General features: G+C 46.1%; 2 protein-coding genes across 8 annotated transcripts; one reads left to right on the forward strand and one right to left on the reverse strand.

The window, feature by feature from the left end:
- Positions 1–17,859: 17,859 nt before the first annotated feature.
- On the reverse strand, positions 17,860–43,715 carry LOC139383171 (SUMO-activating enzyme subunit 1-like). Of its 6 annotated transcripts, none has more exons than XR_011628703.1 (12): positions 43,551–43,613; positions 38,967–39,009; positions 36,057–36,168; positions 35,489–35,662; positions 26,196–26,341; positions 25,983–26,085; positions 25,782–25,887; positions 23,950–24,094; positions 22,077–22,146; positions 21,209–21,331; positions 19,150–19,310; positions 17,860–18,784 (listed from the first exon to the last, which is right to left on the reverse strand). XR_011628703.1 is itself a non-coding variant. In XM_071127556.1 (12 exons), the coding sequence occupies exons 3-11, from the start codon at positions 36,498–36,500 to the stop codon at positions 21,239–21,241; spliced, it is 1,050 nt and encodes a 349-aa protein (XP_070983657.1). In that variant the 5' UTR covers positions 36,501–37,501; positions 38,312–38,491; positions 43,551–43,613; the 3' UTR covers positions 17,890–19,310; positions 21,209–21,238. The 6 variants fall into 6 exon arrangements, 5 of the variants coding, with proteins under 5 accessions (XP_070983660.1, XP_070983657.1, XP_070983656.1 ...); XM_071127556.1 differs by lacking the exon at positions 38,967–39,009 and adding exons at positions 36,400–37,501; positions 38,312–38,491 and having other exon boundaries at positions 17,890–19,310; XM_071127555.1 differs by lacking the exons at positions 17,860–18,784; positions 19,150–19,310; positions 38,967–39,009 and adding exons at positions 36,400–37,501; positions 38,312–38,491 and having other exon boundaries at positions 20,891–21,331.
- Positions 41,922–58,786, forward strand: LOC139383166 (zinc finger CCCH domain-containing protein 4-like). Of its 2 annotated transcripts, none has more exons than XM_071127543.1 (14): positions 41,922–42,192; positions 46,948–47,239; positions 47,415–47,522; positions 47,636–47,915; positions 48,015–48,196; positions 48,347–48,431; positions 48,635–48,780; positions 48,907–49,008; positions 49,174–49,285; positions 49,461–49,570; positions 49,688–50,118; positions 50,218–50,507; positions 50,686–50,934; positions 55,835–58,786. In XM_071127543.1, exons 1-14 carry the CDS (start codon positions 42,113–42,115, stop codon positions 57,505–57,507), a joined length of 4,140 nt encoding a protein of 1,379 aa, XP_070983644.1. In that variant the 5' UTR covers positions 41,922–42,112; the 3' UTR covers positions 57,508–58,786. The 2 variants fall into 2 exon arrangements, with proteins under 2 accessions (XP_070983644.1, XP_070983645.1); XM_071127544.1 differs by having other exon boundaries at positions 47,636–47,894.
- The last annotated feature ends 8,740 nt before the right edge of the window (positions 58,787–67,526 follow it).

The following is a 67,526-nucleotide window of genomic DNA, read 5'->3' on the forward strand; positions in this document are numbered from 1 at the left end:
TTAGCTTTCAAGGTCGAGTTGTTAGATATAGCTAGCTACACAAAATGTGCTATCTAAATCCTTAGAGGGTTTTTCGGCTGTGGATTTAGCTAGCTGTCAAAATAACTTGACACGTCAAATTAGGCTATTATAGCTTGCATGCTACATTTTAATCCTATTGTAGTAGTTTCAGAAGATAGTTTTCGAGGCAATCAATGATGTAAGTTAGCTATTTAGAAATATGAAAATAAAGGATTCACGTGGTAGGAGTCAGCGGCATGAATGGGTTTTCCTGTAATGCAGAAAGTGTGTTTGTGTGAAATTCAAGTGGTATCATCTTGTTGGTTGCTGCTTTCGAAAGCGTTTGTTGTCTCTTGTTTTACACACTTGGCTGTCATGAGTTTAATGTGGGAACTTTTATGGTTGTGTGGAGAGGAACAGATAAGATAACATATGACAGCAGCCCAGTGATGCATTTCCACGTTCAACTTCGAGATATGGAATTCACGTTTTCACCATTTCACCAATTCACCATTTTTATTAAAAAAAAATCCCCATCTTCAATTACATGACTGTCACAGGCAGTATGTCAACAAGTTGGGACCGAGGCAGACCCCTATCGCGTGGAACGGTTTATCCTGCGCAATCACAATCCACCTTCAATGTTTATTTTCCATACTTCATCATTTCCGTGTGAAACGTTTTATGTATTTTGAGTCGGATAGGAATGATACGACCTGTGTGTTACAACGTAAATACATGTTTTGCTTGAGCAAAAAAAATAATATCAAGCTTTGCAACAGTTAATGGGATGACAGGCGTTTGACAAAAAAAAATACAATTTTACTGCGGACAGAGTTTGGCGCGCTCAGTGATGTGAATGAGCGCGTGTCGACCCGCTGCTGGCTTGGTTGTGGATTTGTTTATAAATAAGGATCGCACACACGAGGGCGTAGTGGCTGCCATCTAGCGGCCACATAACATATGGGTTGGTAGGTTAAACTGTCTGTCGAAAAGTCACTGTTTGAAAACATACATATGCTAAGACAATCTGTATTTCCAGTGGAACAAGGTATTTTAAGCTTGTACCTTTAAACCAAATGTAATGTACAATGTTGCTTGATATTTGGTTTTGAGGAATTTCTAACTCTGCATTATGAACGACCACAGCACCGAGACCCCTAGGACATAGTTCTTCCTGATATGGTGTATTACCCAATGATGTATATAAACCCTGGATTTCTGATGCTTTGTATTGGCCATTGAGAGGCTTTGAAGCCACCGGTCGGCCATATTGTCTCTCCCAGTAGGAGCAGTCCTCCATCAGTAGCGGTGCATGGGTAAAATCAGTGGTGAAGCCAGAAAAAAAACATAATTTATTACAACATATGTGTTGTGATAATTGTGTTGTTTGCTCTATAACATGGTAGTTCATATGCCTTGTGACCGTGATATATAGGTCTAAGGCCGAGACAATAAGAAGACACAGTGGCAGAATAATTTCAACTGCACCTTTGTTTAATCATAAAACCGGAGAGCAACCTCTGTCCGTTGAAGTCCACACAGCATATTGCAAGTAACAAACAGTTACATGACCTACAGCATGGTCAAGCAAGTTAATATTGCCAACATTTTCAGACTATTGATTTAGAACCAGAGAGAGTTACCTCAAGTCGGAAAGATGGCTTATCTTATACGGCTTAATTGTTTGCATACCTTTACACACAAACACACACTGCTCATAGTAAAAAGTTCCCCAATATCCACCAGGTGACAACAGCTTGAAAAAGGGGCAATCAGTCATGGTCTATTACAATTTTGTTATGCATTTGTAAACATCAACAGACTGCACCTGGTATGGCCCGCCCCCAGATGGAGAGTGGAGTGGACCACCATGGTCGGGGCAGACAACACACCTGCAGCATGCAAGTCCAGCGGCCAGACGCCTGGCCTGGTGGCAGCAACAACCCTCTCCAGGCTGCACACCACCAGTCCTGCCAACTGCCCTCCAACATGGACACCCAGCCCAGCCAGGGCTCTCCACCCCCCCAGCCCCAGAGAGAAGCCTCCCCACCCCCCAGTACCCATCCACTGGACACCCTCAGAAGAGCAAGCACAGGTAGGTTATTACTACTAGTTGCTGGATACTGTGATGTTTCATATAGTCTATGTTGCTGCTAATACAGAGTTCTTAGGCATAGGCCTAAATGGTAAGCCACTGAGGCAGAAACCATGGTCATGTTAGAATAGGATTACAAGTGGTAGCTGTGAATAGCTTACTGCTATGAGGAAATACTAGCATCAAAGGACACCATGCTCACATGCTAGTGCAGTGGCATTGGATGGGAAAGTTCCCCCCTCAACTGTGTGATGGAATGTGTGAGTCGATCGAAAAGGAAAGTTGATGAAATAGAGATGCATTGACTATGGAGCAATATAATTCAATGTGATTGTTATTATACTTGTTGATGTTTGTACATCTAAGATAAGCCATTGTACATCTAAGTGAAGTTCCTCATCTGCTAATTTTCCACCAAGTAGAAATGGGTTGGCTAGTAGTCATAAAACCGTTGTCATCACGTGTAGGATGTAAATACAAGCAGTGCCCTTTAAGCATCCTCCCTTATATGGCCTAAACCTGATGACGCTTTACCTAGATTGCCTTTAGTATGAACTTTTTAAATTTTTTATTATTATTATTATTATTTTTTTACCCCTTTTTCTCCCCAATTTCGTGGTATCCAATTGTTGTAGTAGCCTACTATCTTGTCTCATCGCTACAACTCCCGTACGGGCTCGGGAGAGACGAAGGTTGAAAGTCATGTGTCCTCCAATACACAACCCAACCAAGCCGCACTGCTTCTTAACACAGCGCGCATCCAACCCGGAAGCCAGCCCGGAGGAAACACCGTGCACCTGGCCACCTTGGCTAGCGCGCACTGCGCCCGGCCCGCCACAGGAGTCGCTGGTGCGCGATGAGACAAGGACACCCCTACCGACCAAGCCCTCCCTAACCCGGACGACACTAGGCCAATTGTGCGTCGCCCCACGGCCGGTTACGACAGAGCCTGGGCGCGAACCCAGGGACTCTGATGGCACAGCTGCGCCACCTTTAGAATGAACTTGCTAACTAAGAAGTCTGCCCCTGGCAATGGCATGGACCCCAGATAGAAAGCTTTCAACCGAATGTTACACATTTGCTACTGTTTTATTCACTCAGTTTGAGATCTGGTGTGTCCATGCTTGTGGAAAGAGTAAACAAACCGCTAAACAATTGAGATGGGAACCAATGAGGGAAGGGGCCAGGAAGAAGGCAGTCAGAGTATTGCATCTCGAATAGGAGCTTCACAGTCATTGACAAGTGGGAAAAGTTAAGCCTATGTTTTGAAGGACACAAGCTACAGCATTTGGGTAATTGTCACTGTTATTTACTACAATGGTAAGTGTGGATCAGGCTATTTCTCTGAATCTTGTCAGAGAAGAGCTCAGGGTTGTACTGATGTGGTGTGGTATTGGTGTGCATGTGAGGATTTTAGGGCTTTGGTCTTGGGGCTATGGAGTTACTTAGGAGGTGAGGGAAGCATTTTGAATATGTGGCTATGTAACTGAAAGGAATAGTTTGGAATAGTATCTCTCTCTCTGGCGCTCTCTCTCTTTCTGGCTGTAAGTCAAACACTGTCGTTGGGGCATGTCGAGACTTGTCCCCTGCTCATGGCTTCCCATAGAGAGAAGTCTGCTCGACTTCCTTCAGCGGGATGTCAGCTCAACAAGCCAGTCAACCATCCATCCTGTCAATGCCCTCCCTGGTTAGAGGCATAGCCTTCTCTCTCCCCCTGTTACCTTCCGCGGGGACTGCCGCTTGTACTACTTGACCATTTCTGTTTCTAATCCCTCTTTTAACCCCTCCCCTCCCTTGTGTTTCCTACTTTTGCGCTCTCTGGCTCTTTCTGCCCCTTCCCCAGTCCCCGGGCAGACTGGTCCTTCCCCGCCCCTCAGCCTGTCCACCCTATCCCAGCCTAGCCACTGAAACCGTCCGCCAATGGCTTGATTCCAGTTTATAGTTACCCTGGCAACAAGCCAGAGTTCCTCTCCATTCTCTCTCTCTCTCTCTCTCTCTCTCTCTCTCTCTCTCTCTCTCTCTCTCTCTCTCTCTCTCTCTCTCTCTCTCTCTCTCTATCTCTCTCTCTCTCTCTCTCTCGCTGTTTCTCGCTGTCTAGTCACCTGCATCTTAAGGATCAGAAAATACTCAGGACAGTGACACAAATCCCGCGGTTGCCAGGAGCCTTGCTTCCTGTGGAGCGTTCTGTCAGGGTTGTGAACAAACACAGTGGGGTTCAGGAGGAAATTTGGACGGAAGCCATCCATAGAATGCACAGAGCTTTTTCTTCCACTTAATTTGAAGTGTCTATGAATCTTGACACAGCGCAGCAGTTTATAAACGGTCACTAAAGCATTTCATTGTACTGTGCACACCCCGTGTAGCCTGTGCATATGACAAATAAAGTTGACGTGATTTGATTTAAAACGTATTTTCTCGACCACTGTGGCAGTGATGCCACCTCTTCTGAAGCTGTACAGAGGAGACAGGAGTTCCTCCTTTCAACAAACACTGTAATACACAAACACACGTATTCTAGATTTATTAAGCAGATTAAGAGATTACATTCTAACTTTGAAGGGGAAAATACGGGGTTGATGGCGGAAACCCCCAAGATTTCAAAAAGTCTTCGAGACTAGCCTGAACAGTCTGACAGGGGTGGTGGAGGGAGGTGGGGGGGGTGCATTGTGAGGGTTGACTTTCAAAAGAGGGTTGCTTTGGGGGGAAGGGGGGGGCACATGTTTACCCAGTAAACAATGGGTCTGTGTTGCTAAGCAGCCTAGCCATCATTAAGACTGTAGCCTATATGGTTTAGACCAGACAACATGCTTGTTTCTAGACACCTAAGACTCTTATGGAGCCAGAGAAGTGTGTGTGTGTGGGGGGGGGGGTTTAGACCATATTTTTGTTGCTATACGTGACAACAATATACAGGGGCAGCAGGTAGCCTAGTGGTTAGAGCGTTGGGCCAGTAACCGAAAGGTTGCTAGAGTGAATCCCTGAACTGAAGAGGTAAACGTCTGTCGTTCTGCCCCTGAACAAGGTAGTTAACCCACTGTTCCTAGGCTGTCATTGTAAATAAGAATTTGTTCTTAACTGACCTGCCTGCTTAAGTAAAGGTTAAATAATAAAATACAGGAGACATGTTTTATGTGCCAGCATGCTATCCACTATCTGCCTCCTACCCAAACTTGACCTGATTCAGCCTGGTCTGTGCTGCCGTTGATATAGGCTAGTTGATGTTGTGTTTCAGAGATGGTCGTGGTGGGCTATGGAGGTCCAGCTGTCTGCCCGAGGCAGTAATGGTACATGTTGTTTTTTCTCCCCAGACCCAGACAGAGAGCTCCAGGACACCACAGTCAGGGATCCCCTCCCTGACCTGCTGCCCCAGAGAGATCGCTCTCCCCAGGCTTCTCCCCAGCACAGAGCCCCTGGAGTAGCGGACCCGCGGTTGGACGACGAGGTGGTGGAATTAGTGGCCAACCAGCTCAAGAGAATCGGCGACGATTTGAATGCTACGATCCTCCAGAGAATGGTAAGGTCAAATGATCCCTTTATGAGATGGTGTATTGTTTGGTCTGTTCTGATAAATGTGTAGAGGTGTTATCAATTTAAATGTGCAAGTGTGCATGTGTATATGTGAGTGTGTGTGTATGTGTGTGTATATGTGAGTGTATGCGCGTGTGTGCATGATTGAGAATGTGTTCATGTGCCAGTGGTGTGAATGGATCAATCTGATATCCATGAGCTGGGAGTGTTGTGACTTTAGTTGAGTTTCCAGTTGTTGGAACTTGATGCCCTTCCCCCTCCCTTTGTTGTCTCTTTACCTCCCTCCCTCCCTCCGTTGTCTCTTTACCTCCCTCCTTCCCTCCGTTGTCTCTTTACCTCCCTCCGTTGTCTCTTTACCTCCCTCCCTCCCTCCGTTGTCTCTTTACCTACCTCCCTCCCTCCGTTGTCTCTTTACCTCACTCCCTCCCTCCGTTGTCTCTTTACCTCCCTCCCTCCGTTGTCTCTTTACCTCCCTCCCTCCCTCCGTTGTCTCTTTACCTCCCTCCCTCCCTCCGTTGTCTCTTTACCTCCCTCCCTCCCTCCGTTGTCTCTTTACCTCCCTCCCTCCGTTGTCTCTTTACCTCCCTCCCTCCGTTGTCTCTTTACCTCCCTCCCTCCGTTGTCTCTTTACCAACCTCCCTCCGTTGTATCTTTACCTCCCTCCCTCTCTCCGTTGTCTCTTTACCTCCCTCCCTCCGTTGTCTCTTTACCAACCTCCCTCCGTTGTCTCTTTACCTCCCTCCTTCCGTTGTCTCTTTACCAACCTCCCTCCGTTGTCTCTTTACCTCCCTCCCTCCCTCCGTTGTCTCTTTACCTCCCTCCCTCCGTTGTCTCTTTACCAACCTCCCTCCGTTGTCTCTTTACCTCCCTCCCTCCGTTGTCTCTTTACCAACCTCCGTTGTCTCTTTACCTCCCTCCCTCCCTCCGTTGTCTCTTTACCTCCCTCCCTCCCTCCGTTGTCTTTTTACCTCCCTCCCTCCGTTGTCTCTTTACCTCCCTCCCTCCCTCTGTTGTCTCTTTACCTCCCTTCCTCCCTCCCTCCGTTGTCTCTTTACCTCCCTCCCTCCGTTGTCTCTTTACCTCCCTCCCTCCGTTGTCTTTTTACCTCCCTCCCTCCGTTGTCTCTTTACCTCCCTCCCTCCCTCCGTTGTCTCTTTACCTCCCTTCCTCCCTCCCTCCGTTGTCTCTTTACCTCCCTCCCTCCGTTGTCTCTTTACCTCCCTCCCTCAGTTGTCTCTTTACCTCCCTCCCTCCGTTGTCTCTTTACCTCCCTCCTTCAATCCGTTGTCTCTTTACCTCACTCCGTTGTCTCTTTACCTCCCTCCCTCCCTCCGTTGTCTCTTTACCTACCTCCCTCCCTCCGTTGTCTCTTTACCTCACTCCCTCCCTCCGTTGTCTCTTTACCTCCCTCCCTCCGTTGTCTCTTTACCTCCCTCCCTCCGTTGTCTCTTTACCTCCCTCCCTCCCTCTGTTGTCTCTTTACCTCCCTCCCTCCCTCCGTTGTCTCTTTACCTCCCTCCCTCCCTCCGTTGTCTCTTTACCTCCCTCCCTCCGTTGTCTCTTTACCTCCCTCCCTCCGTTGTCTCTTTACCAACCTCCCTCCGTTGTATCTTTACCTCCCTCCCTCCCTCCGTTGTCTCTTTACCTCCCTCCCTCCGTTGTCTCTTTACCAACCTCCCTCCGTTGTCTCTTTACCTCCTCCCTCCCTCCCTCCGTTGTCTCTTTACCTCCCTCCCTCCCTCCGTTGTCTCTTTACCTCCCTCCCTCCGTTGTCTCTTTACCAACCTCCCTCCGTTGTCTCTTTACCTCCCTCCCTCCCTCCGTTGTCTTTTTACCTCCCTCCCTCCGTTGTCTCTTTACCAACCTCCGTTGTCTCTTTACCTCCCTCCCTCCCTCCGTTGTCTCTTTACCTCCCTCCCTCCCTCCGTTGTCTTTTTACCTCCCTCCCTCCGTTGTCTCTTTACCTCCCTCCCTCCGTTGTCTCTTTACCTCCCTCCCGTTGTCTCTTTACCTCCCTCCCTCCGTTGTCTCTTTACCAACCTCCCTCCGTTGTCTCTTTACCTCCCTCCGTTGTCTCTTTACCTCCCTCCGTTGTCTCTTTACCTCCCTCCCTCCGTTGTCTCTTTACCTCCCTCCCTCCGTTGTCTCTTTACCAACCTCCCTCCGTTGTCTCTTTACCTCCCTCCCTCCCTCTGTTGTCTCTTTACCTCCCTCCCTCCGTTGTCTCTTTACCTCTTTCCCTCCGTTGTCTCTTTACCAACCTCCGTTGTCTCTTTACCTCGCTCCCTCCGTTGTCTCTTTACCTCACTCCCTCCCTCCGTTGTCTCTTTACCTCCCTCCCTCCCTCCGTTGTCTCTTTACCTCCCTCCCTCCGTTGTCTCTTTACCTCCCTCCCTCCCTCCGTTGTCTCTTTACCTCCCTCCGTTGTCTCTTTACCTCCCTCCCTCCCTCTGTCTCTTTACCTCCCTCCCTCCCTCCTTTATCTCTTTACCTCCGTCCGTTGTCTCTTTACCTCCCTCCCTCCGTTGTCTCTTTACCTCCCTCCCTCCGTTGTCTCTTTACCTCACCCCTCTGTTGTCTCTTTACCTCCCTCCCTCCATTGTCTCTTTACCTCCCTCCATCCCTCCGTTGTCTCTTTACCAACCTCCCTCCCTCCGTTGTCTCTTTACCAACCTCCCTCCCTCTGTCTCTTTACCTCCCTCCCTCCCTCCCTCCGTTGTCTCTTTACCTCCCTCCCTCTGTTGTCTCTTTACCTCCCTCCCTCTGTCTCTTTACCTCCCTCCCTCCCTCCGTTGTCTCTTTACCTCACTCCCTCTGTCTCTTTACCTTTTCCCTCCCTCTGTCTCTTTACCTCCCTCCCTCCGTTGTCCCTTTACCTCCCTCCGTCCCTCCGTTGTCTCTTTACCTCCCTCCGTTGTCTCTTTACCAACCTCCCTCCGTTGTCTCTTTACCTCCCTCCCTCCGTTGTCTCTTTACCTCCCTCCGTTGTCTCTTTACCAACCTCCCTCCGTTGTCTCTTTACCTCCCTCCCTCCGTTGTCTCTTTACCTCCCTCCCTCCGTTGTCTCTTTACCTCCCTCCCTCCGTTGTCTCTTTACCAACCTCCCTCCGTTGTCTCTTTTCTCCTTCCCTCCGTTGTCTCTTTACCTCCCTCCCTCCGTTGTCTCTTTACCAACCTCCCTCCGTTGTCTCTGTACCTCCCTGCCTCCATTGTCTCTTTACCTCCCTCCCTCCCTCCGTTGTCTCTTTACCAACCTCCCTCCCTCCGTTGTCTCTTTACCAACCTCCCTCCCTCTGTCTCTTTACCTCCCTCCCTCCCTCCGTTGTCTCTTTACCTCCCTCCCTCTGTTGTCTCTTTACCTCCCTCCCTCTGTCTCTTTACCTCCCTCCCTCCCTCCGTTGTCTCTTTACCTCCCTCCCTCTGTCTCTTTACCTTTTCCCTCCCTCTGTCTCTTTACCTCCCTCCCTCCGTTGTCCCTTTACCTCCCTCCGTCCCTCCGTTCTCTTTACCTCGCTCCCTCCGTTGTCTCTTTACCTCACTCCCTCCCTCCGTTGTCTCTTTACCTCCCTCCCTCCCTCCGTTGTCTCTTTACCTCCCTCCCTCCGTTGTCTCTTTACCTCCCTCCCTCCCTCCGTTGTCTCTTTACCTCCCTCCCTCCGTTGTCTCTTTACCTCCCTCCGTTGTCTCTTTACCTCCCTCCCTCCCTCTGTCTCTTTACCTCCCTCCCTCCCTCCTTTGTCTCTTTACCTCCGTCCGTTGTCTCTTTACCTCCCTCCCTCCGTTGTCTCTTTACCTCCCTCCCTCCGTTGTCTCTTTACCTCCCAACCTCTGTTGTCTCTTTACCTCCCTCCCTCCATTGTCTCTTTACCTCCCTCCCTCCCTCCGTTGTCTCTTTACCAACCTCCCTCCCTCCGTTGTCTCTTTACCAACCTCCCTCCCTCTGTCTCTTTACCTCCCTCCCTCCCTCCGTTGTCTCTTTACCTCCCTCCCTCTGTTGTCTCTTTACCTCCCTCCCTCTGTCTCTTTACCTCCCTCCCTCCCTCCGTTGTCTCTTTACCTCCCTCCCTCTGTCTCTTTACCTTTTCCCTCCCTCTGTCTCTTTACCTCCCTCCCTCCGTTGTCCCTTTACCTCCCTCCGTCCCTCCGTTGTCTCTTTACCAACCTCCCTCCGTTGTCTCTTTTACCTCCCTCCCTCCCTCCCTCCGTTGTCTCTTTACCTCCCTCCGTTGTCTCTTTACCTCCCTCCCTCTGTCTCTTTACCTCCCTCCCTCCCTCCGTTGTCTCTTTACCTCCCTCCGTTGTCTCTTTACCAACCTCCCTCTGTTGTCTCTTTACCTCCCTCCCTCCGTTGTCTCTTTACCTCCCTCCCTCCGTTGTCTCTTCACCAACCTCCCTCCGTTGTCTCTTTTCTCCCTCCCTCCGTTGTCTCTTTACCTCCCTCCCTCCGTTGTCTCTTTACCTCCCTCCCTCCGTTGTCTCTTTACCTCTCTCCCTCCGTTGTCTCTTTACCTCCCTCCCTCCATTGTCTCTTTACCTCCCTCCCTCCCTCCGTTGTCTCTTTACCAACCTCCCTCCCTCCGTTGTCTCTTTACCTCCCTCCGTTGTCTCTTTACCAACCTCCCTCCGTTGTCTCTTTACCTCCCTCCCTCCGTTGTCTCTTTACCTCCCTCCCTCCGTTGTCTCTTTACCAACCTCCCTCCGTTGTCTCTTTACCTCCCTCCCTCCGTTGTCTCTTTACCTCCCTCCCTCCGTTGTCTCTTTACCTCCCTCCCTCCGTTGTCTCTTTACCTCCCTCCCTCCGTTGTCTCTTTACCAACCTCCCTCCGTTGTCTCTTTTCTCCTTCCCTCCGTTGTCTCTTTACCTCCCTCCCTCCGTTGTCTCTTTACCAACCTCCCTCCGTTGTCTCTGTACCTCCCTCCCTCCGTTGTATCTTTACCTCCCTCCCTCCCTCCGTTGTCTTTTTACCTCCCTCCCTCCGTTGTCTCTTTACCAACCTCCCTCCGTTGTCTCTTTACCTCCCTCCCTCCCTCCGTTGTCTCTTTACCTCCCTCCCTCCGTTGTCTCTTTACCAACCTCCCTCCCTCCCTCTGTCTCTTTACCTCCCTCCGTCCCTCCGTTGTCTCTTTACCAACCTCCCTCCGTTGTCTCTTTACCTCCCTCCCTCCCTCCCTCCGTTGTCTCTTTACCTCCCTCCGTTGTCTCTTTACCAACCTCCCTCCGTTGTCTCTTTACCTCCCTCCCTCCGTTGTCTCTTTACCTCCCTCCCTCCGTTGTCTCTTTACCTCCCTCCCTCCGTTGTCTCTTTACCTCCCTCCCTCCGTTGTCTCTTTTCTCCTTCCCTCCGTTGTCTCTTTACCTCCCTCCCTCCGTTGTCTCTTTACCTCCCTCCCGCCGTTGTCTCTTTACCAACCTCCCTCCGTTGTCTCTTTACCTCCCTCCCTCCGTTGTCTCTTTTCTCCTTCCCCCCGTTGTCTCTTTACCTCCCTCCCTCCCTCCGTTGTCTCTTTACCTCCCTCCCTCCCTCCGTTGTCTCTTTACCTCCCTCCGTCCCTCCGTTGTCTCTTTACCAACCTCCCTCCGTTGTCTCTTTACCTCCCTCCCTCCCTCCGTTGTCTCTTTACCTCCCTCCGTTTTCTCTTTACCAACCTCCCTCCGTTGTCTCTTTACCTCCCTCCCTCCGTTGTCTCTTTACCTCCCTCCCTCCCTCCGTTGTCTCTTTACCTCCCTCCCTCCGTTGTCTCTTTACCAACCTCCCTCCCTCCCTCTGTCTCTTTACCTCCCTCCCTCCGTTGTCTCTTTACCTCCCTCCCTCCCTCCGTTGTCTCTTTACCTCCCTCCCTCCCTCCGTTGTCTCTTTACCTCCCTCCGTCCCTCCGTTGTCTCTTTACCAACCTCCCTCCGTTGTCTCTTTACCTCCCTCCCTCCCTCCGTTGTCTCTTTACCTCCCTCCGTTGTCTCTTTACCAACCTCCCTCCGTTGTCTCTTTACCTCCCTCCCTTCGTTGTCTCTTTACCTCCCTCCCTCCGTTGTCTCTTTACCTCCCTCCCTCCGTTGTCTCTTTTCTCCTTCCCTCCGTTGTCTCTTTACCTCCCTCCCTCCGTTGTCTCTTTACCCCCCTCCCGCCGTTGTCTCTTTACCAACCTCCCTCCGTTGTCTCTATACCTCCCTCCCTCCGTTGTATCTTTACCTCCCTCCCTCCGTTGTCTTTTTACCTCCCTCCTTCCGTTGTCTCTTTACCAACCTCCCTCCGTTGTCTCTTTACCTCCCTCCCTCCCTCCGTTGTCTCTTTACCTCCCTCCCTCCGTTGTCTCTTTACCAACCTCCCTCCCTCCCTCTGTCTCTTTACCTCCCTCCCTCCGTTGTCTCTTTACCTCCCTCCCTCCCTCCGTTGTCTCTTTACCTCCCTCCCTCCCTCCGTTGTCTCTTTACCTCCCTCCGTCCCTCCGTTGTCTCTTTACCTCCCTCCCTCCGTTGTCTCTTTACCTCCCTCCCGCCGTTGTCTCTTTACCAACCTCCCTCCGTTGTCTCTTTACCTCCCTCCCTCCGTTGTCTCTTTTCTCCTTCCCCCCGTTGTCTCTTTACCTCCCTCCAACCCTCCGTTGTCTCTTTACCTCCCTCCCTCCCTCCGTTGTCTCTTTACCTCCCTCCGTCCCTCCGTTGTCTCTTTACCAACCTCCCTCCCTCTTTACCTCCCTCCCTCCCTCCGTTGTCTCTTTACCTCCCTCCCTCCGTTGTCTCTTTACCTCCCTCCGTTTTCTCTTTACCAACCTCCCGCCGTTGTCTCTTTACCTCCCTCCCTCCGTTGTCTCTTTACCTCCCTCCCTCCCTCCGTTGTCTCTTTACCTCCCTCCCTCCGTTGTCTCTTTACCTCCCTCCCTCCCTCCGTTGTCTCTTTACCTCCCTCCCTCCCTCTGTTGTCTCTTTACCTCCCTCCGTCCCTCCGTTGTCTCTTTACCAACCTCCCTCCGTTGTCTCTTTACCTCCCTCCCTCCCTCCGTTGTCTCTTTACCTCCCTCCGTTGTCTCTTTACCAACCTCCCTCCGTTGTCTCTTTACCTCCCTCCCTCCGTTGTCTCTTTACCCCCCTCCCGCCGTTGTCTCTTTACCAACCTCCCTCCATTGTCTCTGTACCTCCCTCCCTCCGTTGTATCTTTACCTCCCTCCCTCCCTCCGTTGTCTTTTTACCTCCCTCCTTCCGTTGTCTCTTTACCAACCTCCCTCCGTTGTCTCTTTACCTCCCTCCCTCCCTCCGTTGTCTCTTTACCTCCCTCCCTCCGTTGTCTCTTTACCAACCTCCCTCCCTCCCTCTGTCTCTTTACCTCCCTCCCTCCGTTGTCTCTTTACCTCCCTCCCTCCCTCCGTTGTCTCTTTACCTCCCTCCCTCCCTCCGTTGTCTCTTTACCTCCCTCCGTCCCTCCGTTGTCTCTTTACCAACCTCCCTCCGTTGTCTCTTTACCTCCCTCCCTCCCTCCGTTGTCTCTTTACCTCCCTCCGTTGTCTCTTTACCAACCTCCCTCCGTTGTCTCTTTACCTCCCTCCCTCCGTTGTCTCTTTACCTCCCTCCCTTCGTTGTCTCTTTACCTCCCTCCCTCCGTTGTCTCTTTACCTCCCTCCCTCCGTTGTCTCTTTTCTCCTTCCCTCCGTTGTCTCTTTACCTCCCTCCCTCCGTTGTCTCTTTACCTCCCTCCCGCCGTTGTCTCTTTACCAACCTCCCTCCGTTGTCTCTGTACCTCCCTCCCTCCGTTGTATCTTTACCTCCCTCCCTCCCTCCGTTGTCTTTTTACCTCCCTCCTTCCGTTGTCTCTTTACCAACCTCCCTCCGTTGTCTCTTTACCTCCCTCCCTCCCTCCGTTGTCTCTTTACCTCCCTCCCTCCGTTGTCTCTTCACCTCCCTCCCTCCCCCTGGGGGCCCTGCTGGGCTGTATCGCGTGAGGAGCCAGTCAGTTAGGCAGCCGCAGGGGTAAACACAGGCTAATCCCCCCCCCTCCCCCCGGCAACCTGCATCCCCCTCTGCAGACAAACACAGCTGACGTCACTCTACTCCAGCGCTCACTCACTCACACGGATGCCTCTCCCGAGCCGACATTTACTATGCACACTCGCAGACATAGACACAAATGCTCGCACACCCACACACACATAATAAACTGGCAAGTTTATTACAGTATAATAAAGCCCTTGGTCTGTGGAGCAGGATGGCGATGTATTGTGTGCCCTGGTTAAACTGGCTCTTGCCTTACTGTCTGGTATCAGGGGATTTTCAGAAACGTGGTTTACAGTGAGGATAGCTAAAAGAACAGGGGCTTCCTGAGCACGAGTAACAACAAAAGGGCGCGCGCACACACACACACACACACACACACACACACACACACACACACACACACACACACACACACACACACACACACACACACACACACACACACACACACACACCACTCTACTGTTTCTCTTGTTCAGAGTTATTTGTCTGTATCTTGTCTGGTGACCTCCCCAACTGTGCCCCTCTTTCTCTGCATGGCCAGTGGTTTTCTATCTTCTCTTACCCTGTATCCTCCCCTACTCTATTTTTCTCTCCCCACCTCTCAATCTTTCCTCTCTTTCTCCCTCCCTCTCTCTCCTCTCTGAGCGGTAACTATCTCACTCTCTTTCGTTGTGTATTATTATAAGCTTTCTGCTGGCATCTCACTGTCTGTCAGTGTCTGGTTTTCACTACTTCTCTCTGTCTCTTTCCCACATTCTCTCACTCTCTTTTTCACTTCTCTCTCTCTCACTAAGGAGCAGGGCTATTTTTAGTGAGTGACTCAAAGCAGCTGTTGACAGGCGATGTGCCGCCTCTCCTGGCTCTGTTTTACAGCCAGTGTCTGTCTGGGACTTCCTAACTACACCCAGTTGCACGGCATACACACACACTCACACACACACACACACACACACACACACACACACACACACACACACACACACACACACAAACACACGCACACACACACACACACATACACACATACACACACACACACACACACACACACACACACACAAACACACGCACACACACGCACAAACACACGCACACACACACACACAAAGACACGCACACAGACTCACATGCGGGGAAAGCTCACCTGTTCCAGTAAGGGGATATTAAAGTCCGTTAAAAAGTATAGAATCTAGAAAGTACGAGACTGTGTAGTAGTGGTTGCACAGAGCCTATATCATAATGATAGGATGTTGTGAATTTCTCTTAAAGCAGGGAACTGGATGCTATCCTATGGAATTTTCTAAATGAATCTCTTGGTGTAATTGTGGATGTTTGTAAAGACCCAAGCTATTCTAAATAGATCTTAAGAGCTAAGTCAATTCAGTGTTGTCCAGAATTAGGTCACTTACATCCGTGTGGTCTTACACTGCAATCATCAACAATGTGACCTCTATCCCTTATTTACTGCTGCAGACTGTCAACAATCGTTCATTTGAACGAGCATCAAGACTGAAAGGGCAACAGTAAAAGACACAATTGTTTTGGGGCTGACCACAAATTGTCCCTATCTCTCCTTCTCTCCCTATTTCTCTCTCTGTCTCTCTCTCAGGGTGGCATCCCCCAACGACAGGGCTGGAGAGGCCTGTGTCTAGGAGTCCTCCGTTTCCTCTCGGATACCCTCAGCACTCTGCACCGACTGAGATAAACTGACTCTGGATCGGGATTGGATGCGCCGGAGCTCCCTACTGGACGAATCACAGACTGCTTCAGAATGGACTGAGTCCGCTGGAACGGACGGACCCCTTTTCTTTTGTCTCTTTTGTACATCTTGTGTGTGTGTGTGTATATATATATATATATATATATATATATAATGTTTTTTTCAATCTCTCGTTGGGACAGCTATTGATGTAGCATTCTGACCCAGGTGGGTCTCCCAGACCGTGTGGGCTTGTGTGTGTGTTCCTATCCTTCCTTGTAAACTGTAAAGCACAGTGCTGGGTGTCGTGGTGACGCAAAGGCTTTACTTGGTGAAGAGGCTATGGCTCCTGTATGTGTGTGTACAACTTCTTCCAACTGAGGCTATGCTAGAATGAGCAATTCAACTGGACAGTGTGGCTTGATGCGGCTACTGAGGGGCCCGTGTAGAATCCCCTGTAAGTCACACTATGGCCTGAATAATATAGCGATATAGTATATGGGATCTGCTGTAGAGACACACTTGCGCTATACAATCATTACTGTCTAGAACTAGGATTTCCTCACTCCAAGAGCTCGGCCTATAGTTTCCGACAAGACCAACTTGACTTGGTAAAAAATGCCAGTGCTCTCTTAGAAATAAAGGGTTTCAAAAGGGTTCTTCAGTTGTCCCCATAGGAGAACCCTTTTTGGTTCAAGGTTGAACCCTTTTTGGTTCCAAGTAGAACCCTTTCCACGGAGGGTTCTACCTGGAACCAAGAAGGGTTCTTCAAAAGGTTCTCCTACGGGGACAGCCGAAGAACCCTATCGCACTTTGGTTTTTTAAAGTGTAGTGGTGTATATAAATTGATATGTTTGCTACTCTTCCCTTCAAACCTGAATACATTTCATTGACTTTTCCATCCAATCCTCCAGAATGGCCTACTCTATCACCGGGACAATCAGCGGTTGGTGTGTGGGACCCTGGATAGAGCAGTAGTTGACACACACACACATTCCTTATGCACACACACACACACACACACACACACACACTGGAACTGAACACTGTATGCGTCAGTTACCAGACCATCACCTCTATTGGAGGCGCTGAGTTGAGCAGTACCACTGTCGGACAATCCCACTATTATTACCAGTGTTAAATTGTTTGTATATATTTGTTTTGGGAGATGATGGCATGGTTTGGAGGTTGATAGTAGGAGCCAGTAACAAGCCATCATGGTTATTTCGCTGTCTGAAGACCTGTTATTATTGGATGAGAGTCAATGAGCTTTAAAAGTACTTCAATTGTAAGTTCTCTGTTTGTGTTTGAAATCTGCCATGTGTGCAGTTGTTTTTGTCTTTGGACCGACAGTTGGAAGCAGTTAGTGTATTTAAATCCAGTGGATTTGAGATGGTATTTCTCGTTAAAACATGATTTGGATCTGTATCTTTTCATGATTACTAAAGGTGATCAAATGATGATCAAATTGCCCTTAATTGTATGATACATGTATTGAAGTTTGGGAGAAGAAACTGAAGACGGTAGCCACGTTTTGTAGCATTTTGTTTTGTTTTGAAAAAAATGTGTGATGAAATTAAGTTATTTTTACTTTTCATTCCTAATAAAATATGATTTCAAAATGTATTTAAAAGCCAAGAACCAATAAAATGAGGATTGAAAAATCTGACAGATAAATATCTGACAATAGACTGAACTAACTGGACCCAAGTCAGTTCATCCCCAGTTACACGAAGGGTGAACCGTCAACTGTGTTAGAGCATTGATATCTGTCTTTGCCAAGGCATTCCATTTAAAAGTGGCGTAGTATGACTTTTTCCATAACCAGTTTGTACATCAAGTTTTATTTCAAAGTGTCCAGGAAAGCAGGCCTTAAGAAACACATACCATTTCTGTAAACCAACTTACTATCATTCCAAAGCATTACAACGAGGAACAAAGTTGGTCTAAATGTCTAGAAAGAGGTCACAACAACAAGCAATGTAGTGATGGAAATCGGTTGAGAACGTTTGCATGTCAGTGGGAGAAACTGAGCCTTCACTGTAGCCAGCAGTTTAACCTTGAACCCAAGAGGTTAACACAGTCCCAACTTGCCATGTAAACCTGAAACAGACGTTCTGATGGATACAACTGTGATCATCCTATTTTCTGTGTTGCCATACTGTATCACTTATGGCCTTAACATTACTGCAGTCTGCTTTGTTTTCAGTTCAGGGCTTCTTTTTTTTTAAGAGCCCCTTTTTGCAGTGTAATTACACTTGTACGCAAAGAACCTGTGAGAATACCCAACCACTTTTTTTTCTGTGGGTGACTGGGCGTCCCCATAGCGTTCTGAGCATGTGTAGTTCATTTCCTGACTAGCTCATGACATCCTGTGGTGTGTGCTGTGTCGTGGTCCACTTCCTGACTATGTGACTTCTTGTGGTTCCGTTCTCCAATGCATTCCCTCACAGAGGGACGGTGCTACTGAAGGTACTGTAAAGTAGCTCCGCATTTTTTTGTAATCTCAATCTGTTTCATGCAGTGAAAATGTGCTATTTTTGACTCTTTTTTTGTATTATGAACTTTCTACATGAATTTTTTGTACAGATTCTTTCCTTTTTTACAATAAAGATTTGAAATCTACTCACTTGTTCTGACATGTATTTTTGAGTAAGATTATCAGAAATTATGATTTTTATTAAAGGCCCAGTGCAGTCAAAAATGTGATTTTTCTGTGTTTTATGTATATTTCCACATTATGTGGTTGGAATAATACTCTGAAATTGTGAAAATGATGATAATGCCCTTCTAATTTAAGAGCTGTTTTAAAAAGATCGCCCGAAATGTCTGCCTGTTTTGGTGTAATGGATATTTTGCCTGCCAGGTGACATCGCCAGACGGTTCATTAGTTAATAGATCAATAAGAAAAATAGTTCCAAACCTGCTTGCCAATAACACCTAGTTGTCAGTTGTCCCCTCCCGACTCACAACACTCCCAGACAGTTCTAGCAAAACATTTCCTTGAGAAATTGCTCTTTGCTAAGATGCGATTTGTTTCTTTCTGACCATTTTAATTGAAAATAATTACAGTAAGGTACTTAATTGTTACCCAGAAGTGATTTGATAGAGATAAAAAGGGCTGCGTTTGACCTTTAAAATAAAGATTCTAATAGAATGATATGATTGTCTGTGATAAAATTGAGTGAACCTTTGCAGCGCAATGTTAATATAATACAATTACTTTTGTTGGTTCACAAGTACTTTATCCTCATGGCCCTGGATTAAAGAACAATCTCAGGTTATGTTCTTTCACTGGTCTCCTGTTTTTGCTACTCTATTATACTGGTAAGATCTTATCACACCAATGACTCTTTGTAGTCAGTCACCTGATTCCTGGTGGTGGATGAATGGAGGACTGTGCTTCAACTGTGGCTAGCGTGTGATGGTCGGTGTGGTGGTCTGGACTGGAGGTGTGTGACAAACAGAAACACTACAGAGTATATGGAGAACATGTCGGGGATTACCAGATAACATGAGCACAGAGACATCTTGAATAACTACACAGTAAGGCAAGCTTAAAAACATGTACGTGTGTAATGCTCTGATGTTGGCTGCTAATTATATTATGTGGGACTGTTTGGAGATTGTTGTACTGTAGGCAATGTCCTCTCTATTCTGGAAGGCTTTGTTGTTGTTCTCATAGTTCTAAACACGGCCTAGATTGCACATTGTTTCCAAAACAAGAAGACTAATGACACCTACTTATAATGAATAAGATCCCCCCCCCCCGTTGAACACGCAGTCAAGACGTGTTGGAAAGAGTCAACAGACAACATCTGGACCAGAGGACCTCACCTGCACTTTGTGCCACATATGAACCAATTGAATCCCTCCGTGCCAGTGGCAGAATGAGGTCCCCATTGTGATTGGTGTCTGGGATGACCGCTTGGATCTTTGCTGCTCAGTCGGGGGTCTTGACAAAATGAATGACCACACCACAGTGCTGAAGGGGGTAGCTTTTTTTGAGAGTGGGGGATGGGGTGGGGGGGGGAGATAAGAGATTTGCTTTAATTAAAAGGATGGGCTTAAAGCGATGTCAGTAATTAATCCTGTATTTTCCTAATCCCTGGAAAAGAGCAGTGACTCCTTATGGGGCTTAATCAGCCATGGTTTCATTTCAAGGCTCTGGCTGTTTTCCTTTTCATGAATCCCCACTGCAGGCGAAAAACAAGACATTTATTTTCCACCAAGGTGCTTTTCCCCTCCCCGTTCTCTCTTCAATACGTCACAAACAGATACTCAAACAAACATGATAAACTATGTGGATTTTCATGCTGTTTTGTGCCTCTGGCTTGAAAAGACTTCTCTGCGTGTAGTTTTATGGTCAAGGACAAAAATACTTTTTGGGGAAGAAGCATAATTTACATTGACGTTTCACCATACAGGTTGTCATTTCTATCAATGTCGTTAAATTCAAAGAATAGTAGTCTACACAGCCAAGAAAACAGTGACACGTTCAGCAGGCCTAGAGATGTCCCATACGGGGCACCAGTAAATGAGAAGTCAGTCACGTGTCAATGTCAAAAGCTCACCACTAATTTATCTGATGTACAGTACCAGTCAAACAAGTTGACACACCTACTCATCTAAGGGTTTTTCTTTATCACTTTAAGATCTTCATGTCTTAAAGTAATGATGGACTGTTGTTCCTCTGCTTATTTGAGCTGTTCTTGCCATAATATGGACTTGGGTCTTTTACCAAATAGGGCTATCTTCTGAATACAAACCTACCTTGTCACAACACAACTGATTGGCTCAAACACATTAAGAAGGAAAGAAATTCCACAAATTAACATTTAACAAGGCAGACCTGTTAATTGAAATGCATTCCAGGTGATTACCTCATGAAGCTGGTTGAGTGAATTCCAAGAGTGTGCAAAGCTGTCATCAAGGCAAAGGGTGACTACTTTGAAGAATCTCAAATAGAAAAAATATTTTGATTTAAAACGTTTGGTGATACGTGATACTTTATTTAGTAAATATTTTCTTAACCATTTATTTAACTGCATCGTTGGTTAAGGGCATTTCACAGTAATGTATTCAGCACATGTGACAAATACAATTTGATTTTGATTTGATTCCATATGTGTTATTTCATAGTTTTGATGTCTTCACTATTATTCTACAATGTAGAAAATAGTACAAATAAAAACCCTTGAATGAGTAGGTGTGTCCAAACTCTCCACTGGTACTGTACATACACTCAGTCTAGGGTGTTGCCACTCCCTCTATACACATACCTACAGACCAACTCCACATTGTCCAACCACCTAATGCTGATGGAGGGAGAGATCCCCTATTTTGGTGACTGAAGAGGAAACTATGATGCTCATGATAGGCCTGTATGGCATGTCTTGGAAGCACCTGGAAAAATCCCTGTATTTTGCTGCTGCAGGGAACTGATACCTGCTCTTTCACCCACAAGCGGCCATATATCCACTCATTGGAACATATGTGACCCACTGCTAGACACCTATTGAGTCATTCAAAATGTCACTACTTTTCATTTCCAAATAACCCCTCAAAAGGCTAATAATTCTGTTCACAATAGTTTTATTACAAAATGTAAAAATACCTCTGTGCTAGAAACATAAAACGGACAGTCTGACAATAGCAAACAAGAGAACTTCCAGAAGGCGTGCTGAAAAAAATGTCAGTGTGTTGTGTGTGTGTGTGCGTAGGTATAGTAGAAGGAGAACATGTATAACGACAAATCCTTCTCGCCTGTTGAAACACTCGTTGAACGTTCAGCTGGAGGTGAACGCTTACACATTGATAAATGGTCTGACTGGAAAAAAGAATGACCAAACGTATTGTGCATGTGAGTGTAGGCCTTAATGTGCCATGCACACACCTCTCCCTCCTCTGGTGGGAATATGGTCGATCACTTTGGGCCAAAGTAGTCCACCACCCCGCTGCCCTTCATACCGTCAAAGAAGAAGAAGTTCTTGTGTGGTGCGTCTCTCTGGGAAAGAGCCTGTAGAAACAAACAAACAAACAAGACGCTAATACCAGCTAACAACACACACTCACAACCTGACCATCTCTCAAACTAAGCCAACCATAGGTAAGGATAGCTTTGCTCTGGGAGCTTCACCAGCTTTCCATACACGTGGTGTCCTCTAGTGTCCGCTCCATTGCGTGAGCGTCGGGTGCACTGTCCGTTGTGTGATCGCTTGACTTCACCCAGTGAGACGTCGGGCCGGTTGCAGGCCGTTTCATCCGGTTTCATCATTACATCATATCGTGGAGACAGACAAGCCTGGCGCAGTGACATCATCCTGCTGAGAGGGTTGTCGTCTGTACTGACTGACATTACCTCTTCTCACCTGGTTCCCTCAACTCTCAAACATAGGTTGGACTGTGACACTTCCCTTATTCTCCAATACTCAGGTCATATCCAAAACAGCCACACCATCTGCCTCAATCTCCCCAAAAGCCCCACAGGACTGAAACATATCAGTGGATATTTTTGGATTGGACCCAGAATCAAGTGGAGCAGCCTGCTGTCAAGTGTTTCGCTTTCTACCTCCCCAAAATATAACATGGCATCTTTCTCCCCAGTGAAAGCTGCACAACAGTAACTGTGGTGCAGACAGTCTGTGATGTGTGGTGGTTGACACTAGTTTAGAGCCAGGATGGACAGTAAAGTAAGAATGATTTAAAGTCACAGAAACAAATGAAAAGTCAATAATACAAAAAAAACCTAACTGCCAACCAACCTTGACAACCTCCTGTCCCAGCACTCCTCCCACCACAGCACACACAGGGGCCATCTCAGAGAAGCAGTAGCTGATGACAACCCAAAACAACAATGTGAGTGTCACCAACAGAAACAAACTCTCCAGTTCAGTAGGATGAATTAACAATTGTCTTACCTCTGGAAAAACTGAAATAGCTCAGAATGGAGCAGCCAGTTACAGATGATCTTTGATGCATCTAGTAACTACCATCACTGGCAAAACCCCTACAAACCTACAGTGCCATCGGAAAGTACTCAGACCCCTTGACTTCTTCCAAATTTTGTTACGTTACAGCCTTATTCTGAAATTGAATAAATGTTTTTCCCCCTCATCAAACTACACACAATAATGAAATAGAGAAAACAATTTAAAAATAATATATATATATTTTTTAAACGTACTTACATAAATATTCAGACCCTTTGCTATGAGACTCGAAATTGAGCTCAGGTGCATCCTGTTTCCATTGATCATCCTTGAGATGTTTCTACAACTTGATTGGAGTCCACCTGTGGTACATTTAATTGATTGGACATGATTTGGAAAGGCACACACCTGTCTATATAAGGTCCCACAGTTGACAGTGCATGTCAGAGCAAAAACCAAGCCACGAGGTCAAAGGAATTGTCCATAGAGCTCTGAGACAGGATTGTGTTGAGGTACAGATCTGGGGAAGGGTACCAAAACATTTCTGCAGCATTGAAGGTCGCCAAGAACAGAGTGGCCGCCATCATTCTTAAATGGAAAAAGTTTGGAACCACCAAGACTCTTCCTGGAGCTGACCGCCCGGCCAAACTGAGCAATCGGGGGAGAAGGGCCTTGGTCAGGGAAGTGACCAAGAGCCTGATGGTCACCCGATGGTCAACTCTCGAGCTCTGTCTCGAGAGTTCCTCTGTGGAGATGAGAGAACCTCCCAGAAGGACAACCCTCTCTGTAGCACTCCACCAAATCAGGCCTTTATGGTAGAGTGGCCAGACGGAAGCCACTCCTCAGTAAAAGGCACATGACAACCTGCTTGGAGTTTTCCAAAAGGCACCTAAAGGACTCAGACCTTGAAAAACAAGATTCTCTGGTCTGATGAAACCAAGATTGAACTCTTTGGCCTGAATGCCATGCATCACGTCTGGAGGAAACCTTGCACCATCCCTAAGGTGAAGCATGGTGGTGGCAGCAACATGCTGTGGGGATGTTTTTCAGCAGCAGGGACTGGGAGACTAGTCAGGATCAAGGGCAAGATGAACAGAGCAAAGTACAAAGAGATCCTTGATGAAAATCTGCTCCAGAGCGCTCAGGTCCTCAGACTGGGGTGAAGGTTCACCTTCTAAGAGGACAACAACCCTAAGCACACAGCCAAGACCACGCAGGAGTGGCTTTGGGATAAGTCACTGAATGTCCTTGAGTGAGAGCCCGGACTTGAACCCGATCGAACATCTCTAGAGACCCAAAAATAACTGTGCAGCAACGCTCCCCAGCCAACCTTGACAGAGCTTGAGAGGATCTGCAGAGAAGAATAGGGGAAACTCCCCAAATACAGGTGTGCCAAGCTTGTAGCATCATACCCAAGAAGACTCCAGGCTGAAATCACTGCCAAAGGTACTTTAACAAAGTACTGAGTAAATGGTCTGAATACATATGTAAATGTTATATTTAAGGTTTTTGCTTTGTCATTATGGGGTATTGTGTGTAGATTGATTTTCCATTTTAGAATAAGGCTGTAACGTAACTTAATGTGGAAAAAGTCAAGGGGTCTGAATACTTTCCAGATGCACTGTATTACTAACAGTCCAGCTTAATATGTGGCTGTCGAGTGATGCACCATGTGGTGAAATCTGGGTGGAATTGAGCCGGGCACCTGACGAAGTCGTGAGGTAGCAGGTCGCTACTCAGTCCCATGGCCTCCAGGACATCATCCCGGATCTGTCTCAGGAGCATGGCATCTGCCTCAAAGCTTTCTGGGTGGGGGTCGCGACCTTTGTCTGTACGGAACTTCAGCAGTACTGTGGGAAAGAAGAGAGGAACAAACGGAGAGAAAACAATAGATTGAGTGGTGGAGAAGTGCTGGAAACCATAGAAGACACACAGAGGAAGCTCTGATTTTATGGGTTACATTGCTTCATATACTGAGCTGCCTTTCCATACGAAACAGAATATGTTACTAAGGAAATGTTGGTGGAGTTGTGATTCTATCACTTGCTGGAATGACACTGGCTGGCAATTTGTTCTTTTTTTTTTAAGTACAAAAAAATGGAAACGCTTCCAATTACATACTGATCATCTTGTGGAAACAGTGTGCAATCAGATCTTTATCTGTGTTGTACCACAGACGATTGACAGTGGCAATCAACAAGTGTTGCGCCAACAAACCTCTTCATCTGATAATGGCTTTGAATGAAGAGCAGTTTTTGATCCGTTTGACAAGTCCGTGATCAGACATCTATGACTCCTGTCCTTATCCTGTCAGCACGCGCCACTAGTACTACACCCATCCTGTGTGAGACCGTGGGCAGATGTGTCAATATGAGCAGGATGTGGTTTAGAGTCGGAATATTACTAAAAAGGAAATAATTAAAAGGGGGAGAGATGGACGCACCGTTGCAACGGAGACGTTTTAGGTTCTAAACAACCCTTTAAGCCTGGCAGCTCTACTCGCCCCCTCAGTGTTAAAACAGGTGTCATAACTTCCTCTCTTTAGCTGTCCATCAAACACATCATGGAGCCCAGTCCGCCCACGGCTATTTCCAGTAGAATGACACCTCGCACGCACGCTCGCAAAATAAATAAATAAAAGAAATGCATAAATCACCATCATCACCCTCAACTAACTATTCTCTCACCCATTGAATTATCTCAACCTGTAAGTGTACAAAGATATCTGTGCAAAGTAAACATTGTCTTAAGAGAGTAGTCTGGAACATTCTTGATTAGATTCAAACGGATGAACCAAAAACAACACATTCAAATTACATTGACTAAATCAAAGTTGAGGGAAAACAGTCCTGTGCCCCCACGCCTGTGCTGCCTTCCATTCCTCCAGAGGTGTTATGGTTGCATACAGTAAGCTAACCCCCAACCCCTGACACACAGAGGAGCTGTAACAGAGGAAGCACCACTTCCTCAAGAGCAGCTCGGTCGAGAGATACCACTACGTCTAGACATAATTATAGAAACCCAAATGCTATAAGACACCTCCTGAAAACGACAAAAACAAACAAATGAACAGCTTCTTTCCTTTCCGGCTGTTATTTTAATATTAGCTAACAACAGGGGCTAGAGTACGCAGCCTTGCGGATGAAGTGTCGTGGGTGGTGGCTAGCTGTTTGTTTCTCTGTTCTAAAGTCACACACGACTGGCCATGGAGAGCCTGTGATGGAAACAGAGCCATGTTAAGAAGGTCTATGAAACCAGGTGAAGGCTATTAAGGGACCAAATCAGACTAGAAGGAACAGGGTGCAATGCTACAACAACCAAAACAGGAAGGGAGGGGGGGGGGGGGGGGGGGGGGGGGGTATGGTGGTGGGCGATATCATTGGAGCTGCAGGCACTCACGTGTAGAGGGCATCAATCTATAGCTTCACGGTTATGTATGGCAGAAGAAAAAAGACGCGATGGCAGCCAGTTAGTGATCTAACTCCCTTTTATCAGATAGATATTTATATCCAATGGCTCTGTGGAAGGAGCAGGTACCGTGTAGCAGGAAGTAGTCCACGGGGGTGTGCTTCAGGCTGCTCTTGGCCTTCTCATTGGTCCAATCCACTTCCAGAGCCAGTTTCAAGGAGCAGAAGCAGGCCGTCTGTTCAGTTGGGACAGAGAGAGCGCCAAGGAACATGACGTCATTAGATGTGGAGGAGGATAACGCTAATTGAGATATTATTATACAATGCTCACCTTTTTGATCATGGTGGTCTCATTTGGGTCAATCTTTGTTTTTTTGGCCTCGGGTCCATCATTGGACTCCTCTGTTTTGGGCTTGACTACTTTGGGCTTCTCCCTAGACGGGGGCATCAAAACAAGGGACAGATGAGCATAAGTATAACTGGTGAATAATCAAGACAAGTAAATTAGACACACGAAAATCACACACACACACACAACACTCACTCAACATAGTTGTGCTCCAGGCCAAGGTCGGAGAACATGTATCCGTGGTAACCGAAGACGTCGCCACAGAAGACCTTGATGTTGTGCTCGAAACAGAGTTGGTCCACGCGTACCATCAGATCTCTGGAGCAGCCGGTCAGACACACCTGAGAGGAACAAGGGAGGGCAGGACAAAGTCAGAGAGAGCAGCTAAAACTCCAACTCCCATGGTGCTATCTACACTACATGACCAAAAGTATGGACACCTGCTCGTCAAACATCTCATTCCAAAATCATGGGCATTAATATGGAGTTGGTCCCCCCTTTGCTGTTATAACAGCCTCCACTCTTCTTGGAAGGCTTTCTACTAGATGCTGGAATATTGCTGTGGGGACTCCAGCCACAAGAGCATTATTCAGGTCAGGCACTGATATTGGGCGATTAGGCCTGGCTCACATTCAGATTCCAATTCATCCCAAAAGGTGTTTGATGGGGTCAGGGGTCTGTGCAGGCCAGTCAAGTTCTTCCACACCAATCTCAACAAACCATTTCTGTATGGACCTCGCTTTGTGCAAGGGGGCATTGTCATGCTGAAACAGGAAAGGGCCTTCCCCAAACTGTTGCCCAAAAAATTGGAAACACAGGATCGACTAGAATGTCATTGTCTGCTGTACGGTTAAGAATACCCTTCACTGGAACTAAGGGGCATAGCCAGAACCATGAAAAAAAGCCCTAGATCATTATTCCTCCTCCACCAAACTTTACAGTAGGTACTATGCATTGGGGCAGGTAGCGTTCTCCTGGCATCTGCCAAACCCGGATTTGTCAGCGATTCATCACTCCAGAGAACGCATTTCCACTGCTCCAATGGCGGCGAGCTTTACACCACTCCAGCTGATGCTTGGCATTGCACATGATGATCTTAGGCTTGTATGTGTCTCCTCGGCCATGGAAACCCACTTCATGAATCTCTCAATAACAGTTATTGTGCTAACATTGCTTCCAGAGGCAGTTTGGAACATGGTAGAGTGTTGCAGCTGAGGAAAGACGATTTTTACACGCTATGCGCTTCAGCGGTCACATTCTGTGAGCTTGTGTGCCACTTTACGGCTGAGCCATTGTTGCTCCTAGACCTTTCCACTTCACAATAACAGCACTTACAGTTGACCGGGGCAATTCTAGCAGGGCAGAAATTTGACGAACTGACTTGTTGGAAAGGTGGCATCCTATGATGGTCCAACGTTGAAAGTCACTGAGCTCTTCAGTAAGGCCATTCTACTGCTAAAGTTGGTCTATAGAGATTGCATAGTTGTGTGCTCAATTTGATATACCGGTCAGCAACAAGTGTGGCTGAAATAGCTGCATCCACTAATTTGAAGGGGTGTCCACACATTTGTTTTAATTTATTTCACATTTATTTAACTAGGTAGGCTAGTTGAGAACAAGTTCTCATTTACAACTGCGACCTGGCCAAGATAAAGCAAAGCAGTTCGACACATACAACAACACAGTTACACATGGAGTAAAACAAACATACAGTCAATAATACAGTTGTGAAAAAAGTCTATATACAGTGTGTGCAAATGAGGTAAGACAAGAGAGGTAAGGCAATAAAATAGGCCATAGAGGCGAAGTAATTACGATATAGCAATTAAACACTGGAGTGACAGATGTGCAGAAGATGAATGTGCAAGTAGAGATACTGGGGTGCAAAGGAGCAAAATAAATAAATAAATACAGTATGGGGATGAGGTAGTTGGATGGGCTATTTACAGATGGGCTATGTACAGGTGCAATGATCTGTGAGCTGCTCTGACAGCTGGTGCATTAAGTTAGTGAAGGAGATAAGAGTCTCCAGCTTCAGCGATTTTTGCAGTTCGTTCCAGTCATTGGCAGCAGAGAACTGGAAGGAAAAACAGCCAAAAGAGAAATTGGCTTTGGGGGTGATCAGTGAAATAAACCTGCTGGAGCACGTGCTGGGTGCTGCTATGGTGACCAGAGAACTGAAATAAGGGGGGGAGCTTTACCTAGCAAGACTTGTAAATGACCTGGAGCCAGTGGGTTTGGCGACGAGTATGAAGCGAGGGCCAACCAACGAGAGTGTACAGGTCGCAGTGGTGGGTAGTATATAGGGCTTTGGTGACAAAACGGATGGCACTGTGATAGACTGCATCCAATTTGTTGAGTAGAGTGTTGGGAGGCTATTTTGTAAATGACATCACCAAAGTCAAGGATCGGTAGGATAGTCAGTTTTACGAGGGCTTGTTTGGCAGCATGAGTGCAGGATGCTTTGTTGCGAAATAGGAAGCCGATTCTAGATTTAATTTTGGATTGGAGATGCTTAATATGAGTCTGGATGGAGAGTTTACAATCTAACCAGACACCTAGGTATTTGTAGTTGTCCACATATTCTAGGTCAGAACCATCCAGAGTAGTGATGCTGGACGGGCGGGCAGGTGCGGGCAGCGATCGGTTGAAGAGCATGCATTTAGTTTTACTTGCATTTAAGAGCAGTTGGAGGCCACGGAAGGAAAGTTGTATGGCATTGAAGCTCGTCTGGAGGTTTGTTAGCACAGTGTCCAAAGAAGGGCCAGAAGTATACAGAATGGTGTCATCTGCGTAGAGGTGGATCAGAGAATCACCAGACGCAAGAGCGACATCATTGATGTATACAGAGAAGAGTTGGCCCGAGAATCGAACCCTGTAGCACCCCTATAGAGACTGCCAGAGGTCCGGACAACAGGCCCTCCGATTTGACACACTGAAATCTGAGGTCGATGAATACGGCTGCACAGTATTGTCTTTTATCGATGGCAGTTATGATATCATTTAGGACCTTGAGCGTGGCTGAGGTGCACCCATGACCAGCTCTGAAACCAGATTGCATAGCAGAGAAGGTACGATGGGAAATGGTCGGTGATCTGTTTGTTAACTTGGCTTTCGAAGACCTTAGAAAGGCAGGGTAGGATAGATATAGGTTTGTAGCAGTTTGGTCTAGAGTGTCTCCCCCTTTGAAGAGGGGGATGACCGCAGCTGCTTTCCAATTCCAATTATACAGTGTACATGTTCATTGAGAGACCTTGCAGGGAATGTGATGACAAAATACTTGATGATGAGCAAGTAGGCCTAACTCTGCATTTACACGCACACATACACACCTTTTGGATAGATTCCACCATAGCCATTCTTAAACAACCTACTCCTTTAGTTAACCCCCTTGAACAACACACCCACCAGCTTCTACAACAGACACCCCGTCCTTCTGACACAAAACATGTTCAAGTAAACTAAATCTGTTATTCAGTCAAAGAATCAACTAGTTTGTTTTGGCCAGTTTGTTTTATCTGAACAGGGTGGGGGGAAATGGGCCTTAATAAACAACTGACCCATGGGCTGGGTCCATCTTATCCTTCAGACCAAACCCAGCACACTCCACACTTGGCTAGAGATAAAGGGCTGTCTGGCAGCTGACGGGCATCTGTCTGTGGCATCGCTGACATGGGTGAGTGGTACATGCTGTTCCCTCCCAGAACACAAAGTACCACAATGTTGGGAAGTGCCAGGATCGAGTTGACTACACGCGGCAGTGTTTTTTCAAGGGCAGCTTAATGATGTGTGACTGACTGTATGTTTGAAGTTGTTTTAAATTGCTGTGCCCTAAGCTAATGCCCTCATCTAACGCAAGATGGCGCTGATAGAGATGGCAACTTCGCTTCAAGTACTTCGGAAACTATGCAGTATTTTTTTTTTTATGTATTATTTATTACATTGTAAGCCCAGAAAACCTTAAGTGTTATTACATACAGCCGGTAGGAACTATTGGATATCAGAGAGACGTCAACTTACCAGCACAATGACCAGGAATACGACTTTCCCAAAGCGGATCCTTTGTCTGCACCTCCCAGGGCATTTGAACTGATTCTAGAGGCCGACCCAAAACAACACCATGGGAGGAGAGGGTGCCGGAGCGGTCTTCTAGTGAGGCTTTGGATGCGCGTACACCACCCACCGCTTCAGAGTATATTACTCACTAATGTCCAGTCCCTAGTTAACAAAGTCGATGAAATTAGGGCAAGAGTTGCTTTCCAAAGAGATATCCAGGATTGTAACATACTCTGTTTCACAGAGACATGGCTAGCTGGGGACATGCTGTCGGAGTCCGTACAGCCAACAGGATTTTCAGTGCATCGCGCCGACAGGCACAAACATCTCTCTAGTAAGATGAAGGGTGGGGGTGTGTGTTTAATGATTAACAACTCATGGTGTAATTGTAACAACTCAAGAACTCAAGTCCTTTTGTTCACCTGACCTAGAATTCCTCACAATCAAATGCCAACCGTATTATCTCCCAAGAGAACTCTCCTTAGTTATGGTCACAGCAGTGTATATCCCCCGCATGCGGATACCAAGACGGTCATCAAGGAACTGCACTGGACTTGATGCAAACTGGAAACCATATATCCTGAGCCTGCATTTATTGTAGCTGGGGATTAACAAAGCTAATCTGAGAACAAGGCTGCCTAAATTCTATCAGCATATTGACTGTAGTACACAAGCGAGTAACACACTCAACCACTGCTACTCTAACTTCTGCGATGCATACAAGGCCCTCCTTCGCCCTCCTTTTGGTAAATCTGACCATGACTCCATCTTGTTGCTCCCCTCCTATAGGCAGAAACTAAAACAGGAAGCACCTGTGCTTAGGTCTATCCGATGCTGGTCTGACCAATCGGATTCCACGCTTCAAGATTGCTTCGATCACGTGGACTGGGATATGTTCAGGGTAGCCTCAGACAATAACATTGACATATATGCTAACTCGGTGAGTGAGTTTAAAGGAAGTGTATAGGAGATGTTGTAACTATTAAAACCTTCCCTAACCAGAAACCGTGGATTGATGGCAGCATTCGTGCAAAACTGAAAGCACATACCACCGTATTTAAATCATGGCAAGGTGACTGGAACTATAGCCGAATACAAACAGTGTAGTTATTCCCTCCGTAAAGGCAATCAAACAAGCAAAGCGTCAGTACAGAAACAAAGTGGAGTCGCAATTCAATGGCTCAAACACAAGGGTTTACAGACAATCACGGATTACAAAAAGAAAATCAGCCCCGTCGCGGATATCGATGTCTTGCTCCCAGACAAATTAAACAACTTATTTGCGCTTTGAGGACAATACAGTGCCACCGACACGGCCCGCTATCAAAGACTGTGGGCTCTCCTCCTCCTTGGACGACATGAGTAAAACATTTAAACGTGTTCACCCTCGCAAGGCTGCCAGCCCAGACGGCATGCCTAGGCGCATCCTCAGAACATGTGCAGACCATCTGGCTGGTGTGTTTATGGACATATTCAATCAATCCCTATCCCAGTCTGCTGTCCCCACCTACTTCAAGATGGCCACCATTGTTCCTGTTCCCAGGAAAGCTAAAGTAACGGAAATAAATTACTATCGCACCGTAGCACTCACTTCTGTCGTCATGAAGTGCTTTGAGAGACTAGTCAAGGATCACGTCACCTCCACCCTACCCGTCACCCTAGACCCAGTCCAATTTGCTTACCGCCCCAATAGGTCCACAGACGATGCAATCGCCATCACACTGCCCTATTCCACCTGGACAAGAGGAATACCTATGTAAGAATGCTGTTCATTGACTACAGCTCAGCATTCAACACCATAGTACCCTCCAAACTCATCATTAAGCTTGAGACCCTGGGTCTCGACCCCGCCCTGTGCAACTAGGCCCCGGACTTCCTGACGGGCCGCCCCAGGTGGTGAAGGTTGGCAACAACACCTTCACTTCGCTGATCCTCAACACTGGGGCCCCACAAGGGTGAGTTCTCAGCCCTCTCCTGTACTCCATGTTCACCCATGACTGTGGGGCCATGCACGCCTCCAACTCAATCATCAAGTTTGCAGACGACACTACAGTGGTAGGCTTGATTACCAACAACAACAAGACAGCCTATAGGGAGGAGGTGAGGACCCTCTGACTGTGATGTCAGGAAAATAACCTCTCACTCAATGACAGCAAAACAAAAAGAGATGATCGTGGACTTCAGGAAACAGCAAAGGGAGTACCCCCCCCTATCCACATCATCGGGACAGCAGTGGAGAAGTTGGAAAGTTTTAAGTTCCTCTGTGTACATATCACCGACAAACTGAAATCACTGACAAACAGCAGCGCCTCTTCAACCTCAGGAGGCTGAAAAAGATGTGGCTTGTCAACGAAAACCCTCTAACTTCTACAGGTGCACAATTGAGAGCATCCTGTCGGGCTGTATCACCGCCTGGTACGGCAACTGCACCGCCCACAACCGCAGGTCTCTCCGGTCTGCACAATGCATCACCGGGGGCAAACTAGCTGCCCTCCAGGACACCGACAACACCTGATATCACAGGAAGGCCAAAAAGATCATCAAGGACAACAACCACACGAGCCACTACCTGTTCACCCCGCTTCCATCCAGAAGGCAAAGTCAGTACAGGTGCATCAAAGCTGGGACAGACAGATAGAAACTGTTTTTCAATCTCAAGGTCAACAGATAGTTAAACAGCCACCACTAGCACTTTAACAATGCCACTTTAATTTGTTTTACATATCTCATATGTATATGCTGTATACTGTTTCCTTCACTATCTATTCTTTACTATCTATTGCATCTTAGCCGCTCTGTCACTGCTCACCTATATATTTTATACTCCTATATTCTTATCCCATTCCTTTACTAGATTGTGTGCATTAGGTTTTGTTGTGGAATTGGTTAGACATTAGGTTTTGTTGTGGAATTGGTTAGATATTAGGTTTTGTGGTGGAATTGTTGATATTACCTGTTAGCTACTGCTACACTGTCGGATCTAGAAGAATAAGCATTTCACTACACTCGCAATAACATCTGCTAACCATGTGTATGTGACCAATAACATCTGCTAACCATGTGTATGTGACCAAGAACATCTGCTAAACATGTGTATGTGACCAATAACATCTGCTAACCATGTGTATGTGACCAATAAAATGTGATTTGAAGATTGATAGACTAATCATCAATGCTGGGTGCATGCTTGATGATTGAAAAATGGACCGGAAATCTTCCTTAAACCACACCTTAACTCGATAGGAAGGAGGTCTTATGGGGGAAGGGGAACCCTTACAGACTACTATGGAAGTCTTATTGGCTTTAGTTGCCAGCTACAAAAAGGCAAGCCCTCTGTTGTGGCACTGGCAACAAACACTGAGAGACCCTGGCTGGACATGTTGGGCTACTGCTGCTGGTGTAGTTCATTAGAGTGGATTGGCAGTGGGAACTGAGATTGCTGGCACTGGCAGACCGGAGGGGACAGGGCTTTTTAACAGCCTGGCCAGCCGTACTGTCTCTTCCCTTTGAAGGAGGCGTGCAGCTCGGGCGCCTCCTCCCGATGGCCTCCGGCAAGGGCTTTGTGAAGAGGGACACTGAGCTGGATTGTTTGAGACATGAGGGAGAGAGGGAGGGAGTGTAAAGAAGGAAGCGAGGAAACGGGGGCGGGGTATATAGCTTATCTGTACAATGGAACCTAACAATGAAGAATTGGTCTGGTAGGAGGTGAAGGGAGAAGTGAAGTGATAGACATGCAGAGAATGAGTGGTTATGATTGACTCAATGAGAGTACATGAGTGAGAATTGGGAGAGTATACCAGTATGGTGAGTGAAGTAAACAAGAGTGAGTTTGTTTGTTGTGGGTGTGAATTGTTGCCTCAAATGATGTCTATAAGACAAAAACACCTGCAAACACGCTCTCAGGATCGAAGTTATAATCCAGACATATCAATCCCTCAGTCCAAAACACAGTGACTAAAAAGAGCAGCCCCTTGTCATGTATTGCAGCAAATTTCAACCAGTTTCAGTTTCCCAGTGCTACACCACACAGACAAGACAGATCCGTAGCTAGCAGATAAAAGAGTCTACCAGTCTACAGCACAGCCCACTCCGCCTCCCCCTCCTCCTGAACTTCCATTAGCACTCCCCCCGGGACGCTTCCGCCGTTTCTCCACCACAGTCAGACTAGGGAAGCGGCTCGTTTGCGTTTTGAAAATCCCTGAGCATCTGATGAGGAGTCTCTTCAAACCCCCGCCCCACTACATGATTCAGAGCAGAGCACTTCAGACAGCTTCCTTTGCAGTGTGTCTGGAACCAAACGCCACAGGAAAGCTAAGTTTCTACTTGTTAGCCGTACAGACATAAGTTAGATAAATGCATTTATCTCCAAACTCGAGGGTCTTTAATGTTTATGCTATTCTTTTCCCCAACTGGCACCTGTCAATTCTGTCAGTGTATACATTATATTTATATGCATCATATTATGAAGCCCTTTATCTACTTCCAGTCAGATGAACTTGTGGATACCATTTTTATGTTTGAAGGAAGTTGCTAAATAGCATTAGCGCAGTTACTGGTAGTCTGTGGTAACTGCTAGCATGCTAGGGAGGAGGTAATGCTAGTTAGCATTGGCTCATGAAACTACCTCGAACTTCCTTCATATTGGATGCAGTTACATAAAAGTTGATGACGTCCATGAGTTCATCTGAGTCTGGGGGATGCAGATAAAGGGCTTCATTTATCTGCAGAAAAAAAAACATATGCGCAAAACAGGTGCTACACTGGCATTGGTCTGCTGCAGAGTGTGGTACGGTCTTCCTAACGCATCACTGGGGGCACACTGCCTGCCCTCCAGGACACCTACAGCAACCGACGTCACAAGAAGTACCAAAAAGATAATCAAGGACATCAACCACCACGACCAACGGCATGTGCACCCCACTACCATCCAGAAGGCGAGGTCAGTACAGGTGCATCAAAGCTGGGACCGAGAGACTGAAAAGCAGCTTCTACCTCAAGGGTACCACCCGGCTACTCAACCCTGCACCTTAGAGGCTGCTGCCCTATATATATAAAATCCCTTGCACTTTAATATTGGAACACTAGTCACTTTAATAATGTGTACATACTGCTTTACTCATCTCATATGTATATACTGTATTCTATTCCACTGTATTTAATCAATGCCACTCTGAAATTGCTCATCCTAATATTTATATATTTTTAATTCCATTATTTTACTTTTAGATTTGTGTATTGTTGTGAATTGTTAAGATACTACTGCACTGTTGGAGCTAGGAACACAAGCATCTGCTAAATATGTGTATGTGACAAAAAATGTGTTAAGAAGTATGGTGTAAATGCAACACCTAGAGGCCATTTAAGGTTAAAAAAAAATAATTATGCACAAAAGTAATCTTGATAATAGACCGGTCCTGCACTACCGTACTCACTGCCTCAAATTGTAGGAAGAATTTGTCTGGTTTGGTCTCCACCCTGTCTGTGTCTGCCTTCACCTCTACCATGGGGTTGAGGTACTGGGCACGCTCCAGGGAGGCCTGGGCTCGATTCTGGCCCTGATTGTTCACTGGAATCAGGAACTGGGCTCGGCATGACTCCTCCGTCACCTGGGAAGCAAGGGAACCGACATAGTTAGCAATTTGTAGCATTCATTTCTACTGTCCTGCAATTTTCTCAGTGTTTATCCAACCATTAGCCTACTTGGGAAGGTTCCCTCTCACCTAGCCTCTGCCGAGTCCCCAAGAACGGTAAGAGCCTGTGACGCTACTTCCGCTATTAGACGTTAACAAGGCAAAACTCCAACTGAACTCCTCCTCCACATTTACTGGATTGGTTGGAGAGTGAAAAAGAATACCTACACCAACAGTTTTTTTCCTTCTCTTCAAGACCAGTATATAGTGGATCTAGTTTCAGGTGTTTATTTTACACCTGCTACTTTAGGTTACATCTGTTCTGACCTAACTCTGTTACAACCCCTCCCTTTGTGTTTGTGGCCTATACCAGTTCGTGGTCCAGCATGGTCAGCCCCTTCACTCCAGCCAGGATGAGATTTTTGGCCACCTCAGCCCCCAGGCCCCTGAGCCCCACCAGGAGCACACGAGACCCCCGCAGTCTGGAACAGAAGCAGATGGCAAAAACCTTAATTAGCTATGTAGCGCCATCATACAATAACGAGTAGAAAGCCGTAAAGACTAAATATGCATGCCTCGTGCAGATTGATAAATGATGTAAACATCAACATTTTGAGTGTTTTACAATCCATTCTTGCTGTGGGACCCCATTTTAACCCAGAACGAACAGATCGGATTCAAGCTAGCTAGCAAAAAAAGTTAGCAAAAACGACCTTTTTTGTGCATCCAGGCCCCATAGTCGGATCTGACGGTCATACTGAGCAGCTTCTTCCTCGCTAATGATATAATCCTCCTTCTCAATCATGTCTATCATCTCAAACTGGTTTATTTGTCTAGTTTAACAGTAATGGGATTAATATGCCCCTTTTCAAATTCAGGTAGGGTACCGCTATCGCTGATTGAACGGACGCTGGAAGATGACGTTATCTTCTTTTTTGGTATTATGGCGGTCCGCAAACAAATGTTCTAGGTGCATGCCGCCATCTACTGTATTGGCTGTGTATCAGCCTACTATGCTGTAGTATCTATTCATTACACTTTATGAAAAAAATTATCCTACCAACTATCATCACTATTCCACTACTTTGGTCCTATCTAATCCTGCACCTGGCCAGCAGCCTGGGAGTATGGGACACTGTCGTTCAAAACACCTTGTAACTCTTCTGCAGTAAAATCTTGTACACCCAAGTACTTCTCTGCAGCTGCCACCACAACATCTATCCTCTGTGATTTACATTCCATTTCTGCGGTACAGTTGACCACCATGGCCATGTACGCCAAAAAAACAACCTTACCAAAGGACGTTATTCCTATCACTCTCTATTGACCTCGACCTACTCACAGGGATCCTCTTAGGATCCGTCACCCTTACAAAAAAGATTGCTGTTTTGAAACTGCAGTAAAAGTGCAGTAACTGCAGTCGACTGTAGTATTTTGGACACAGTAATTGCAGAATAACTGCAGTGTCCTGCAGTTGAACTGCTGTTATACTACAAAATCCCTGCAGTTAAAATTGTTTTTGTTCTTTTGGACGCAGTATTTGCAGCATACTGCAGTTATAGATGCACAATTGAGATCATCCTGTCGGGCTGTATCACTGCCTGGTACGGCAAATGCACCACCCACAACCGCAGGGCTCTCCAGAGGGTGGTGCGGTCTGCACAACACATCACCAGGGGCAAACCGCCTGCCCTCCAGGACACCTACAGCACCCGATGTCACAGGAAGGCCAAAAAGATCATCAAGGATAACAACCACCCGAGCCACTGCCTGTTCACCCACTACCATCCAGAAGGCGAGGTCAGTACTGCTGATCTGGGACAGAGAAATTGAAAATTAGCTTCGATCACAAGGCCTTCAGACTGCTAAACAGCCATCATTAACACAGAGAGGCTGCTGCCTACATACAGACGTGAAATCATTGGCCACTCTAACAAATGGATCACTAGTCACTTTATTAATGCCACTTTAATAATGATGTTCACATACCTTTCATTACTTGCATTACTGCATTATGTATACACTGTATTTTATACCATCTATTGCATCTTGCCTATGCTGCTTGGTCATTGCTCATCCATATATTTATATGTACACATTCTTATTACATCCCTTTACTTAGATTTGTGTGTATTAGGTAGTTGTTGTGGAATTCTTATATTACTTGTTAGATATTGCTGCACTGTCTGAACTAGAAGCACAAGCATTTCGCTACACTGACAATAACATCTGCTAACCAAGCATCTGTGACTAATACAATTTGATTTGATACTGCCATTATACTGCACTTTGACAGCAATCTTTTTCCGTAAGGGTGGAATCATCTTCCTCTACTACTCTCTTTAGTGCCTCAGCATTACTCTGATCCTGGCAACCTCAACCTGCCTTTCTCTCACCAGACACCTTTGATCTCCAGCACCATGGGTACCCCTACTGTTTCCACACACACACAACCTTTTCCACCGATACTACACAATCTTTTGTCTTATGCCTTCCTGCACACTTCTCACATCTAGGAATATCCATCCTACACACTACTGTCACATGACCATAAGTTTGAAACCTAAACCAGTAATGGGTTCGGGTCAAAAGCTCTCATGGTATAACTGACACATCCTAACTTGCCTTTATCTGGTAAAAACTCTGCATCAAAACTCAGTAGTACAGACAGTGTCATCTCTGTTTCACCACCCTCTCCACCGGGGGTCTCCGTTGCACCAAACAGTGGGCGTCACAGACACCAGGAATCTTAAACTTCAGTTGAGCCTCCTCAACACTTAACGCCAGGTGGCACGTTCCTCTGGACTGCAGAAATACAAAAACATAAACTAGATTCCACTTCCCCAACATTCCCAAACTCTCCTCCACCCAAGCTGACACCACATATGAATCACCCAGAAGGCAAGGATCCATTCTGTCCAAAAGAATCTCACTCACACTGGGCATAAACATCTTTATCGCCATCTCAATGAGGCTCAAACTCTGCGTTCTTCACCGCACCTGCCACCGCAGTTAATTCACCCTCACTAGTCATGTTACATTTTATTCTGTAGCACTCAATATTTACTCTTAATATGTTCCACTTTCTTCCTTTTTCCCTGTCCACGTTCTTAGCCCCCACGGACGTTAGTTTCTTCTGTAGCGAACATAGAGTAGTTTAAGAATTCCGTTTGAGTCGTCGGGCAAGCTTTCTGCATACACAGTCTGAATTAAAGCACTGCAAAAACTTTAAAGTTTCCTTACAAGTCAGAATGTAGAATACAATTGCATTTGGACTTACTCTACCGGTTGTCTGTGTGGTTAGTCCTTATTCGGGTCAAAATCTGAGAAAAAAATAACCACACGAAAGTATTATTCACCTGACCTTTTAGTAACGGCACTGCCGTTGAGACTTTTCTATCACCTGGCACATGCACAAAACCTTGTAAACACCTGAAAGACTTTGGTTAGTATGCATACATTGCGTGGATGTACTTCCATCTTGTGCACATCCCTTAGGTGATGAGCAAACAAATCGTGATAGCCATACACAGAGACCCACGTTTTGAAGTCGATTTAATAATACTTTCCTGTGGATATTTTGTCTCAAATTCTACCAGCAGAACGAAATCAGTGGACAACAGGTAAAGTTCAAATTAAGTTTATTCTACATTTTGACTTGTAAAGGGACTGTTTGGAATTGTTCCATCTATATGTGAAGAGAGTGGACCCATTGAAACTCAGATCCGTAGAGGTTTGTACATTATCAAAAGAATAGGCCATCTCCTTATGTTTTTTTTCTCCCCATTTTCTCACTGTAAGACATACAGTGGCAAGAAAAAGTATGTGAACCCTTTGGAAATACCTGGATTTCTGCATAAATTGGTCATAAAATTTGATCTGATCTTCATCTAGGTCACAATAGACAAACACAGTCAGCTTAAACTAATAACACACAAACATTTATCCGTTATGTCTTTATTGAACACACCGTGTAAACATTCACAGTGCAGGGTTGAAAAAGTATGTGAACCCTTGGAATTTATTTCACCTTTATTTAACCAGGTAGGCTAGTTGAGAACAAGTTCTCATTTACAACTGCGACCTGGCCAAGATAAAGCATAGCAGTGTGAACAGACAACACAGAGTTACACATGGAGTAAACAATTAACAAGTCAATAACACAGTTAAAATAAAATATCTGGTTGACCCTCCTTTGGCAGCCATAACCTCAACCAAGCGTTTTCTGTAGTTGCAGCTCAGACCTGCACAACGGTCAGGAGGAATTTTGGACCATCCCTCTTTACAAAACTGTTTCAGTTCAGCAATATTATTGGGATGTCTGGTGTGAACTGCTGTCTGGAGGGCAGGCCACAGCATCTCAATCAGGTTGAGGTCAGGACTCTGAAAGAGCCACTCCAGAAGGCACATTTTCTTCTGTTGAAACCATTCTGTTGTTGATTTACTTCAGTGTTTTGAGTCACTGTCCTGTTGCATCACTAAACGTCTGTTGAGCTTCAGTTGGTGGACAGATAGCCTAACATTCTCCTGCAAAATGTCTTGATAAACTTGGAAATTAATTTTTCCGTCGATGATAGCAAGCTATCCAGGCCCTGAGGCATCCCCAAACCATGATGCTCCCTCCACCATACTTTACAGTTAAGATAAGGTTTTGATGTTGGAGTGCTGTGCCTTTTTTTCTCCACACAGTGTTGTGTGTTCCTTCCAAACAACTCAACTTTAGTTTCATCTATCCAGAGAATATTTGGCCATTAGCACTGTGGAACATCCAGGTGCACTTTTGCAAGCAGTGACTTCTTCCGTGGTGTCCTCCCATGAACACCATTCTTGTTCAGTGTTTCGCATATCGTAGACTCGTCATCAGAGATGTTAGCATATTCCATAGATTTCTGTAAGTCTTTAGCTGACGCTCTAGGATTCTTCTTAACCTCATTGAGCATTCTGCGCTGTGCTCTTGCAGTCATCTTTGCAGGACGGCCACTCCTAGAGATTAGCAACAGTGCTGAACTTTCTACATTTATAGACAATTTGTCTTACAGTGGACTGAGGAACATCAATGCTTTTAGAGATACTTTTGTAACCATTTTCAGCTTTATGCAAGTCAACCATTTTTTATCTTAGGTATTTTGCAATCTCTTTAGTTCTTAAATTTTGTGAGTGTTTTTTATAGGTTAAGGCAGCTCTAACCAACATCTCCAATCTCGGTCTCATTGATTGAACTCCAGGTTAGCTGACACCTGACTCTAATTAGCTTTTGGAGAAGTCACTAGCCTAGGAGGTCACATACTTTTTCCAACCTACACTGTGAATGTTTAAATTATGTATTCAATATAGACAAGACAAATACAATTTGTGTGTTATTAGTTTAAGCACACTGTTTGTCTATTGTTGTGACTTAGATGAAGATCAGATCCAATTTGATTACCAATTTTTGTAGAAATCCAGGTAATTCCTAAGGGTTCACATTTTTTCTTGCCACTGTATGCATACCATCATAGCACAGGCCTACCAACAAATGTAACAGTGGAATAAATGAATTCATGACATTTTTAAATGCAGTGCTCAGACATTCTGTGAGAGGAAATTACTTTTAAAACATGATATGAAGCTATAAATCAAAGTTCCCTATGACAACAAAAACATGAAAATGGAGCCTATGGTTTGTATTTTGTGATATTCCTTAATTATTAGTTATATTATTTTCTTCTAATCTGCATGGTTGGTTAAAGGGCTTGTAAGTAAGCATTTCACTGTCAGGTGAAACACCTGTTGTATTCGGTGTATGTGACAAATACAATTGGATTTGATATGACAAAGCAGTTGAACCAACCAATTAATGAAATATAATTGGTTAGTTGAAATTTGACTGTGGCTTTAATAGTAAATTATAATTAGGACAGACTCGGAGTCACACGTCACCGTTCACAGCTACCACCAATATAGTCATTCCATGGAGAGGGAACTGAGGGCCAACTAAGAGAAAAGTAAAGTGAACTTGTTCAAATTACTAGACAGGCAGCAGAATACCTCAACGTGCCCTAAAATCCAGTCCCCTAGGCTGCAGATATGCATATACACATGCCAAAGAGTGATCTTTCACAACTGCTGAACGAAAAATGTTCGGGTATTTCCGTGACAAACGTATGAGAACGTAATGTTTATGTCGTCATATTCGGAATATCCCGCCCCTTCTCTTTGGAGGAGACAGTCAGCCATTTTAAGTGGATGAGTTTCATTTTACAGCGCAACTGTAGGACGGAGAATCTCAGGACACAATTTCAACCTATTTCTCTAACAACTGTTAGTGGGGAATTGACTACTATGAACTGAAACTCTTCCTTAAACCATTAACAAGTACTGTAGATCCAAGTTAAGTGACGCATAAGCCAGTAGAGTTTTTTTTGCACCTAAATGTAGCTAGAGGAAATGGCTGTGGAAAGCATGACTGTCCATCCAAACTCCCCAACAACAACCAACCACGAACACAGTCTTCTCACTGACGAAAGGTCGAGTAATTCTACAATCATATTTCTATCAAACTATTTATTTGTCCTGTGCTTTTTAGGTATAAAAAGCCCGGGTTTCTTTTTCCTTTTTTTCTTTCAAAGGGATTAAACTCGCCTTTTTCTGGGGAACAAGTACAGAGGTAACGAACGCCATCTTGAAACGTTGCTCAGCGCAAACTGGAAGGTCAAATATGAACCTGGGATCTGTTCAGTTTGAATAAGTATTTCAAGGAGTTATTTTATGAAGGAAAAAATACCATCAGTTCAAATAATTGATCCATCAAAGTTGCATCCCCACCAAAGTAGAGTGAATGAAAAAAATATGATTTTTGCTTGCTAATTGTCCACCATCAACTTAACTAGCAAAAATGTATTTCTGAATAGATTTCCAATTAGTTATATGTCCAAAACGTTTTTGAACACAAAAGCTTTGCAAAATTGCATCGCAAAGACAGGGCTAGCTAACGCGCCAACTCGCCAGCTAGCTGGCTGCCCTCCGTGGGGGAAAAAGCCAGTTTGCTAACTATCCGCCAAGCCAATAGGGCGAATGTTAACAGTTTCATAATTAATCATTACATTCTAGGTTTTTCAGGTCAGACAAAGACTTGATTGCAATGGATTAATAGCCAGTTGTGGGACATTGGAGGTATTTCCTTTATTAGCACTCATGCTAAGTAACGAAGTGGCTAACTACGCAGTTATTTTTTTGCTAGCTAGCTTGCAAGACCAATCTAGCTTGTAAGCAAAGGCCGCCATTGTGCCTGCCCTTTTTTTTTTAGCAACTAGATAGTTGTGTTGAAAGCATTTTGTCATTGGAATTGATGCAGCTGTTCACTTGTCACCCTATATATAGACAGAGCCCTCTTAAATCGGCGAATAAAATGAATTGGTTCGATTAGTTAATGTTAACTATCTGAAGTTCACTATTGGTCCACGGGCTAATGTTAACTAAGACAACTAGCTAGGGATTAATATAACGTTTAATCATTAACAATTAACAGATTGATACATTTCCAGGGCGTGAAATTGGTCATACTAACTAGTCAACAAAAATGTAACAAACGTGATTGCACAATTGTTTTAGCATGCTCATCCACTTTAATGTTTGTGCCACCCATTTTTTGTATTTTATTTTAATTATTACTAGATCTGTACATTCATGGATTTAACATTTTCTTCCTTTGCTAGTTCAGGACAATTGCCTAATTTCGTGCCCCTATAAAGTTTATCTTTTCTCAGGACAGACTGCTATATTACTTTAGATTGTTATCCCAAACACCCACCAAATCCCAGCACTGTGTTGAACGTTTGCAAAGCATATCAGATGTCTAAAAAGTCAAGTAAACCACAAATGTTACCTGATTTCCCTGTCTGTCTTCAGCACCCCCAACAACCCAAGTTATTCCATTTCCACAAACCCTAATAATAAAGTGGGGAGACCACTATTATGTTCCAAAAACTTTTGGGGGGGGAAATGGTCATACCAGTGCTTTTGAGTGCAGAATGTGAAGAAAACCTCTCACAGTAAGTACTTCCCAAAGGCCCATTGTTTGTAGTTTAATTGATTATTAGGGAACTTTTTGACCTTTTTAATTAAGCTGTAATTGTGTTGTGATGATGCATGAAAAGTATTGTAAAATGTATTTTTAAGTGAAAATGTAAGTTTACATGACTGATTGTACCAGGTACTTTCAGCATTAACTCAGTTTATGCTCTTGGAACTACATAGGGTGTGTCCAGTGCACGCACACAACTTTATAGCAACTGTAAAGGTTGTCTTGTTTGAAGTGTGATTGTGTATTATTTATTTTTATTAGGTTATATATTTGGATCCAAGTGTAACTTTTTTTTTCTGTTCATAGTTCCTTGGCGTAGAGTAGACTAGAGCCTTATCTAATTGGCAGTAGTGAGTGCTATCATTTCCTGACCCCTCTGTTGTTATTGGAGTGATACATCCCTTTTTTTTGCAGTCTTTGTGATGTGGGCTATTAAACCCAGAGGAGGCTGTTGACAGGTGCTTTGCATTTGCCCTTTAACACAATTGTCAGGACATCTAACCAGCCTGACAATATACTTTTTATATAAAATTCTTTATTACCGTAATGTTAATAAACCAAAACGCCTGTAACCTCAGTTTGAAATAGGCTACTACATAATGTTGTAAGAAGAAGTTTTCATTCAGGGCAAGACAAGATAGGTTTGGCTAGACCCTAACGTCTCTTTACACAGCTAAATGGTTTGGCATACTCCCAACCAATGGGAGTGGCACACCTCTGTAGAAGTATAGGTTGGCTTGACTGGCATCTGAACTGAGCAAAATCATGATAAAGCGTTTTGCTTGTCCGCAGAATCCTGAATACTTGAACCTGGCACCCCACTAGAGAAAGGGGCAAGAAGTCAGAGCTATGTCAGTAGAGCCTTTGTTCTGTGTACGTGCCCATGTCAGTCCAAAGAACCCCCAGCAATGCAAAGTTCTGCGCTCATCAAGAATGGCCTCATTGTGCCTCTTGAAGGACGTGAGTGATCATGATTCAAGGGTTGGCTGTGCTGAGTTAAATTATGTTGACGCCATTGATTTATGCCAAGTGGTAATACCATGCCATTCACAATGAAGGAAAAAAATTATCAACTTGCAGTTGTAGAGGAATTTGGTTTATTTAAGAGTGGCTAGATCTATATCTGGTCCCTCTCTGGATGAGAGTAAACTTAGGATAACTAAACGTAAGGAGGAGCAGGAGACTGTAGTAAGTCCCAGCAACCCTCGGGCCCAGGAGGAAAGTCATGTCCTACATAGGAAGTTAGTATGTTGAGGATGTGGTGTGGACTGTGTTGGTGTGAGTATAAAGAGAGATCAGTCAACATTTATTTGTGTCAATTGGCCTATAGGCCTATGTCCACAGATTGGGTCTGTATGCGATGTATGCTATTCTATAGCCTACATCGAACTCATTGTTTTACTACCGAAACCATTTCTGTGTACTTTGGCCAAAAGTCAGAATTGTAATCTGTATTTGAATAATCAAATAAAGGCCTAACCTGTACCATTTTGAAGTTAGGCTATACCAGACACTTAAAGCGACACTGTTACTCAAGCCTGCTCTGATCAGTGTCAGCAAATATCCGTTCACTCTGTAGGCTGAACTCTGGCTATAGTGACGCTTCAAATGGACATAGTGGTTATATCCTACTTATCACCCATAGTGCGGCGCATAATTGGCCCAGTGTCGTTAGGGTTTGGCCGAGGTATGTCGTCATTGTAAATACAAAATTGTTCTTAACTGACTTGTCTCACATGCCTTATTGTCACGCCAGTGTATTTCAGTAAATCATGTAATGGCACGCTTCTGTGAAACTACACCTTGAAAGATGGCAGAGGGAAAATGTATCTGTTTCTAATTTCTTGTCTGTGTTCTCTAGCCACATTTAGGCCCAGCTATTCCAGTTTTAATACAGTTTTAACCATTGCAGTTTCCTGTGTAACGTTTGAGATTTGTATTGGTTGTTGGTTAAATATTTGAATCTTCTAAGCAAGCATATTGCATGCTGTTGAGGTCTGTTGACAGATGAAATTGACTGATCTTCACTGATAAATAGCAGACTGTTTAAGATCATTTTTGTTATGTAAACACTTTGATCTCCCTGCACAGGAATGACTAGCTCGATTTAGTGATGGGCCTATTGCTTTCAAAATGTCCTTGAAATGAATGTTGATGTTGAATCCTCCCTGTATCATGAAGGCCAACGGATTCCGCATGTCCAGCAGTACTGAATCCCCCTCCCCACCAGTTGCATCATCATAGTTGCATCACTCTCAACTTCTCCCAGTCCAAAGAGACAAAACAGTGAAGCTCAAAGTGTACACATTACACACACATGGAAATGTCATACCTATAACGAAATGCAGAGAAACTTGCTGTTACTGATTGCTGTCCCATATATTAACTGTCATATAATTTGTTTACCACAGACCACACCCACCTTATCCCTGTCCTCCTCGCGATAACTCGGCTTGTTTTGACACAAATAACACACATCCTTTACACCCTAGCAGTCCTATCTCCAGCATACAGTTGTTAGGCCTATGTGTTCAGTCTAAGAAAAACATGATCTGGCCCTCTGACCCTCAGCAGACACTAGGTCCTTTATGTCACCCACAATAACAGCCAACCGTCAACCCAGTCACCCAAACACTCATAACTCATCAGAAGGTTCCAGCAGAGCAGTCTACGTTGTGTCATGGTTTGTGGGTGAACGGTGGTGTGATTAATGTTTGACGAGTTCAGAGAAACGCAGCTCTCAGACATTATCACAGGATAGGATAGCAACAGCTGATTGGCCCCGAGGACAACCACCGGAAACGCCATAATTAGTGACTGAAACCCACAAATTAAATTCTTCACGTTAGAACATGAGGGAAGTGACTCCCTCGGGCTATACAAGTCATCAATGTGTAGAACAGGTACACTTGAATTTTGCTATTTTAGCTCAACCATGAAAAAGGAATTATCCAAATTCCCAACCTAGCACTCGCAGTTGTTAATGCCATTTTTTCCCACTTTACCTTTCCCCAGACAAAAAGCTTTGATCCCTTATAATTATGGTCTGGTGGTGGTGTCTAGGAATGTAATGTTCACCACCCAGGAACCATCCACCTGTCCCATACTGGGAGTCCAAACATGACCTGCGCGTTTGAGACCTGAGTGTGTCTTGAACAGCATTTTGATGTCCTGCCTATCTGTTTTCTGTTTGTCACAGACGTGAGGATGGTGAGCTGGAAGAGGGGGAGTTGGAGGATGATGGTGGAGAGGTGGAGGTGGCAGAGGAGCCCAGCACCGGGGGAGGAGGAGAAGATGGAGCTGCAGGTGAAGAAGCAACAGCAGCAGAGGCGGCCCCCCCAGAGAGAATTCACCGTAGCAAAGAGCGCCACGCCAGCGGCGACGAGAAGGACGACGAGAAGGCCCGCCGCCACAAGAGGAAGAGGAAAAAAGAGAGGGAGCGAGAGAAGGAGAAGAGGAGAGCCAAGAAGAGACGCAAATCCAAGCACAAAGTAAGATAGCGTTTGTGTGTGTGTGTTTCACATCCAGCTCAGCTCTGGCTTTCATCATCCTATATATACCCTTCAGATCAGGGATGTTATTGCTTTCTTACTGTTTAGTCTAAATGTTTCTTCGTACTTTGTCACTCAACCTATCTCTCTTTCTGTGTTGTGTGTGGTGTTACAGCGTCATGCCTCCTCCAGTGATGACCACTCAGACTTTAGCGATGACTCTGACTACAGCCCAGGTGAGAAGAGGAAGTATCGGGACTATAGCCCTACGTACACCCCTTCTGTAAGTTACCCCATGGCGGCGCTCTAAATCACATGATACCTGCTGCGGAGTTGCTAGTCTGTTTGTCACCATGTAATTACAGTGGTTTAACAATGATTTTGTTTCCTTCCCAGTCCCTTGGAGGTTACCCACCAGCCCCGTCCTCCGGCCACGGGGGCCCCATGCCTAAGAAGGGCAGCTACGTGAAGATGGACAAGCAAAGCTACGGGAGCTACGGCGATTATGAAGAGGAGAACTATGAGGGAGAGGAGGATGAGGAGATGGGCGATGAAGACTACGATGACTTCACCAAGGAGCTCAACCAGTACCGCAAGGCCAAGGAGGGAGGCAGCGGTGATGGAGGTGGAAGGGGCAACTGTCGCGGGGGCAGAGGTAGAAAAAATGGGGTCAGAGGTGAATTGAACGACCCTTACTAGTTTGCTTGCAGGTCCCTGTGTGCCGTGGAGATGCTGACACAAGGTGCTGACAGTGCTTCTTTTTCTTTCTCCACAGGAGGCAAAGGTCGTATGAAGAACCAGAGAGGTCGAGGAGGCATGAGAGGAGGGCGTGGAGGTAGAGGAAGAGGAGGGAGCAGGGGTCGGGGACGAGGGGGCAAGATGGGCGGAGACAATGAGGATGGAGAAGGAATGATGTATGGAGGAGGAGGAGGAGGAGGAGGAGGAGACGAGATGGAGGTGAGTCAAAGACAGTCATCCTCTGGCCCCAGATGCACAGATCATTTCACATTGTTTATCAATGATACTGGTGTGCTTGCTAAATTATATTGTTTTGGGAAAGTGTTTTGTTTCTGAATTGTTCCTCATCCAGTTGATGTTGTGTTCTAGTATGGAGACGATGACTATGACCACATGGGTGAAGATGACTATGATGAATACTCTCAGTACAGGAAGTCCAAAGACCGTGGAAGGGGTGAGTTGGCTGTCAGAATGTGAAGGATTACCACTATTATTCACACTACACAATACTTAGTCATGCTACTGTAATAAAGACATGCTAGGTTAGCTGTTCTGATGTCCTTCCTAAGTAAACACGCTTTGCACCCGATCCAAAATGGTTGCCTGTCTTGTTCCATTGTAGCCCACTGATGAAGTGTCTCTCTCTGCTCCAACCAGGTGGTAAAGGTGGGCGGGGGCGGGGCCGGGGGAAACAGGGGCGTGGTATGAACCGGGGAGGCCGAGGGAGGAACCGGGGGAGAGGCCGAGGGGGCGGAGACCAGGGTCACGATGAGGACAACAATGGAGACAATGGGGACATGGGGGTGAGAATAAAACCAACTACAACACCTTACAGACCTGCTCGCTCATCTGAATGAATACTCAACCTGTACAAGTTTCTGATAACGCTCTGAAACTGGTAATGCTGGTTTGCTTGTGTTGTGGTGCAGGATGGAGGAGGAGGCCAGCACAACAAGCACCAGGGGGACAAGCACCAAGACAAGAAAGGGAAAGCCATCTGCAAGTACTACATGGAGGGCCGCTGTACTTGGGTAAGAAGGAAATCATGGAATTTGAGCAGAGATAATGTTCTTGCCAGGCATTCTCAATAGAATGCCAAATCATTTTTCTTCTGACATATGTTACCGTCAACTGCTTTTTAAAATCTTGTCCAAATGTGATTTTTTTATTGTTTTAACGCTTTGCCAACTTTCCAGGGGGAACACTGCAACTTCAGCCACGACATTGAGCTGCCCAAGAAGAAAGAACTCTGCAAGTTCTACATCACCGGCTTCTGCGCACGGGCTGAAAACTGCCCCTACATGCATGATATCCTTTACCTGCAGTCCACTTTGTATCAGATAGGACATTTCCTTCAGTGTGTGTTTCCAGCTAGCATTGCTAGAACGGCAATGCTAGTTGTCAAGTTTAGTATAGCCTATTTCAGTGCTACCCCCGAGTTCAGTCCATCCAGGCCTTCCATAGTTCCTTAACTCCCCAGCACGTGATTTCCCCTGCAAGCTGTTCCACACCACCGGGAGCTGTGTGAATGGAGACGAATGCATGTTCTCCCACGAGCCTCTGACCGACGACACTCAAGACCTGCTAAACAAGGTGAGCCGTCCTCAAGTGGATTTAGACACCAATTCTCTCTGTTTCTTTAACTCACTCCCTCTCCTTTGTGTTAATCTGTTAACCCCTTTTGACCACCTTTTCACCTCATGTTTGTAGATGCTGGCGGAGGATGCAGAGGCTGGAGCTGAGGATGAGAAGGAGGTGGAGGAGCTAAAGAAGCAGGGGATCAACCCCCTTCCCAAGCCTCCTCCTGGGGTGGGCCTGCTCCCGACACCACCCAGACCAGGGCCTCCCGACAACTCTGGTCCTGGGGACTTTGGATCTCCTGGACCACCACAGGGCCCCATGTCCCCCAACGGCCTCCCCGGCCCAGGGCCTAACCAAGGGCCCGGTCCCTGTCCTGGTTCCCTTCCCGCCTACCCAGACAGTGGCCCCTACCAGGGCCCTCCCAACCCCAATGGTCCCGCACCCCCATCCATGGGCCCCCCACCCCCCTGTCCTGGCAATGGAGGGAAGAAGATCCCCTCGTTGTTTGAGATCAAGGTGCAGCCCACGGGACAGCTAGCTCAGAAACTAGCTAATCACCGGTGAGCTTTTCACATCCATCCAAATCTATTTATGTGGCTTTTATAGTTTTGAGTGTGCGCTAGGAACATGGTATAACTCAACAATCTTTCTCTCTGCAGAGGTCAGACCCCAGGAACTGCCACAGGCCAAGCTGGCGCCACTGGCCCCCAAGGGCACCCCGGTGGGCCTGGTGGGCCTCCGCCTCGGTTCCCTCCACCTGGCATGATGCCCCCAGACATGTCCATGTGTCCTCCCCCACCCATGGGCCCTGGAGGACCCCCCATGATGCCAGGCTTTGGCCCAGAAGGGGGGCCTATGATGCCCCCCGGACCTCCTCCAGGGGGTAACTTCTTTGATAACTTCTTCAACCAGCAGCAAGACATGAATATGGACGAGGTGGTGGAGGAAGGTGAGCTGAGCTGATATCGTATCACATCATGAACGAAGCATACAATCACTGTTCGCATCAGAGGCTAATCAGAGACTTCCCTCCAATATCATTTCAGATTGAATCTAAACCTGTGCTGTTATGTGTCTCTGAGAGTGTTCTGTATTGTAGTTGTCAACCTTCCTCCTGTACCTTTCAGGTGATCACTTCCAGGGCTTTGGAGGGATGGACGTGAAAGAAGCAAGAGGATCGGGAGGAAACCATAGCTCCGTGGGAGGTCCTGACGTTCCCGCAAACGGAGGCTCGGCCAATCAGCAGGCGGGGGTGGGAGTGCCTGACTTTCTGCCGCCGGCCCAACGCATGCTGTTCATGAGAATTCAACAGAAACAGCAGGAGGATGAGGAGAGGGCCAGACTTGCCAAAGGGGTAGGAGAGAGGGACGTGGAAGGTACGTTCTATATATATATATATATATATATATATATATACACACACACACACACAGACAGACAGACAGACAGACCGACTGTAGACCAGGGGTGGGCAACATGTGTTCAATATTTTTTTAATCCTAAAATTCAAAATCACATATCTAAATGATCCATGGTATGACCATTTTAAAACAATTTAATATGTTAGCTTAGTAGACCCCCCCCCCCAGGCGTAGACACTCCAGGCCACTCTTTAAAAAATGTTTGAAAAATAATTGTGATTGGATAGAGAGAGAGAGAGAGAGGGGAAGATAGAGGAGAGAGTTGCTGAAATAGCAGTGGGCCGGATTCGAATCCATGCTGCAGCAGTACACTGGAGGCAGCGACCTAGACCGTTTCACCACTCTAGGCCACCCAGGCCACTCTTGAATGTCTAAAACTAGATATAAAGTACACTACATGACCAAGAGTATGTGAACACCTGCTCGTCAAACATCTCATTCCAAAATCATGGGCATTAATATGGAGTTTGTACCCTCTTTGGTGCTATAATAGCCTCCACTCTTCTGGGAAGGCTTTCCACTAGATGTTGGAACATTGCTGCGGGACTTGCTCAGACCACAAGAGCATTAGTGAGGTCGGACACTGATATTGGGCGATTAGGCCTGGCTCGCAGTCGGCGTTCCAATTTATCCAAAAGGTGTTTGATGTGGTTGAGGTCAGGGCTCTGTGCAGGCCAGTCAAGTTCTTCCACACCGATCTCGACAAACCATTTCTGTATGGACCTCACTTTGTGCCAGGGGGCATTGTCATGGTTAAACAGGAAAGGGCCTCCCCCAAACTGTTGCCAAAACTGTACAGTTGGCACTATGCATTGGGGCAGGCAGCGTTCTCCTGCCTGGCATCCGTCAAACACAGATTTGTCCATCGGACTGCCAGATGGTGAAGCGTGATTCATCACTCCAGAGAATGCATTTCCACTCCTCCAGAGTCCAATGGCGGCGAGCTTTAATCACTCCTGCCGACGCTTGGCATTGCACATAGTGATCTTAGACTTGTGTGCGGCTGCTTGGCCATGGAATCTCCTTTCATGTAGCTCCCAACGAACAGTTCTTGTGCTGATGTTGCTTCCAGAGGCAGTTTGGAACTTGGTAGTGAATGTTGCAACTGAGGACAGACGCGCTTCAACAGTCGGCGGTTCCGTTCTGTGAGCTTGTGTGGCCTACCACTTCACGGCTGAACCGTTGTTGCTCCTAAACGTTTCCACTTCACAATAACAGCATTTACAGTTGACCGGTGCAGGTCAGAAATTTGACAGACTGACTTGTTGGAAAGGTGGCATCCTGTGACGATGCCACGTTGAAAGTCACTGAGCTCTTCAGTAAGGCCATTCTACTGCCAATGTTTGTCTATGGAGATTGCATGGCTGTGTGCTCTGTATTTATATACCTGTCAGCTAGGGCTGGGCATTGTGGGCGATATGACGATATATATCGTCTGACGATAGAGCATAATATGAAACGATAGACATTTTCCTATTGTTTATTTTGTTGTGTCGCAAATCACACTCTTTACGGCAATATTTTTCGTCAATTGGACGTCGCTTTGCATGTAAAAGGAAATTTGCAATACAAACAAACATGGAGGAGAGTGAATGTGACACAGAGCACGGAGCTCGTACCTTAAAGAGGGTCAACTTCGGTCGCATGGAAGTGGTTTGGGTATGAAAAGTCTGACACGGACCAGAAAACCGTCCTCTGCAAAATATGCCGCAGGCCGGTCCCAACAACAGGCTCAAACACCACTAACCTCTTACCACCTACACAAGAATCATGTGAAACAGGCCGGTCCCGACAACAGGCTCAAACACCACTAACCTCTTACCACCTACACAAGAATCATGTGAAACAGTACGGAGAGAGTCTACGGATGAGACCCAAAAAAGTACAGTCGAGTGATCAAAACAAACCCCAGACTCAGACCTTGCAATAGGCTTTTGCCTATTGGCAAAGAATCATGAAGATGGAAGGAGATAAACAGCTGCCGTTACAACTTACATCTGCAAAGATATGGCCCCAATTTACACGGTTGAGAGATGGGAGTTTCGTGAGTTGGTGCTCAACACTCGACCCAAGGTACCAAATGCCTTATTTGTTGAGTATAATTCAAAATGTAATAAGAAATAGGCCTTTACGTGTGGTCATTTTATATAAACTATTTATTAATTGAATTGACAGAAAATGTGTATATCGTGAGATGTATCGTTATTGGGATATGAAATGACCTATATCGGGATATCAGATTTTGTCCATATCACCCAGCCCTACTGTCAGCAACTGGTGTGGCTGAAATAGCCGAATCCACTAATTGGAATCGGTGTATGTCAAATTATAATAGACCTATACGTTTTCAAATAACTATCCTTTTTCTGGCCTGCAAATTGCTTTTGATGAACAAATTGGTCCGAAAACATTGCCCACCCCTGCTTTAGACACTGTATTGAAGTCTATTGTGCTTTTTATTGATCTGTTATTTTACCAGGTAAGTTGACTGAGAACGCGTTCTCATTTGCAGCAACAACCTGAGGAATAGTTACAGGAGGGGGATGAATGAGCCAATTGTAAACTGGGGATTATTAGGTGACCGTGATGGTTTGAGGGCCAGATTGGGAATTTAGCCAGGACACTGGGGTTAACACCTCTACTCTTGCGATAAGTGCCATGGGATCTTTAATGACCTCAGAGAGTCGGGACACCCGTTTAACTTTCCTTCCGAAAGACTGCACTCTACACAGGGCAGTGTCCCCAATCACTGCCCTGGGGCATTGGGATATTTTTTTTAGACCAGAGGAAAGAGTGCCTCCTACTGGCCCTCCAACACCACTTCCAGCAGCATCTGGTCTCCCATCCAGGAACTGACCATGACCAACCCTGCTTAGCTTCAGAAGCAAGCCAGCAGTGGTATGCTGTGGCCATGCTGGTATGTTGCTTAGACACTAATATAATGGCAAGCCAGCACAGACAAAAACATAAGTACTTCTACTGGGCCTGGTTAACCTGGCATGACTCCCATCTCAATTCTCCATAGACAAAACAAACAATTCCCACTGACACCGTATAAACAGTGCATTGGCAGTGCAAACACTGCAGGACAATGCTATATTAATACAGACACCATATAAATACTTGCTCTAGGTCGCACTCACTCGTATAGGCTAGCTACGTAAGGCACATAAAGCAGGATCAGTCGAGTGCATATGCTGTGTAAACCCTGGCTGCACCCTGGTCTAAAGTGTGCTCTATAAAGGGAATAGGGTGCCATTTGGAACGTATATAAAGCTAACGGTAATTAACAAGTCGTACTGTTTTAGCCTCAAAGTGCTTGCGTAAGTCTGGAAAATGTAGAGTGTTCCTGTCTCTTTTTGTTTTGTTAGAAATGTATATGTGTCCCGAGGAGGCAGGAAATGTCTGTATGACACCGCTGACCCTCACTTGTAACCCTCAGCAGAGTCAACATCCTCTGGGCTCTGGTTGTGTAATACACTCCCATGGATCAGATTAGTGACTCCGATGGGCCTCTACTCCACTCCATCGCTAGGTGGAGCTGTTGGTGTGTGAGACTACTAATTATGTTGGGCTCTGACATTGATTTAGGTCAGGCCAAGGTTTTATTGGGCCCCCTAAGTTTTCTGAGATAAAAGATTAAAAACACTAGGAAATCAGCTACAAATTATTTTAATTTTGGGTATACAGTGTGAAGTCGTACATTTACATATTCTTAGATTGGAGTCATTAAAACTTGTTTTTCAACCACTCCACAAATTTCTTGTTAACAAACTATAGTTTTGGCAAGTCAGTTAGGACATCTACTTTGTGCATGACATAAGTCATTTTCCCATACACTAAATTGACGTGCCTTTGATCAGCTTGGAAAATTCCTGAAAATTATGTAATGGCTTTATGAGCTTATGATAGGCTAATTGACGTAATTTGAGTCAATTGAAGGTGTACCTGTGGATGTATTTATGACATCATGGGAAAATCAAAAGAAATTAGCTAAGACCTCTGAAAAAAATATTGTAGGCCTCCACAAGTCTGGTTCATCCTTGGGAGCAATGCCTGAAGGTACCACGTTCATCTGTACAAACAATAGTACTCAAGTATAAACACCATGGGACCACGCAGCCATCATACCACTCAGGAAGGAGACGCGTTCTGTCTCATAGAGATGAAGGTGCTTTGGAGCGAAAAGTGCAAATCAATACCAGAACAACAGCACAGGACCTTGTGAAGATGCTGGAGGAAACAGGTGCAAAAGTATCTATATCCACAGTAAAACGAGTCCTATATCGACATAACCTGACAGGCCACTCAGCAAGGAAGAAGCCACTGCTCCAAAAGCGCCATAAAAAAGTCAGACTACGGTTTGCTGCTGCACATGGGGACAAAGATCGTACTTTTTGGAGAAATGTCCTCCTTTCTGATGAAACAAAAATAGAACTGTTTGACCATAATGACCATCGCTATGTTTGGAGGAAATGGGGAGGCTTGCAAGCCGAAGAACACCATCTCAACCGTGAAACACGGGGGTGGCAGCATCATGTTGTGGGGGTGCTTTGCTGCAGGAGGGACTGTTGCACTTACCCATGATGCCATTTATTTTGTTATGTTTATATGTGGCATAACAATGGCATAACAATTATGTGTATATATTGACACAACATCTCAAGACATCAGTCAGGAAGTTAAAGCTTGGTCGCAAATGGGTCTTCCAAATGGACAATGACCCCAAGCAGGATCCCAATTTCGTTTCAAAGTTTTAACGTTTAAATGTTCAGTGGTTGTGGTTCTACTTTATAACTTACAGACCGTCAGTACGGTTGACTATGTCACTGATTCCTGTTGCTTTATCTCCTAGGTGACTCAGCTAACTGGTACTCCAGTGAGGATGAGGATGGAGGCGGCAGTGTCACATCCATCCTGAAGACGCTCCGCCAGCAGAGCCAAGGGCCCCCCAAACCTGAGGGTCCCCCCAGCGACCCCCGCCTCCAGAAAGGCTCCCCAGCGCACCCCTCCATCCGACCGGCAGACTCCCGTCAGGGGGACCCCCGGCTGGCTCGCGACCCCCGCCTCTCCCGGGCTTCAGACTCTGCCCAGGCGTTGGACTCTCCCAACCCCTCCTTGGCCTCCACCGTCACCCCTGCAGACCCCCGCCTGGCACGGCTCGCTACCACCACCCTCACCCCCAAACCAGACGCCCCCCTGGTGTACAAGCCCCCGCCCCTCACGGCTCCCCCTGCAGAGGAGGAGGAGACGGAGAGGGTTCTGAGGGACAAGCCTGTGCCCATTCCCCTGGACCCCCTGATGGGCATGGCCCTGAGGGACCCGCGCTCCCAGCTGAGGCAGTTCAGCCACATTAAGAAGGACATTCTCCTGCACATGCCCCCCTACGCTAAGACAGTGACATGGAACCCCGAGGACCTCATCCCTATCCCAATCCCTAAACAGGACCTTCTCCCCCTCCCTCCAGGCATCCCCCCTGTCTCAGCCCTGGATCCTCGCCTCTCACGCAGCCAGCAGCGAATCCATACGGCCCTCCCCCATACCCCACCCATCCCCCCTCCCTCCTTAGAACCCCCAGCCCCCTCCTCCTCCCTCCCAGACTTTGAATTGCTCTCTCGCATCCTCAAGACTGTTAACGCCTCATCCGGCCCCTCCCAGTCATCCCCTTCTCTCCCCCTTGTCCCTCCACCGGCCTTGTTGCCGGCGCCTCCTGCTTTGTTGCCCACCCCTGTCGACAAGCCCGTCGATCCTCGAATGGCCCGCAAAGCCCCCGCTGACCCCCGGCTCCAGCCGCAGAAATCTGTCCTGAAGCAGCCTCCAGAGTCCCCTGTCCCCCCTCTGACGGTCACCCCGGCAGCCCCTCCACCCACCTCCGGCTCCTCCTCACCCACCATCGCCCCCTACGACCCTCGGCTACTGTCTGCAGGTGGAGTGGGTCGTGGAGGGGGAGCGGGTGCAGTTGGTGGCAGCAGTGTGCTGAGTGGTATCAGTCTTTATGATCCCCGGACTCCTAGTGCAGGTAAACTTGAGGGCCCTGGTGCCACCACAAACACAACCCCCAGCAGCGGCCCCACAGAGCCCAAACCCAGTGAGGCAGCACCAGCCAAGCCCAAGGCCAAGGAGCCCCTGTTTGTCCGTAAGTCTGCCCTGGACCAGCCGGAGCCAGAGAAGAGCAGCGAGCAGTCCACTGACCGATACAACAGCTATAACCGGCCGAGGCCCAAGCCTGCACCCTCGCCGTCCACCGGGCCCCCCGGAGGTCCTGCTGCCTCTGTCTCCTCCATGGCCGGACAGGGCCCCCCTGGTGGTGCCGAGCAGGCCCCGGCGGGCGTCCACAACCTGCCTGTGTCTTCGCTCTTCAGCATGGTGAAACAGGCCAGCAAGCCCAGCGGGTCCGGCAGCCCCTTTGGTGGGAACAGCCCTGCCCAGCCTGGCGACACCACCACCACCACCACGGAGCAGGACAATGCTTCTCTGAAGGAGGTTTTCAAAGGCTTTGACCCCACGGCATCACCCTTCTGCCAGTGATATCTGAGCCTATCCTGGTCGAACATTGTTTTAGAGACGAACACTGAATGCATCAGCAAGGAGCGCACTGAGGCAGAAGTTGGACTGGCCACAGACTGTGAACGTTTGAACATGTTGCTCAGGCGTCACACCTGCAGTGTTTGCTAATCAGATTCTATAACAGACTTTGGGGCCAGGGAGGGAGGGTTTAGGGTGGATATGTCGGAGTCTGGGAAAGAGCGAACTCTATTTTAAAACAAACAGATGTATAAATAAATGTATTCCCTTTACGAGAGTCCCTCCCTACTTTAAGAGAGAACAATTATAGGACAACAAAAATGAGTCCACAGATTTAAATGGGCTGTACTTTGTCATTTATGCTCCTCCTAGTCCTGTTCATTTTCCTTTGCATTTGTTCGTAACTCCAGTCTCCAAGCTCTCCCTTTTATCATCCGTTCTGTCCATATCCCACCAACCCTTTCACGTCACTGTGTCGCCATCAGAATACTTGTCAATCATTGTAGCTTTTCTAGTACAATCACAGGCAAAGATAACACATAGAGAACATTCACTGCCACTCCCTCTGCCTGTAGCGTTATAACAGTATATTATATATGAATACAATTCTTTTGTTGCTTGATTTGAAGTAATTTCTTTGCACTGTCCGTCTGTTATCTGCCAGTCTTTCCCCTCTGTTGGCTCTCTTCTTATTTAATATTTGAGCCCTCTGCTCTGTCGGCACAGTTATCTCTAACCTCTCTGTCTGTCGGTCTGTCCTATGACTATGTCGGCCATGTTGGTCCCACTACCCCACACACCCCTGCTTGAGGTTCCACTCACACCTCTCTGCCAGAGTCAGAACTGTGAATTGAAAACCACATAGTCCATCTGTCACATGAGATATGATCATTTTAATTTATTTTTTATACTTATGAGATATCTGCCTTTCTTGTCTCCTCCCTAAGTCACATGACAGTTCATTCGAATCATTTGATATTGTGTGTGTGTGTGTATATATATATATATATATATATAATTAGAAATAAATACATTTAATTCCCCTGTAACCGTGAGAGGAGAAACAGACACTGACATTCTTGTTTTGTTGAAGGTTCAAACATATAAAATAAACTAAATTCCATAGAGGTATGAAAGCCTGGCTACACAAGCATCTAGTTTTTTCTAGTTTTGTTTTGCCCTTTACAAAAAGTGACTGCTTTGTAAATTGAACAGTGTCCTGTTTGACAAGAGGTAACATTTTGTAACTGTTCACTGTAGGGGAGGTTGTGAAGTATTTAATAAAGGCGATACGTGATCAACCAGTAACTAACTGGCCAGTGTTTCTCGTAGTTTGGTGGGCAGCCTAGGCGGTAGGGCGGGCAGGCGTCTCTGTGGTAGTATGTCATCAAACTGTTATCCTAGTGTTTCCTGCTAACCATGATCCCTGTGTGACTCATTTCCTTACATCTCTTGGCTCCAGGAAGTCACGTCATCATCAATCCCAGATCTCTTTAGCTAATGGTGGATGTCCACTGAGGATTTACCCTGGTGTTTTACCCAAAAGACACAGACTATTTTGTTTCCATCTACGCGGGCCGGAACCTGTTTCTCACTGGGCCATGGCTCCTGTGGACCTGCTCTGACTTGGAGCCAAGGCAAGTCCCTGGGTACTTTTTAGCTTGCATTTACATACACAGTAACAATGGCTAACTGAACTTTAACACCTTCTCACAAAGCAACAGTCTTGAATGATGCAGAGGTTGTTGATTCTGCCCGCCACAAGTCTTTAGTGTCACGCTACTGATGGTTACACATTGGGCTTGTTCGACGTTGCTGCCTACAGTGCAGGCGACTGCCGACTGGCTGATCTACGAAGAACCTTTCATCATAAATAACTAGTCATTATTATTCGTACTGTAGATCAGTCAGTCACAATTTACCCATGATACATTACGGTTTTAATACTCAAACACGGCCAAACGCTACGTCACGCCCACGAACATTAGCTTCTTCTTTGCAATGAGTCTGGATCTGAGTACCTTCCTGACCCTTCACCGAATGCGAAAACATTAGAGGCCATCTGATTGGTCCAGAAACTGATGGGTTGGGCCAGAGCCAGTACACATGGGTAAAGCGCGGTTTGAAAATTTGGCATTGGCTTTGATAGTCTGGTTAGAGACGATCCAATCGCTGATTACTTTGTTTTGTACGATGCCCCTCCTTTCCCCTCGTCACCACAAACGACTTCAATGATTGCAGTCTCAGACTAAATTATGTAGCGAATGACAGAGCAGTGGAAGAATTTAGTGCAAGTCATCAGGCTAGGTGACACCCTGGTGTGGAGGTAAGTCTAGATAGAGAGTCATCAGGCTAGGTGACACCCTGGTGTGGAGGTAAGTCTAGATAGTGAGTCATCAGGCTAGGTGACACCCTGGTGTGGAGGTAAGTCTAGATAGAGAGTCATCAGGCTAGGTGACACCCTGGTGTGGAGGTAAGTCTAGATAGTGAGTCATCAGGCTAGGTGACACCCTGGTGTGGAGGTAAGTCTAGTTAGGAAACCAACATAATGGTTCCTACCTTACACAGGATCTCAAACAGATGGGTTAAAAACCTGAAATAACCTATTGATGGTTTCATATGGTTTACTGTCACTTTGAGTTTCAGGCATGGTTGGCTGCTGAAGAACTTCTAAGAGTGACTTATTCTTAAAACGTGAATGTTGAGGTAGTGAGTATTCAGGCCACTGATTCCATACCGTATTGGGAAATTCTTGGGCTGCACCCAGTTCTTTTATGACAGGAATGCCTTTAGGATTTGGCATTCAGGACGGGGAGTGTTACTCAGGCTTGATCCCAAAACTGCTCATGACCTTCCTCACGATCCTCCTGACAACGAACAAATCTGCAACAGTACCCAGGGAATGAACGTACCAGAAAAAGATCATTACGAAATCCTACTACAGTAGTGTTTGTTTTTGTTTTTATATTTAGTCCTCAGCTAAAGATGAGCCTACTTTGAGTGTTTCCCCTCCCAAATCATCAGAAATTGTTACTTTTGGAACCTTGAAAATATGTTGATTTTCTTTGGGCAGAATCTGAATAGTAGCAAATAGGCCTACCGCTTATAGGCCACGAAGGCAAATAAAGAACACTTTAACATAGATTTTTTTTTTTACCACATCCCATTAAATCTATATGAAGTGAAGGTACCTGCTCCTGGTGTGTGTATGTATATACAGTGGGGCAAAAAAGTATTTAGTCAGCCACCAGTTGTGCAAGTTCTCCCACTTAAAAAGATGAGAGAGGCCTGTAATTTTCATCATAGGTACACTTCAACTATGACAGACAAAATGAGGAAAAAATCCAGAATATCACGTTGTAGGATTTTATATTTATTTATTTGCAAATTATGGTGGAAAATAAGTATTTGGTCACCTACAAACAAGCAAGATTTCTGGCTCTCACAGACCTGTAACTTCTTCTTTAAGAGGCTCCTCTGTCCTCCACTCGTTACCTGTATTAATGGCACCTGTTTGAACTTGTTATCAGTATAAAAGACACCTGTCCACAACCTCAAACAGTCACACTCCAAACTCCACTATGGCCAAGACCAAAGAGCTGTCAAAGGACACCAGAAACAAAATTGTAGACCTGCACCAGGCTGGGAAGACTGAATCTGCAATAGGTAAGCAGCTTGGTTTGAAGAAATCAACTGTGGGAGCAATTATTAGGAAATGGAAGACATACAAGACCACTGATAATCTCCCTCGATCTGGGGCTCCACGCAAGATCTCACCCCGTGGTGTCAAAATGATCACAAGAACCGTGAGCAAAAATCCCAGAACCACATGGGGGGGGGACCTAGTGAATGACCTGCAGAGAGCTGGGACCAAAGTAACAAAGCCTACCATCAGTAACACACTACGCCGCCAGGGACTCAAATCCTGCAGTGCCAGACGTGTCCCCCTGCTTAAGCCAGCACATGTCCAGGCCTGTCTGAAGTTTGCTAGAGAGCATTTGGATGATCCAGAAGAAGATTGGGAGAATGTCATATGGTCAGATGAAACCAAAATATAACTTTTTGGTAAAAACTCAACTCGTCGTGTTTGGAGGACAAAGAATGCTGAGTTGCATCCAAAGAACACCATACCTACTGTGAAGCATGGGGGTGGAAACATCATGCTTTGGGGCTGTTTTTCTGCAAAGGGACCAGGACGACTGATCCGTTTAAAGGAAAGAATGAATGGGGAAATGTATCGTGAGATTTTGAGTGAAAACCTACTTCCATCAGCAAGGGCATTGAAGATGAAACGTGGATGGGTCTTTCAGCATGACAATGATCCCAAACACACCGCCCGGGCAACGAAGGAGTGGCTTCGTAAGAAGCATTTCAAGGTCCTGGAGTGGCCTAGCCAGTCTCCAGATCTCAACCCCATAGAAAGTCTTTGGAGGGAGTTGAAAGTCCATGTTGCCCAGCAACAGCCCCAAAACATCACTGCTCCAGAGGAGATCTGCATGGAGGAATAGGCCAAAATTCCAGCAACAGTGTGTGAAAACCTTGTGAAGACTTACAGAAAACGTTTGACCTCTGTCATTGCCAACAAAGGGTATATAACAAAGTATTGAGATAAACTTTTGTTATTGGCCAAATACTCATTTTCCACCATAATTTGCAAATAAATTCATTAAAAATCCTACAATGTGATTTTCTGGATTTTTTTTCCTCATTTTGTCTGTCATAGTTGAAGTGTACCTATGATGAAAATTACAGGCCTCTCTCATCTTTTTAAGTGGGAGAACTTGCACAATTGGTGGCTGACTAAATACTTTTTTGCCCCACTGTATATATACACTGCTCAAAAAAATAAAGGGAACACTAAAATAACACATCCTAGATCTGAATGAATGAAATATTCTTATTAAATACTTTTTTCTTTACATAGTTGAATGTGCTGACAACAAAATCACACAAAAATGATCAATGGAAATCAAATGTATCAACCCATGGAGGTCTGGATTTGGAGTCACACTCAAAATTAAAGTGGAAAACCACACTACAGGCTGATCCAACTTTGATGTAATGTCCTTAAAACAAGTCCAAATGAGGCTCAGTAGTGTGTGGCCTCCATGTGCCTGTATGACCTCCCTACAACGCCTGGGCATGCTCCTGATGAGGTGGCGGATGGTCTCCTGAGGGATCTCCTTCCAGACCCGGACTAAAGCATCCGCCAACTCCTGGACAGTCTGTGGTGCAACGTGGTGTTGGTGGAGCGAGACATGATGTCCCAGATGTGCTCTATTGGATTCAGGTCTGGGGAACGGGCGGGCCAGTCCATAGCATCAATGCCTTCCTCTTGCAGGAACTGCTGACACACTCCAGCCACATGAGGTCTAGCATTGTCTTGCATTAGGAGGAACCCAGGGCCAACCGCACCAGCATATGGTCTCACAAGGGGTCTGAGGATCTCATCTCGGTACCTAATGGCAGTCAGACTACCTCTGGTGAGCACATGGAGGGCTGTGCGGCCCCCCAAAGAAATGCCACCCCACACCATGTTTGACCCACCGCCAAACCGGTCATGCTGGAGGATGTTCCAGGCAGCCGAACGTTCTCCACGGCGTCTCCAGACTCTGTCACGTCTGTCACATGTGCTCAGTGTGAACCTGCTTTCATCTGTGAAGAGCACAGGGCGCCAGTGGCGAATTTGCCAATCTTGGTGTTCTCTGGCAAATGCCAAACGTCCTGCACGGTGTTGGGCTGTATAAGCACCTGTGGACGTCGGGCCCTCATACCATCCTCATGGAGTCTGTTTCTGACCGTTTGAGCAGACACATGCACATTTGTGGCCTGCTGGAGGTCATTTTGCAGTGCTCCTCCTGCTCCTCCTTGCACAAAGGCGGAGGTAGCGGTCCTGCTGCTGGGTTGTTGCCCTCCTACGGCCTCCTCCACGTCTCCTGATGTACTGGCCTGTCTCCTGGTAGCGCCTCCATGCTCTGGACACTACGCTGACAGACACAGCAAACCTTCTTGCCACAGCTCGCATTGATGTCCCATCCTGGATGAGCTGCACTACCTGAGCCACTTGTGTGAGTTGTAGACTCCGTCTCATGCTACCACTAGAGTGAAAGCACCGCCAGCATTCAAAAGTGACCAAAACATCAGCCAGGAAGCATAGGAACTGAGAAGTGGTCTGTGGTCACCACCTGCAGAACCACTCCTTTATTGGGGGTGTCTTGCTAATTGCCTATAATTTCCACCTGTTGTCTATTCCATTTGCACAACAGCATGTGAAATTTATTGTCAATCAGTGTTGCTTCCTAACAAATAAAAAATAGTTCCGATCCTCTGTGCCAATAACAGCTAGTTTTCCCCTCCCTACTCAGATCACTCCCATTCTTGCTTGAGAATTTTTTTTCTTAGAAGCTATTTTTGTTTATTTTAAACTATTTTAATTGAAAACAATCACAGTAAGGTACTTCGTTATTATCCAGAAATTATTGGATATTGAGATAAAAATGGCTGCATTGGACATTTAATTATGGGTTAAAATAGGTCAGGATTGGAAGGCACCTGGGATTTGTAGTACTGCCATCGGCTGGGGGCTCCTTCTGTGTATTCAGTATTCTACTAACATTCCTGCTTGATCACTGTTCAACATCAGCTGAATCCTTCTAAACTCCGGTCTGAGCTGCTTTTCTGGAGGAGTCAGCCGCAGAAAACATTAACCATCATAAAAAAAGGTTTGTTTCCCAGACACAGATTAAGCCTAATCCTGGACTAAAGAGCATTCTCAATTGAGAATCCTAATTCAAAGCCCTAATAAATCTAGGACTAGGCTTAATCTGTGTTTGGGAAATCGGCCCTTAAAGTTGCACAACATTGTCATGCCATCTTCTTTTCATCTTCTTATGCATCAGATATGCAAACATTTTCAGGGCCAAACATGGGAGAAAATAGTTTTTTTTTGTATTTGCTCCCACGAACAATGTACTTTAGCATTTTCTCAGCATCAGTGACATTATTGTATATTTGGATGAACAGACTGACATCAACCCCTTGGCATGTGTCTGGTGGAGATATGACACAGAGAGCTTTCTGGTGTACACATTGTTGTTGTGTTTGGTGGAGTAGGCCCATGTTGCATGCCAGTGAATGTCTCCCTGTGGGCAATGAATGCACACATCTCAAAATGCTGATAATATCCAAAACAATAAAACAGCCACAGTCTGGAGTGAGTCAAATTATAGAAAAATGTACTGCTCTTGATGTATACATGGGAAGCTTACCCACATGAGGTCAATTGTGCTATTCCTCCTCTGTGTGAACACCATGTACCCCTCCAAAGTGTTGTGCCAAACGTCTGGGACCGTCAAGTTTGCAATTCCCGTGGGACTTCAATCCCAGCTTGTACCCCCCCTCCCCATTTCCTCTGCCCTTTGGAAGAATTCCCCGCAACACTTTCCATGAGAATACTCCTGTCTGCGTATGGTAGAGACAACTTTGCTCCTCCACGCCACAGTGGCTGTTCAAGAAACTTCAAAACAAAGCTCTGACTTCCTTTGGAAATAACACAGTGAAACGTCCAGTCCTCTTTAGCAGGCCCCTTCCCCTTGACTCACTACTTTATAGGTTGATGCTTTGAAGTACTAAAATAGGTTATTATGCAGTGATCTATTATGGGTGTTCAGGAACAAATGTTTTACTTTTTTTTACTGCCATGAAGCATATTTGCAGATATGGTTTGTTTTAGCGCCTGCATTTCTTTTAAGGCTCTTATGAACTGATAGTCTGAGAAAGTAATATCTATAACAGGGAAAGAGGATGTAGGTGTCTCTCTACTCTGACTCAACTGGCATTATCATCTACAATACAACCAAGACAAGCGGCACTGATTTAGGGTGATTAAGAAAACAAACGTGTTGTCAATTAATAAGGCCTTCGTCCTCCCTATGCCACCAACATTCAACATCTCACAATCCTGTTGTGGTCAAAAGCACACAAACTCAGAATCCATCTGTGGAACAGGAGAAAGATTTATTCCAACTGTCTAAAAGTCGCCTGTAGTGCTCTTGAGTCGGCACCCAAACTCCAACATGCCCCTCTGCTCCCAATGTTTTTCAGGGTAGACTCTGGCATGATAAATTGTGAAAAGGCCCTCTGGGTTCTCACTGTGTGAACTTGCTGCCCCACTCACTGTGAAGTATTGTGCCCTCCATCCCCTTGAGATTTGGTCACATTCAATGAGCCGTGAGCTCTGTTTATTTATCTTACTGCTCAGCTGTAGTGTTTCCCAGGTTCACTTTTAGTAGTTTATGTTTGTTTGTGTATGTATGTGACTTCTATCGAATCAGGTTTAGTACATAATCTTTCCTCCATTAGGTTCAAAATGTTCCAGCCCAATTGACCATCTACCAATCATTGATAAGTAGTTATCCGCCCAAGTTTGGCAGTGTAGTGTTTAGTCCCTTCCTCTCTTTCTTTGTTGTTGACTATTTTGGTTTGTTTGCTCTAGCGTGCCCTTATCCATGACCCACAAATCCACCCTGGCCCTGTCGTGGGGGGACAGAGAGAATGATGGGAAAGGGAGGAGACAGGGATGGTTGGCCTTCCTTAAAGGGAAGTGTGTGTGTGTGTGTGTGTGTGTGTGTGTGTGTGTGTGTGTGTGTGTGTGTGTGTGTGTGTGTGTGTGTGTGTGTGTGTGTGTGTGTGTGTGTGTGTGTGTGTGTGTGTGTGTGTGTGTGTGTGTGTGTGTGTGTGTGTGTGTGTGTGTGTGTGTGTGAAAGAGTGAGAGTGGGTGGGAAAGAAAAAAGAGAGAGGGAGAAGTGACAGAGGGTGACTGGCTGTCTAACCGCCTGTGTGTACAGTAGCGTGGGGGACGGCTACTTTTTCAGCATCCTTCCTTCACCCTCTGCTATTTTCATCTGCCTCGCCCCCTCCTGTTTTATCATTCATTGTTATGTGTTTCACAGGCCTATACACCCAATGAAAAAGTATGGGGAAAAAGTGACCACGAATTAATTTTACGAGTTCATTCAATAAAGCATTCTATGATAAATGTTTGTTGTCTCCTTGTTTTATTTTACAGAAATAATTTAGTTGTCCGTCAACAAGACTGTCTGTCTTTTTACGACACGTTTTAAATTAGACTGTAAAGAACTGAAATACATCAGTACCAACACATAAGCATTTGGTGGCCATTCTCCTTCCTTACCCATTTCTATTGATGCAAAAGTGTCCAGCAGTTTTTCACTATGAGTTTATAACCGTTACTGACTTGCACATCCTACTCTAAACTGGGTAGACAGTTGCAGTTGATTTGTGAGGGATTGAGTCAGGGTTACTGCTGCTTCACACTCTGACACTGAGTAGAACTTGACTGCCTGACTATTTAATCTCCTTCCCGCTTTGAGTCATCCTTTCCAAATGGAGCTTCTCAGCCCAATTTCCCCCCCTGAGTTTAGCTGAAGCACTCGTAGTCATCTATAATGGAAACCACATGACATGAACACACACACATCCCAGAATTCCCAGGATTCCTGCTTGTGAGGTCACTCTGTTGCTCAGCTGTCCATTGTCCATGACTTTCACTGCCCAAATTTGCTCAATTTAATACTGTATGATTGTCAGTGTTCTCTGATCAACAATGGAGCCCTTGATGGATTTAGGTAGCCATCTGAGACTTTCTACGGGGTCGTGAGGGGAACCAAGATTGGGAGGGGTCATTGTAGCTGTGACCAGGCCCACAGAGCTCTATTCAGCTCTGTGCTGTGAGAGCTGGCCAGCTGTTGAACCCACACAGCAAGAAAGGACTGCAGCATATGATAAACCCAGCAGCACAGGCAGAGAAGGTCCACAGCAGACCAGACAGAGGCAGGGTCGGGGGTGGAGGTGGAGGGTGGAGGGACAGGACCCACACAACCTTTGAGGGGGTCCTCTTGACTTTACCCCACCCTGTCTGTGTCCCCAATTACTCAACCGTTTTCATAACTATCTCCCGTTTTGTAGAGTGCTTGTACTCTCTTTGATCTATCCACATTTAC

The sequence above is a fragment of the Oncorhynchus clarkii genome, chromosome 24 (assembly GCF_045791955.1).
Source record: "Oncorhynchus clarkii lewisi isolate Uvic-CL-2024 chromosome 24, UVic_Ocla_1.0, whole genome shotgun sequence".
Taxonomy (NCBI): domain Eukaryota; kingdom Metazoa; phylum Chordata; class Actinopteri; order Salmoniformes; family Salmonidae; genus Oncorhynchus; species Oncorhynchus clarkii.

Excerpts from the sequence above, each read along its gene's own strand:
- LOC139383171 (XM_071127556.1), bottom strand. The coding sequence starts at position 36,500 with ATGATAGACATGATTGAGAAGGAGGATTATATCATTAGCGAGGAAGAA. Across the intron at positions 35,663-36,056 it reads CCATGCTGGACCACGAACTG|GTGACGGAGGAGTCATGCCG; the intron begins GTATAGGCCACA and ends CTTGCTTCCCAG. Across the intron at positions 25,888-25,982 it reads AGACCACCATGATCAAAAAG|ACGGCCTGCTTCTGCTCCTT; the intron begins GTGAGCATTGTA and ends CCAACTGAACAG.
- LOC139383166 (XM_071127543.1), top strand. The coding sequence starts at position 42,113 with ATGGCTGTGGAAAGCATGACTGTCCATCCAAACTCCCCAACAACAACC. Across the intron at positions 42,193-46,947 it reads AGTCTTCTCACTGACGAAAG|ACGTGAGGATGGTGAGCTGG; the intron begins GTCGAGTAATTC and ends TGTTTGTCACAG. Across the intron at positions 48,197-48,346 it reads GAGGAGGAGACGAGATGGAG|TATGGAGACGATGACTATGA; the intron begins GTGAGTCAAAGA and ends GTTGTGTTCTAG.